This window comes from Triticum urartu, chromosome 2 (genome assembly GCF_003073215.2).
Source record: "Triticum urartu cultivar G1812 chromosome 2, Tu2.1, whole genome shotgun sequence".
Taxonomy (NCBI): domain Eukaryota; kingdom Viridiplantae; phylum Streptophyta; class Magnoliopsida; order Poales; family Poaceae; genus Triticum; species Triticum urartu.
In genome coordinates, this window is record NC_053023.1 from 251,052,952 (window position 1) to 251,125,040 (window position 72,089).

General features: G+C 45.6%; 1 protein-coding gene across 1 annotated transcript; it reads left to right on the forward strand.

Moving 5' to 3' along the window:
• Positions 1-22,891: 22,891 nt before the first annotated feature.
• Positions 22,892-38,395, forward strand: LOC125536956 (calmodulin-binding transcription activator CBT). Its single transcript, XM_048700250.1, has 13 exons — positions 22,892-23,099; positions 23,738-23,863; positions 25,422-25,537; positions 25,643-25,731; positions 31,737-31,782; positions 32,975-33,152; positions 33,352-33,426; positions 33,504-33,580; positions 34,435-34,722; positions 35,208-35,899; positions 36,303-36,858; positions 37,313-37,624; positions 38,065-38,395. The coding sequence occupies exons 1-13, from the start codon at positions 23,027-23,029 to the stop codon at positions 38,110-38,112; spliced, it is 2,676 nt and encodes an 891-aa protein (XP_048556207.1). The 5' UTR covers positions 22,892-23,026; the 3' UTR covers positions 38,113-38,395.
• Positions 38,396-72,089: the final 33,694 nt, after the last annotated feature.

Genomic DNA, 72,089 nt, shown 5'->3' on the forward strand with positions numbered 1-72,089 from the left:
TCATAATGCAAGCTGGATAGCAGGTTGCATCCATAACAGAGCAAGTTTAATGTAACACCCCGGATGTAACTTTCCCTATTTGTACTCCAACTCTTGTCGTTTCCGGCGTTAAGTTATATTTAGTTCCTCGGGTTCGGGTTTTGTCTCCGTGTGTTGTTGTCGTTGTCATGCATCTCATATCATGTCATCATGTGCATTGCATTTGCATACGTGTTCATCTCATGCATTCGAGCATTTTCCCCGTTGTCCGTTTTGCATTCCGGCGCTTCGTTCTCCTCCGGTGGTCATTTCTAGCTTTCTTTCGTGTGTGGGGATTAAACATTTCTGGATTGGACTGAGACTTGCTAAGCGGCCTTGGTTTGCTACCGGTAGACCGCCTGTCAAGTTTCGTATCATTTGGACTTCGTTTGATACTCCAACGGTTAACCGAGGGACCGAAAAGGCCTCGTGTGTGTTGCAGCCCAACACCCCCCCAATTTGGCCCAAAACCCACCAAACTCTGCTCCATCATCTAGAGCGTTCGATCACGATCGCGTGGCTGAAAACCGCACCTCATTTGGACTCTCCTAGCTCCCTCTATGCCTATTTAAACACCCCCCGATTTTCGGATCTCCTCCTACCTCCAAAACCCTAAAAATCATCTCCGCGCGCCGGACACCACCGCTGCCCTCTCCCGCGCTGCCACGTGGCCTCCCCGTGCCGCCTCCTCCGCCAGCCTCCCGCGGCCCATCGTGGGCCCTCCCCGCCGCCACTCGGGCCCGTGCCGCGCTGCCGCCGCCGCGCCGACGCCTCGCCGCCCGGCCGGCCTTGCTCGCCGCGCCGCCTCACCGGCCGCTGCCCGTGCCCGGCGCCGCCTCCTCCCTCCTCCGCCGGATCCGGCCCCGGCCCGGCCTCTCCTCTCCACTCCGGCGACGTCCGCGACGAACTCCGGCGAGCTCCGAGCCGGCGAGCACTGTTCCGGCGAGATCCGGCCGCGCCTCAGTTTCCGTGCAAACCCTAGATCTGTCCCGGAGAGGTTGATTTTTTTCCACTAAGTCCCAGAAATTTCAGTCCATGTGCACATGTTCGCGGCTCCGTAACTTTGCATCCGTAGCTCCGATTCATGCATATAGCATATCAAAATGTTCGTCTCAGAGAGTACATCATTTATTCCATTGCATCATTTTCATTTGAGCTCATCTTGATGCCCGAAATGCTGTTAGAAGAGGGCTACTTGAGTTAATTGTCAGATCTGCTACTCCGTTTAGCACTTTTGTCATTTTTGCCATGATTAATGTGTGCATGATATGCCCTGATGCTCTACATATGTTTTGTTAAGGGTTTTGTCATCTTTCCAGAGGTGCAACCCATGTATTTTTGTGATGAGTGTGGCGACTAGTGCAAGCTTGCAAAGTGGTGCACTTGTAAATTTTGTTTTCAGAGACTTAGTAATTCCACTAAGTCCTTGATCTGTTTATCTCATGATGCCATATGTTTATGTTGTTTCCTAGTGATCCGTGCCTCTTTTGAGGATGATCAGTAAGGGAGTTTTGTTACTATTATAGTGCTCTATCCATCCATGTCTTTGTTTGAAATTATGGATCACCCTAGCTTGAGTCAATCGAGCTCTACTTTTGCTACTTTGTGAATCTGGGCAGATTGTCAACTTGTTTGCAATTTTGCCGGTGATGTTGTAGTTGATCCGTGCATGCTATGCTATTGTTCTTGCCATGTCTAGATTGCTTGTTGTGCCTTCTTAATGGGTGCATGATTGTCTTGCCATGACTTGCACCGTAGTGAGTGCATCGAGCTCGTAAACATGCCTACTTGAGTTATATTTCAGCATGTGCCAGTTTTCACTAAGTCTGAAAACTGATTATGTTTTTGCTATGTTCACATGCTTGCAATTGTATTTTCTGATCCCTTGTGGCTCAAGGTCACTAAGGGACTTTTGTTAAGCTCCGTGAGTAGCTCCATGCCATGCTTTACTTTGCCATGTTCAGATCCTGTAGCATGTAGTTTTGTTGCTCCGAAGAGGGCTACCCGATCTGAAATTCCAGACAAGTGTTGATTTCACTAAGTCTGAGATCTGTTTGCCATATGCATTTTTGCCATGCTTGTTTGAACCTGTTAATGGATGAATTGGCCGTAGCTCAGTGCTAGACTTTTGTTAAGAATCTTGTGTGCATCCCTGCCATGTATTTTGTTGTCATGTTTGGTTGTTGTAGCATGCTCATCTCATTGCATTTAGATGCCTACTTGCTGTAAATCGCGGACCGGTGTCATTTTTGGATCGCTTGCCATTTCCAAACCGTAACTCCGATTCCGGCGTTCTTTATATTGTTTTCAAGCGATTTCATCTCATCTTTCCAGTGGCACACTTGTATTTCCAAGTTGAGGCCAGGTTCATGCATTTCCGGTCATATCTTGCATTTTGCAACCCGCATCGCATCCCGCATAGCATATCATCATTGCATCTTATTGTTTGATCCTTGCACGTGGTTGATTGTATCCTTGTTTGCTTGTTTGTCTTGTTTGGGTAGAGCCGGGGGACGATTTCGCTAACGAGGAGCCCGTTGAGTTTGCTTTCGAGGATCCAGTCAACTCTGACAACTGTGCAGGCAAGATGATCATACCCTCGAAATCACTACTATCTTTGCTATGCTAGTTTGCTCGCTCTTTTGCTATGCCAATGCTACGATGCCTACCACTTGCTTGCAAGTCTCCCAAATTGCCATGTCAAACCTCTAACCCACCTTGTCCTAGCAAACCGTTGATTGGCTATGTTACCGCTTTGCTCAGCCCCTCTTATAGCGTTGTTAGTTGCAGGTGAAGATTGAAGGCCGTTCCTTGTTGGAACATTCTTTTATTTACTTGTTGGGATATCATTATATTATCTTGTTATCTTAATGCATCTATATACTTGGTAAAGGATGGAAGGCTCGGCCTCTCGCCTAGTGTTTTGTTCCACTCTTGCCGTCCTAGTTTCCGTCATATTGGTGTTATGTTCCCGGATTTTGCGTTCCTTACGCGATTGGGTTATAATGGGAACCCCTTGATAGTTCGCCTTGATTAAAGCTTTTCCAGCAATGCCCAACCTTGGTTTTACCATTCGCCACCTAGCCTCTTTTTCCCTTGGGTTACCGGAGCCCAAGGGTCATCTTATTTTACCCCCCCCCCCCCGGGCCAGTGCTCCCTCTGAGTGTTGGTCCGAACCGGGCAGCCTACGGGGCCACCTCGGGGAAACTCGAGGGTTGGTTTTTTTCGTAGCTTGACCTATCTGAGTGTGCCCTGAGAACGAGATATGTGCAGCTCCTATCGGGATTTGTCGGCACATTCGGGCGGTGTTGCTGGTCTTGTTTTAACCTGTCGAAGTGTCTTGAGTAACCGAGATACCGAGTCTGATCGGAACGTCTTGGGAGGAGGTCTATTCCTTCGTTGACCATGAGAGCTTGTCATGAGCTAAGTTGGGACTCCCCTGGAGGGATTGAACTTTCGAAAGCCGTGCCCGCGGTTATGGGCAGATGGGAATTTGTTAATGTCCGGTTGTAGATAACTTGAACCTTAACTTAATTAAAATGAATCAACTGAGTGTGTTACCGTGATGGCCTCTTCTCGGCGGACTCCGGGAAGTGGACACGGTGTTGGAGTAATGTTTGCGCAGGTTGCTCTCTAGTTTCTCGCTCGCGCTTTGCCTCCTCTTCTCGCTCTCTTTTGCGAATAAGTTAGCCACCATACTTGCTAGTCGCTTCCTGCAGCTCCACCTTATATTTACCTTGCCTTACCTATAAGCTTAAATAGTCTTGATCGCGAGGGTGCGAGATTGCTGAGTCCCTGTGGCCCACAGATTACTATTACACCAGATGCAGGGCCTGATGATTCCGCTCCAGGAGACGCACTTGAGCTCAAGTGGGAGTTCGACGAAGACTCTCAACGTTACTATGTTTCCTTTCCCGATGATCAGTAGTGGTGCCCAGTTGGGGGTGATTGGGACCGTGTCGCATGTTGGGTTCTCTTTTATTTTGGCGCCGTAGTCGGGCCATGAGTGTTTGGATGATGTAATGTTATTTATGTGCTTGATTGACGTGGCGAGTGTAAGCCAACTATGTTATCTCCCCTTTATTATTATTTATATTACATGGGATGTTGTGAAGATTGCCTAACTTGCGACATATGCCTTCAATGCGATTATGCCTCTAAGTCGTGCCTCGACACGTGGGAGCTATAGTCGCATCGAGGGTGTTACATTTAATGAAAGAAAGGTAAGGGTGTTGTTGATGGTAACACAAATCATCGAGGGGACAAGGATGGTATTTCTCACCGGGAACTTGATTGATATATAGAAAGGAGTCAAGATGTTGATGATCACGACAAATTTTGTTGAGAGGCTCCACGGTGATGTAATAGATCGGCGATGACATCAAGTCAAAGGAATGATGAAGCGAAAGGTTAATGGAACCAAGGGTACGACACAAACTCCAAAGTAAGCTTGCTGTCCAAAGCTAAATGATATGATGAGGAAAGATCGACGTAAGCTTAGCTCATCGTCAAAAATTGTGCTCTGGGAAGAAGGACTAGGTAGCATAGTTAAAATTTAGCACGATAATGATATAACCGATCAGGCTTGGGATGACTTGAAGGATTATTAAACTCGTAAGCAACAAAAATTACTTAAGAGTTATTGAATCAGAGTGCGGACTCGATTCACTATTTGGTGTCCCCGGTTGACGACAACCCAAAACCCAGGAAAATTGGAAGCGGTGAGAAATAACACTTGATGACGAACCCATAAGAAGTTATGCAGTTCCATGATATTCTCAAGATACCAGAGTGTAATACTTGATGGTAGATTAAAGTCAAGGTTGGACTGGGGTATTGATCCGCGGAAGACAAATGCTTAAACTTTCCCGAGAAATGGGATCAAAGGAGAACAATATGGTCGGAACCATACCTGCAAGGGATCCAATTTAATGACACCGAAAGAATTACCCAAATGATTAAATATTTTGCAAGAAGCTTCCATGATAAGTTCCACATCGGGTCCATGGGCATGAACACTAAGTTCAAGGTCAACTCCCACTTCTTCAATGCATAACCTTCCATTCACTTCTCGTGTTTCAAAAATGACATTAGTTGTTGAAAGTTTTAACTAGTGCAATACCAGATAAGTATGATCCATGAAATCTTTCGGGTTCACACAGATTAGGGAAGGCGTTGGTTCAACCCATCGGGGTATCTTAGAAACATATACCACAAGCTTCAAGAGTAAATATCGCCAGCTCGAAAGCAGAGCATGGATGGCCAAATCAGAGAATAGAATTTACCGATGGAATTATGTATCAGGGAAGGACTCACAAGGTGGTTGAATATGAGGGCACTGTCGGATAATAATCCAACCAAGGATCTGGTGGTCCACAAGGGATCTGATGTGAGCATCAGTACTCAACCAGACAAAGAAAGAATGCAAGGAGATCAGATTATAGAAACAACTGACTAACTCAAAGCTCAATTGCAAAGGAATATGAATTCCAAGACAAGGGATCACAAGCAATGCTCTGATTAGGGATGGATAGGTAGAATAGCCTTAGGGGTACAATCGATGGCGATTTGATTGGTCGAGATCCATCACATGTTAAAATGACGTCTGAGCCGGAAGGATGAATTCTAGGATCTGAATGAGGATTGCGAGCATTCACAACATATTGTATCAACAGACTCAAAATGATAATGACAAAGGATGACAATAAGATTACTATACTTATGGTATTAACCATAATGCAAGCAAGCAAGAAATTCAAGAACAATAGGTTGTTCAGGATTTTCAGAAGAATGAATGGTATTATGAAGACTTTAGTGAAGTACATGAATCAAGTTAGGATGAGAGGATACTCGATAGGTGCACAAAATTATCCGTAGGGGTATTCAAGTGACAAGGAACTGCAAGGCAGTAAGCTCAAAGGAATCTCAGAACAACGCAAAGCAGTTCGGGGCATCTTGTAATAACAAGATCAATGGGATTGAATGTAAGAATGACAGGTGTATGCAGTTATCAATAAGGATATAATAGTGGTAGGGAAATTGGAAAGGCAGTGGGCACAAGTGTCTCAGGAGATCGTAGAGTAACCTCGGAATCTTCTAGTGCAACAGACGATCATCGGTAATAAGGTGATCTCCGGGTGAAAGTGATCACGAGATCCTAATGTTAGATTTAGCAAAATTCATTTAACCCGGTGTTGGGGAACGTAGCAGAAATTCAAAATTTTCTACGCATCACCAAGATCAATCTATGGAGAAGTCTAGCAACGAGGGAAGGAGAGTGCATCTACATACCCTTGTAGATCGCTAAGCGGAAGCGTTCAAGTGAACGGGGTTGATGGAGTCGTACTCGTCGTGATTCAAATCACTGATGATCCTAGTGCCGAACGGACGGCACCTCCGTGTTCAACACACGTACAGCCCGGTGACGTCTCCTACGCCTTGATCCAGCAAGGGGAGAAGGAGAGGTTGGGGAAGACTCCATCCAGCAGCAGCACGACGGCGTGGTGGTGGTGGAAGAGCGCGGGACTCTAGCAAGGCTTCGCCAAGCACTACGAGAGACGAGGAGGGAGAGGGGTAGGGCTGCGCCAACAGGGAGATTGAATCGTGTCTTGGGCTGCCCCTTTGCTCAAGTATATATAGGGGAAGGGGAGGGGCTGCGCCCCCACCTAGGGTTCCCTCCCTAGGGGTGGCGGCCAGCCCTAGATCCCATCTAGGGGGCGGCCAAGGGGGAAGAGAGGGGGGCGCACCACTAGGTGGGCCTTAGGCCCATCTGAGCCTAGGGTTTCCCCTTTTTTCCTTCTCTCTTTGCCTTGGGCCCTGGTGGGGGGCGCACCAGCCCACCTGGGGCTGGTCCCCTCTCACACTTGGCCCACGCAGCCCTCTGGGGCAGGTAGCCCCACCTGGTGGACCCCCGGGACCCTCCCGGTGGTCCCGATACGTTACCGATAGCACCCGAAACTTTTCCGGTGACCAAAACAGGACTTCCCATATATAAATCTTTACCTTCGGACCATTCCGGAACTCCTCGTGATGTCCGGGATCTCATCCGGGACTCCGAACAACATTCGGTAACCGCGTACATACTTTCCCTATAACCCTAGCGTCATTGAACCTTAAGTGTGTAGACCCTACGAGTTCGGGAGTCATGCAGACATGGCCGAGACAACTCTCCGGTCAATAACCAATAGCGGGATCTGGATACCCATGTTGGCTCCCACATGCTCCACGATGATCTCATCGGATGAACCACGATGTCAAGGATTCAATCAATCCCGTATACAATTCCCTTTGTCCATCGGTACGATACTTGCCCGAGATTCGATCGTCGGTATCCCGATACCTTGTTCAATCTCGTTACCGGCAAGTCTATTTACTCGTTCCGTAACACATCATCCCGTGATCAACTCCTTGATCACATTGTGCACATTATGATGATGTCCTACCGAGTGGGCCCAGAGATACCTCTCCATTTACACGGAGTGACAAATCCCAGTATTGATTCGTGCCAACCCAACAGACACTTTCGGAGATACCTGTAGTGTACCTTTATAGCCACCCAGTTATGTTGTGACGTTTGGCACACCCAAAGCACTCCTACGGTATCCGGGAGTTGCACAATCTCATGGTCTAAGGAAATGGCACTTGACATTTAGAAAAGCTTTAGCATACGAACTACACGATCTTGTGCTAGGCTTAGGATTGGGTCTTGTCCATCACATCATTCTCCTAATGACGTGATCCCATTATCAATGACATGCAATGTCCATGGTCAGGAAACCGTAACCATCTATTGATCAACGAGCTAGTCAACTAGAGGCTTACTAGGGACATGGTGTTGTCTATGTATCCACACATGTATCTGAGTTTCCTATCAATACAATTCTAGCATGGATAATAAACTATTATCATGAACAATGAAATATATAATAATAACTAATTTATTATTGCCTCTAGGGCATATTTCCAACAGTCTCCCACTTGCACTAGAGTCAATAATCTAGTTCACATCGCCATGTGATTAACACTCACAGGTCACATCGCCATGTGACCAACATCCAAGAGTCTACTAGACTCAATGATCTAGTTCACATCACTATGTGATAAACACTCAAAGAGTTTTGGGTTTGATCATGTTATGCTTGTGAGAGAGGTTGTAGTCAACGGGTCTTGCCATATTCAGATCCCTATGTATTTCGCAAAACTTTATATCATAGATGCTGCTACCACGTTCCACTTGGAGCTATTCCAAATTGTTGCTCCATTATACGTATCCGGTATCTCTTCTCAGAGCTATCCGGATAGGTGTTAAGCTTGCATCGACGTAACTCTTTTACGTCGAACTCTTTATCACCTCCATAACCGAGAAACATTTCCTTATTCCTCTAAGGATAATTTTGACCGCTATCTGGTGATCTACTCCTAGATCACCTTTGTACCCTCTTGCCAGACATGTGGCAAGGCACACATCAGGTGTGGTACTTCAGCATGGCATACCGTATAGAGCCTATGACAAAAGCATAGGGGACGACCTTCGTCCTTTCTCTTTCTTCTGCCGTGGTCAAGCTTTGAGTCTTACTCAACTTCACACCTTACAACTCAGGTAAGAACCCCTTCTTTGACTGATCTATTTTGAACTCCTTCAAAAACATGTCAAGGTGTGCGTTCTTTGAAAGTATCACCAGGCGTTTTGATCTATCTCTATAGATCTTGATGCCCAATATGTAAGCAGCTTTATCCAGGTCTTCCTTTGAAAAACATTCTTCAAACAACCGTTTATGCTTTCTAGAAATTCTACATTATTTTGAATCAACAATATGTCATCCACATATACTTATCAGAAATGTTGTAGTGCTCCCACTCACTTTCTTGTAAATACAAATTTCTAACAAACATTGTATAAACCTAAAAGCTTTGATCACTCCATCAAAACATATATTCCGATTCCGAGATGCTTGCTCTAGTCCATAGAAGGATCGCTGGAGCCAGCATACCTTTTAGCATCCTTAGGATCGTCAAAACCTTTTATTGTATCACATACAACTTTTCTTACGAAAACTGGTAAGAAAACTTGTTTTGACATTCATTTGTAAGATTTCATAATCGAAAAATACAGCTAATGCTAACATGATTCCGACGGACTTAAGCATCGCTACGGGTGAGAAATTCTCATCGTAGTCAACTCCTTGAACTTGTGAAAAGACTCTTTCCCACAAGTCGAGCTTCATAGACGGTAACATTACCGCCCACGTCCGTCTTCTTCTTAAAGACCCATTTATCTCAATGGCTTGCCGATCATCGGGCAAGTCCACCAAAGTCCATACTTTGTTCTGATATATGGATCCTATCTCGGATTTCATGGCTTCTAACCATTTGTCGGAATACGGGCCCACCATCGCTTCTCCATAGCTCGTAGGTTCATTGTTGTCTAACAACATGATATCTAAGACAGGATTACCGTACCACTTAGGAGTAGTACATATCCTTGTCGACCTACGAGGTTCGATAGCAACTTGATCCAAAGCTTTATGATCACTATCATTAACTTCCTATTCAACAGACGTAGGCGCCACAGAAAACATCTTTCTGTGTTGCATCACTCTCTGGTTGAAGTAAAGGTTCGACAACCTCATCAAGTTCTATCTTCCTCCCACTCAATTCTTTCGAGAGAAACTCCTTCTCGAGAAAGGACCCGTTCTTAGCGACAAACAATTTGCCCTCGGATCTGAGATAGAAGGTATACCCAACTCTCACCCTTGGGTATCCTATGAAGATGTTTTTTTTTCTGCTTTGGGTTCGAACTTCTCCGGCTGAAGCCTTAAGCATCGCAGCCCCAAACATTAAGAAACGACAACTTTGGTTTCTTGCCAAACCAATGTTCATACGACATCGTCTCAAAGGACTTAGATGGTGTCCTATCTAAAGTGAATGCAGTTGTCTCTAACGCATAACCTCAAAATGAAAACGGTAGATTGGTAAGAGACATCATAGATCGCACCATATCTCATAGGGTTCGATTACGACGTCCGGACACACCATTACCTTGTGGTGTTCCAGGTGGCTTCAACTGTGAAACAATTCCACAATGTCTTAAGTGTTTGCCAAACTCATAACTCAGATATTCTCATTGATCAGATCGTAGGAATTTGATCTTCTTGTTATGATGATTCTTAACTTCACTCTGAAATCGCTTGAACTTTTCAAACGTTTCAGACTTGTGCTTCATTAAGTAGATATACCTATATCTACCCAAATCATCAGTGAAGATGAGAAAACAGCGATATCCACCGCACGCTTCAATTCTCATCGGATCACATGTATCAGCATGTATGATTTCCAACAAGTCACTTGCCCGTTTCATTGTACCTGAAAACGGGGTCTTAGTCATCCTGCCCATGAGGCATGGCTCGCATGTGTCAAGCGATTCAAAATCAAGTGACTCCAAACATCCATCGATATGGAGTTTCTTCATGCATCTTACGCCAATATGACCTAAGCGGCAGTGCCACAAGAAAGTGGTACTATCATTATTAACTCTACATCCTTTGGCGTGAACATGTGTATTACCACGACCGAGATTTAATGAACCAATCACATAGGGTGCATGACCATGAAAGGTATTATTCATGTAAACAGAATAACCCTTATTCTCTAATTTAAATGAATAACCGTATTGCAATGAACATGATCTAATCATATTCATGCTCAACGTAGACACCTGATAACATTTATCTAGGTTCAATACTAATCCCAAAGGCAGATGGAGCGTGCGATGGTGATCTCATCAACTTTGGAAACACTTCCAACACACATCGTCACCTCGCCCTCAGCCAGTCTCCATTTAGTCCGTAGCTTTTGCTTTAGGTCACCAATAATAGCAACTGAACCGGTATCCAATAACCCGATGCTATCAGGAGTACTAGTGAGGTACACATTAATAACACATATATACTTTGTTGAAGTTTCCAGCCTTCTTATCTACCATGCATTTGGGGTAATTCCGCTACCAGTGACCGTTCCCCTTACAATAGAAGCATTTAGTCTCAGGTTTGGGTTCATCCTTGGGTTCCTTTACCGGAGCGGCAACTGGTTTGCCATCCATGAAGTTTCCCTTCTAGCCCTTGCCCTTCTTGAAACCAGTGGTCTTGTTAAACCATCAACACTTGATGCTCCTTCTTGATTTCTACCTTTTGCGGTCTTAAGCACCGCGAACAGCTCCGGGATCAACTCCATCCCTTGCATGTCATAGTTCATCATGAAGATCTAGTAGCTTAGTGATAGTGGCTAGAGAACTCTATCAATCACTATCTTATCTGGAAGTTTAACTCCCACTTGATTTAAGTGATTGTAGCACCCAGAAATTCTGAGCACATGCTCACTAGCTGAGCTATTCTCCTCCATCTTGTTGGCAAAAGAACTTGTCAGAGGTCTCATACCTCTCAACACGGGCATGAGCCTGAAATCCCAATTTCAGCTCTTGGAACATCTCATATGTTCTATGGCATTCAAAACGTCATTGGAATCCCGATTTTAAGCCGTAAAGTATGGTGCACTAAACTATCAAGTAGTCATCAGGATGTGTCTGTCAGGTGTTCACAACATCCACAGACGACGTTGTAGGGGTTTGCACATCGAGCGGTGCATCAAAGACGTAAGCCTTCTGTGTAGCAGTGAGGACACTCCTCAGACTACGGACCTAGTCCGCATCATTGCTTACAATATCTTTCAACTTAATCTTTCTCTAGGAACGTATTGAAACAGGGAGCTACAACGTGAGCTATTTATCTACAACATATTTGCGAAGACAATTCAGACTATGTTCATGATAATTGAGTTCATCTAATGAATTCCCACTCAGATAGACATCCCTCTAGTCATCTAAGTGAAACATGATCCGAGTTAACTAGGCCATGTCCGATCATCACATGAGACGGACTAGTCAACATCGGTGAACATCTTCATGTTGATCGTATCTTCTAGACGACTCATGCTCGACCTTTCGATCTTCCATGTTCCGAGGCCATGTCTGTACATGCTAGGCTCGTCAAGTCAACCTAAGTGTTTTTGCTGTGTAAATCTGGCTTACACCCGTTGTATTCGAACGTTAGAATCTATCACACCCGATCATCACGTGGTGCTTCGAAACAACGAACCTTCACAACGGTGCACAGTTAGGGGGAACACTTTCTTGAAATTATTGCGAGGGATCATCTTATTTAAGCTACCGTCGTTCTAAGCAAATAAGATGTAAAACATGATAAACATCACATGCAATCAAATAGTGACATGATATGGCCAATATCATTTTGCTCCTTTTGATCTCCATCTTCGGGGCTCCATGATCATTGTTGTCACCGGCATGACACCATGATCTCCATCATCATGATCTCCATCATCGTGTCTTCTTGAAGTTGTCTCGTCATCTATTACTTCTACTACTACAGCTAACGGTTAGCAATAAAGTAAAGTAATTACATGACGTTTATGTTGACACGCAGGTCATAAATAAATTAAGACAACTCCTATGGCTCCTGCCGGTTGTCATACTCATCGACATGCAAGTCGTGATTCCTATTACAAGAACATGATCAATCTCATACATCACATATATCATTCATCACATCCTTTTGGCCATATCACATCACAAGGCACATGCTGCAAAAACAAGTTAGACGTCCTCTAATTGTTGTTGCAAGTTTTTACGTGGCTGCTATAGGTTTCTAGCAAGAACGTTTCTTACCTACGCCAAACCACAACGTGATATGCCAATTTCTATTTACCCTTCATAAGGACCAGTTTCATCAAATCCGATCCGACTAAAGTGGGAGAGACAGACACCCGCTAGCCACCTTATGCAACTAGTGCATGTCAGTCAGTGGAACCAGTCTCACGTAAGAGTACGTGTAAGGTCGGTCCGGGCCGCTTCATCCCACGATGCCGCCGAATCAAGATAGGACTAGTAACGGCAAGTAAATTGACAATATCGACGTCCACAACTGCTTTGTGTTCTACTCGTGCATAGAAACTATGCATAGACCTAGCTCATGATGCCATTGTTGGGGAACGTAGCAGAAATTCAAAATTTTCTACGCATCACCAAGATCAATCTATGGAGAAGTCTAGCAACGAGGGAAGGAGAGTGCATCTACATACCCTTGTAGATCGCTAAGCGGAAGCGTTCAAGTGAACGGAGTTGATGGAGTCGTACTCGTCGTGATTCAAATCACCGATGATCCTAGTGCCGAACGGACGGCACCTCCGTGTTCAACACACGTACAGCCCGGTGACGTCTCCTACGCCTTGATCCAGCAAGGGGAGAAGGAGACGTTGGGGAAGACTCCATCCAGCAGCAGCACGGCGGCGTGGTGGTGGTGGAAGAGCGCGGGACTCCAGCAGGGCTTCGCCAAGCACTACGAGAGACGAGGAGGGAGAGGGGTAGGGCTGCGCCAACAGGGAGATTGAATCGTGTCTTGGGCTGCCCCTTTGCTCAAGTATATATAGGGGAAGGGGAGGGGCTGCGCCCCCACCTAGGGTTCCCTTCCTAGGGGTGGCGGCCAGCCCTAGATCCCATCTAGGGGGCGGCCAAGGGGGGAGAGAGGGGGGCGCACCACTAGGTGGGCCTTAGGCCCATGTGAGCCTAGGGTTTCCCCTTTTTTCCTTCTCTCTTTGCCTTGGGCCCTGGTGGGGGGCGCACCAGCCCACCTGGGGCTGGTCCCCTCTCACACTTGGCCCACGCAGCCCTCTGGGGCAGGTAGCCCCACCTGGTGGACCCCCGGGACCCTCCCGGTGGTCCCGGTACGTTACCGATAGCACCCGAAACTTTTCCGGTGACCAAAACAGGACTTCCCATATATAAATCTTTACCTCCGGACCATTTCGGAACTCCTCGTGATGTCCGGGATCTCATCGGGACTCCGAACAACATTCGGTAACGCGTACATACTTTCCTTATAACCCTAGCGTCATGAACCTTAAGTGTGTAGACCCTACGGGTTCGGGAGTCATGCAGACATGGCCGAGACAACTCTCCGGTCAATAACCAACAGCGGGATCTGGATACCCATGTTGGCTCCCACATGCTCCACGATGATCTCATCGGATGAACCACGATGTCAAGGATTCAATCAATCCCGTATACAATTTCCCTTTGTCCATCGGTACGATACTTGCCCGAGATTCGATCGTCGGTATCCCGATACCTTGTTCAATCTCGTTACCGGCAAGTCTCTTTACTCGTTCCGTAACACATCATCCCGTGATCAACTCCTTGATCACATTGTGCACATTATGATGATGTCCTACCGAGTGGGCCCAGAGATACCTCTCAATTTACACGGAGTGACAAATCCCAGTATCGATTCGTGCCAACCCAACAGACACTTCCGGAGATACCTGTAGTGTACCTTTATAGCCACCCAGTTACGTTGTGACGTTTGGCACACCCAAAGCACTCCTACGGTATCCGGGAGTTGCACAATCTCATGGTCTAAGGAAATGACACTTGACATTTAGAAAAGCTTTAGCATACGAACTACACGATCTTGTGTTAGGCTTAGGATTGGGTCTTGTCCATCACATCATTCTCCTAATGACGTGATCCCGTTATCAACGACATGCAATGTCCATGGTCAGGAAACCGTAACCATCTATTGATCAACGAGCTAGTCAACTAGAGGCTTACTAGGGACATGGTGTTGTTTATGTATCCACACATGTGTCTGAGTTTCCTATCAATACAATTCTAGCATGGATAATAAACTATTATCATGAACAATGAAATATATAATAATAACTAATTTATTATTGCCTCTAGGGCATATTTCCAACACCCGGATAGAAGAGAGATCACAGTCCCAGAGTATAGACGAGGAATAAAAGATCCTAATACCACCCAATGGCGACGTGGGCCCATGGGCCGCACAACCAAGTTAGTAAAACAATTTTCATCGACTAGACTCAACTGTTGGCAAGGAGTGTGGAAGGGGGATTCCTACAGGCAGTCGGCTCTGATACCAACTTGTGACTCCCCCGATTTGACCGTACACTAATCATGCACGCAAATGTGTACGATCAAGATCAAGGACTCACGGGAAGATATCACAACACAACTCTTAGACACAAATTAAAATAATACAAGCTTTATATTACAAGACAGGGGCCTCGAGGGCTCGAATACATAAGCTCAAATACACAAGAGTTAGCGGAAGCAATAATATCTGAGTACAGACATAAGTTAAACAAGTTTTCCTTAAGAAGACTAGCACAAAAGTAGCAATGATCGAAAAGGCAAGGCCTCCTGCCTGGGACCTCCTAACTACTCCTCGAAGCCGAACTCCACGTAGAAACATCCTCGGGGTCCTCTAGCTCCTGGACTCCATCATCTGGTTGCGACATCCAAGAAAAAAGGAAAAGAGGGAGCAAAGCAACCGTGAGTACTTATCCAAAGTACTCGCAAGCGAGGATCTACACTACATATGCATTGGTATCAATGAAATGGGTAGTATTTGTGGACTGAACTGCAGAATGCCAGAATAAGAGGGGGATAGCTAGTCCTATCAAAGACTATGCTTCTGGCATCCTCCATCTTGAAGCAGTAGAAGAGAGTAGATGGTCAGTTAACCAAGTATCATCGCGTAGCATAATCCTACTCGGCTATCCTCTCCTCGTCGCCCTGTGAGAGAGCGATCACCGAATTGTATCTGGCACTTGGAAGGGTGTGTTTTATTAAGTATCCGGTTCTAGTTGTCATAAGGTCAAGGTACAACTCCAGGTCGTCCTTTTACCGAGAGACACGGCTATTCGAATAGATAAACTTCCCTGCAGGGGTGCACCACATTTCCCAGCACGCTCGATCCCCTTTGGCCGGACACACTTTCCTAGGTCATGCCCGGCCTCGGAAGATCAACACGTCACAGCCCCACCTAGGCTCAACAAAGAGATCAGCACGCCGGTCTAAATCCTATGGCGCAGGGGTCTGGGCCCATCGCCCATTGCACACCTGCACGTTGCGTGGGCGGCCGGAAGCAGACCTAGCCTCCCTAATACAAGAGCAGGCGTTCCAGTCCAATCCGGCACGCGCCGCTCAGTCACTGACGTCACGAAGGCTTCGGCTGATACCACGACATCAAGTGCCCATAACTGTTCCCGCGTAGTTGGTTAGTGTGTATAGGCCAGTGGCAAGACTCATATCAAATACCAAGATCTCGTTTAGCATGTTAATTGAATTAACCACGGACGCCGACCAGGGCCAGGCCCACCTCTCTCTTAGGTGGTCTCAACCTGCCATGTCGCTCCGCCACAAAGGTCCACTCAGAGGGCCGTCAGGACAAACGCCCTTTTGGTCCCAATCCGTGAATCACTCGCGGATACTCTACGAGCCGACCCGACTTTAGTCACCACATATATCATGTATTATGTATATAAGTATATACCCGTGATCACCTCCTGAGTGATCACGACCCGATAGTATAGCATGGTCGACGGACAAGAATGTAGGGCCACTGATGGAATACTAGCATCCTATACTAAGCATTTAGGATTGCAGGTAAAGGTAACAATAGTAGTAGCAGAGACAGGCTATGCATCAGAATAGGATTAACGGAAAGCAGTAACATGCTACACTACTCTAATGCAAGCAGTAGAGAGAAGAATAGGCGATATCTGGTGATCAAGGGGGGGGGCTTGCCTGGAAGCTATGTTGCACAGGAAGAAGGGTCGTTGGTGATGTAGTCGATCATGGGGGTATCAGCGGCGGTCTCGAGGTCTACCGAAAAGAAGTAACAGAAGGGGGACACAAATAAATAATAGAGCAATCAAAGCAACACAAAGCATAACATGGCAATACGCGGTGCTAGGGGTGACCTAACGTAGTAGTAGGCGATACCGGTGAAGAGGGGACATCCGGAAAAGTATTCTCGGTGTTTGACGTTTTCGGACAGATGAAACGGAGGTGGATTGTTGCATGCTCGCTATGCTAGGGACGTGTGGCAGACGAACGGACTACGTATTCGGATTCGTCTCGTCGTTCTGAGCAACTTTCATGTACAAATTATCTTCATCCGAATTACGGATTATTTTATATGAATTTCCAAAGTTTTAATGTTTTCTAAAATTATATTAATTCAAAATAAAAGCAGTATATACTTTTGTCACCTAATGCCACTCTAGCCCGTGCGTATGACAGTGGGGCCAGTAGGGTTAGGTTGACCCATTCAAAGTTTGACTGGTCAACAAATGAATAGTGTAAGTGGGTCCCATGCGTCATTGTCTTTACTTCAATTAGATGGTTTTTACTTGTTTTATTTAGGTAGCGGGGCCCAGCGTCAGTGACTATTATTAGTAAGATAACACTAATAGTAATTAACATTTAATCTAATTAGGCCCAGCCCCATATGGAAATGGCACTAGCCAGCCATTGTGTGGCTGTACGTTGAGCTCATGCACAAGCACGCACATCCGACGCTCGTGGCCATGGCCAAGCAGCAACTACAACAACTAGCGGTAGCATTTGAGCAGCAACGGTAGTGCAACGGCAGCAGTAGTAGTGTGCAGTAGAGCAGCTAGTACAACAGTGCAATAGCAGGCACGCCGAGCAGCGGCTAGCGGCAGCAGCAAGGCAAGAGCAGCAGCAGTAGGCAACGGCAACTGCGGCAGCCGGCAGCACGGGCGCTAGGCAGGGGTTCGCTGGCGCGATGGGGCAGCAGCGGCGGGAGGCAAGCGAGGCACGTCGGCGGCGGGGCTACGTGTAGAAGGGCGCATCCAGAGGGCGCATGCGAGCGCGTGCAGGGCGACGTCCGGCCATGGCGACCACGACGAGCTACGGGAGTCGGGAAACAGCGACCGAAACAAAGGGTAACTAGGCAGGAGGAAGCGAGGCTCACCACGGGGCTCGGTGACGCGCTCGGGGAGGCCGGGGACGGCTCGACGGCGACACAATCGGCAGCGAGGGGCCGCGGCCGTGCACGGAGAAGATGACTCGATGGCGGCGATGCAGCGCTCCCCCGCTTGAGTTTCTTCTTGGGATCGACGAAGATGAGGCGGGCGGAGCTCCTGGTCGTCTTCACGTGGCTCGAGGAGGTCCCGGAGCACCGCTACAAGGCGGCAGCGATGGAGCTACGGACGACGGGCAAAACAGGGAGGGAGAGGGGCGAGCGAGGGGGAAGGGGCGCTAGGGTTAGTAGGGGGCCGGGATGCGCCCTTATCCACGAGGGGGCCGGGGGGATGGCCGCACGTGGCTGGGGGCGACCATGGCCGTGGAATGGCCGCCACGCCCTCCCCCCGTCTCCTGTAGCGTGAGGTGGGAGATGAGAGGAGGTGGGCTGGGCCTCCCAGCCCCACGTGGGCCTCCCCTCTTCTTCCTGACTCTTTCTTTCTCTCTTTTCTTTATATTGTTTTAGTTACTGATTTCCATTTTCTTTTTATTTGTTTCTGTTTTACTTAATTCTTAGTAGCAATTGTGCTTTATTAAATAAAGGACTTAGCCCATAATTCATAAAGCAATTCTAGGCACTGCCTCGAAAAGTTTGAGAGTTAAATAAATTAGTTTGGTTTTTTCACAAATTATAAAAGTATTTTAATTGTTGTTTCAGCACTGTTCTGATTGTTTTAGTGCACTTAAATGTTTTATAAAATGTTGGTTTTGTTTTTATAATTGCTTTCAAATTATTTGCGATAACATGAACTATTTTGTTCAATTAATTGAAGAAGTGGTTATTTCAAATTTATTTTAAAATTTGAAAAATGGCTTTGATTTTTATCAGGTGGCAATTTGGCTTAGTTAAACCTGACGACATGGCAGCATTAGTGTGAGGTCACTGTAGCACTACAACGGGGATGTTACAGCGTCCCACAAGATGTTTTAGGTCTCCAGCATAAGCGTTAGAAGCTTTTGATTTCCGGCTGAAGACCATTTCCTGCAAAAGAGAGTTAATTCTTCTTAACCACCCACATCTTCAGAGAGTGGCTTAGAAGCAATGAGTCTAAGTGCAGCATATGAGAACTTTGGCTTTGGAGCCATAGCAAATAGCCTGCAGGAGGTGAATAATACTCATAAGTAAGCAGAAAAGTTCTTGGTCTTATGAACATAGTGGTTTGATGAAACACGCTCATATTCATAAGTCTAAGTATGGTTTCCCTGCGAAACATTGGCGTTATGGTGGGCCTGGTGGGTCCTCTATCTGTATGAAGCCTTTGGACCATATGAAGCCTTTGGTCTGGGGTTTATCTTCTTCCCAGGTGGTGTCATGATGACATTTACAGGAAGCTTCTCAAGACAACTTTTAGGCACCCAGATCTCTTCAAAGATGGTCCATTCCTACAGTTAGTACCAATATACCTGGCAAACACTTCATCATTCTGATTCTTAAACAGTTTGTAGTTTGCATCAAAGAATTCATCAATGATGATAGGGTTAGCACAAGTGAAGCCAGATAAGGTAGATGGATCCATTGAAGGTCCCTTTGCAGCAACCCATGTGGTTTTGGGGTACTGCTCAGGCTTCTAGTATGAACCATCAACATTCATTTTCCTCTCGAACCCAACACCCTCTTTCCTAGGATTTCGGTTCGAGATCTGTTTCTTGAGGACATCACATAGTGTCTGATGCCCTTTGAGGCTTTTGTACATCCCTATTTCAAGCAATGTCTTCAACCTGGCATTCTCATCAGCAATAGTAGTGGTATCCTCAGAAAATGTGTTAGTTACCACATCAGCAGTTGAAGATATTGCAACAGTAGCAACGATAGAACATTTAGCAACAGAGACAACATTATCACGCTCAAGACATTTTAGACATGGTGGCTCAAAATCTTCCTGAGCGGAACTGATCTATTGAGCGCGAAGTGAATTGTTCTCCTTTAAAGATCTTCATGAGACGCGCTCAGATTCTCAGGTTCTTGCTTCTTTTAAAGACAATCATAGAAAAGCTTCTCATGAGTAGCTGAGAGAGTTTCATGACGACTTTCAAGTTCCTCATACTTAACATGAAGATTTTTAATGTCTTCAATTAAGGATTGAGTTCGATTCATTTCCGCGTCCAACAGGTCATCGCTTTTGTGTAGCAATTTTTGAATATGTTCCATAACAGTTTGTTGTTCAGTTGCAATTTTAGCAAGTGTTTTGTAGCTAGGTTTGGATTCACATTCAGAGTCATCTTCACTGGATATTTGGAAGTAAGCATCGCGTGAGTTTACCTTGGCACCACGTGCCATGAAGCAGTAGGTTGGAGCAGAGTCATCCTCATCATCGGCTTCATCATCAGCGACGTGGCCATTGTCTTCGGTGTTGAAGATGGACTTGGCGACGTAAGCCGAAGCTACAGCTAGGCTTGCCACGCCAGAATCGGACTCCTCCTCAAACTCTACCTCCGCCTCCTCGGAAGCAGACTCCTCCTCTGAATCCATCTCCTTGCCAACAAACGCACGGGCCTTGCTGGACGAGCTCTTCTTATGAGATGAAGACTTTGAAGAAGACTTTGAGGATTTCTTCTTGTTGTTGTTGTCAGAATCATATTCCTTCTTCTTCTTCTTCTTCTTCTTCTTAGATTCCTTGTCCCATTGCGGACAATCAGAGATGTAGTGACCAGGCTTCTTGCATTTGTGGCATGTTCTCTTCTTGTAGTCACGAGTGGAAGCTTCATCATTTCTTGAGCTGGATCTTGAAGACTTTCTGATGCGATTCTTCTTGTAGAACTTTTGGAACTTCTTCACGAGGATAGCTAGATCCTTTCTAATGTCTTCAGGATCCCTAGAACTGCAGTCAGATTCTTTTTCAGACGAGGAAACAACCTTTGCCTTCAAAGCACGGGTTTGGCCATAGTTGGGGCCATAGATGTCTCTCTTCTTAGATAACTGGAACTCATGTGTGTTGAGCCTCTCAAGTATGTCAGACGGATTGAGATCTTTGAAGTCAGGACGTTCTTGTATCATCAGGGCCAGGGTGTCGAATGAGATGTCAAGTGATCTTAGGAGCTTCTTGAAAATTTCGTGCTTGGTGATCTCAGTGGCGCCAAGTGCGCGAAGCTCATTTATGATATTAGTGAGGCGATCAAATATGAGCTAGACATTCTCATTGTTGTTTCTCTTGAAGCGGTTGAAGAGGTTGCGAAGAACATCAATCCTTGAATCTCTCTGAGTTGAGACGCCTTCGTTGACCTTGAAGAGCCAGTCCCAGACCAGCTTCGCAGTCTCCAGTGTACTCACACAGCCGTACTATCCTTTAGTCAGATGACCACAGATGATGTTCTTGGCAGTCGAATCTAGTTGAATAAACCTCTTAACATCAACAACGGTAACACCTTCACCGCCCTTGGGAACGCCATTCTTGACGACATACCAGATGTCGACATCAATGGCTTCGAGATGCATGTGCCTATAATTACAATATAAGTTTGATGGGTCAAGTTCTTATAATTCCAACATATCATCTTGCCTAGGCGAAAAGGTGATCTGCTAGTTGTTTATAGGCCTCGAGGCAAATTGATGGAATATCAAAATTTTCGCTCATTGTCCATCAACATTCAAGGCAGTAGCACCTCTTCCTTTTTGCATTACGTTTGTTCTTTCGTCTGTCATCTCCTTCCCCACAGGGCCTCTTACGTTTTTCAATTTTGCCAAATTTTCCGACTGATTTTCCTTACAATCCGAGTCAATTGCCCCATGCATTATTGTCTTACCGTATAAAATCATGTTTTCTTTGTTAACCAATAAACACTAATTTAATTAGCAACCGAAGTCCATTTTGCTACATGATCGGATTAACAAATAAAATGGCCAGTAAATGATGGTGATTGTGTACACGATACTTATGCGCACAGATAATTGCACAATATTGTAGTATACATTGATAAAAAAAATAAGACAATTTAGGTCGTGTTCGGATCTCCTCCCGCTTCTCAGAACTCCACAACTTCAGCTTCTCATCGTAGTTTCTAACTCCAGGCAGCGATTGAAATTTTGTTCGGCTCCGTTTGCATCTCCCAGCGCTGCAGCCCAGCTGGGAGGGCTATGGCCTGATCGGGGTGGTTGGGCTGGCTGGAGGCAGCCCAAATCGGGCCAGCATTAGCAAAGACCACCACGAGCAGTAGTGAGGTGAGCATCGACGTCACTGGCGTCGGGGCTGGAGCTTGTTCTGCGGGTGCAGAAGGTGCGTCCATCCTTGTCTTGAGGGCGGCGTCCTTCAGGAGTTCAGACTGCGACGCCGGGATTCGCCGGGGATGGGCTTGAAGAGGTTCGATCTGCCATGGCGAGGGACTGGCGGCGTGTGTGGTAGTGGTGGTACGCGGCTATGGCGGCTAGGGTTAGCGCAAGGAAAGAACAGAGAGAGAGAGAGCTTGTACCTGTTCGAGAGAAGAGGAGGGGTTCGAGGCAGTTTTCTTTCTTTTTTCCTAAGGGAAAGGAAGGGGGCGCGTTGAACCGGTACATTTGGCGATGGTAGCCGGCCGTAAGTCAAGTGAACTGGTTCCAGTCGACCGTAAATCGGGCGAACTTCAGATTTTCGTTTTCGTGGAGCTGGACCGAGCTCGCTTCTCATTTTCGCACTACGCACATGCTTAGCTTCTAGATTTTAGCTTCTCAGAGCCCAAGCATTCGTGACAATTTCACTTATGGAGTTGATGAAGTTAGAAGCTGGAGGAGATGCCCTTATTTAGCATTCATATCACTGAACCCGAGTCTCACCTTTGCTGTCCGGTGTGAGAGGCTCACAAGTGGATCAAGTTGTGTGCACGGGAAATTCAGGATCCATCTTTCCAACCGCCCACCAACCCACTATTCCTTTCCCGACAGGTGGGCCCGGATGCTTTAGATGCGGGTCCTCATCATCTGATTTTTCTCCGAGAAATGAGCGATTTATGTATTTACCTGCACTTAATTGATATATATTCTCACCATTTTCCTTTTTCTAAGGTCTTCTCCTGCTCGTCGTCGTCGTCGTCTTCTCCTCTCGCCTGCCTGCGCGGCCCGACCAATAGACCGACCGGGAGAGTGGAAGCAGCAGCCGGCGCGGCTAACGGGCTATGGCGGGAGCGGCCGGGAGGGAGAGGGACCCGCTCCTCCGCTCCGAGATCCACGGCTTCATCACCTACGCAGGTCCGACCTCTCCAGTCCGACCGCCGCCGCTCCTCCTCCTTTTTTATTCCCCTACCTCTCTTTTTGCTTTTGTTTGGTGCGGCAGATTCTGTAGCTTCCGTGGGCTCGCGTGGTTCGTGTTCGCTTGTTCGAGCCGTGATTCGTTTGGGTTTTGGAGTTGCTGTCACCTGATGCCTCGCTCTCGGGCTTTGATTCTCACTGCTCATGCATTTTGCCAGTCTCGGGTTGCAACACACTTGTTCTTTTCCGGAACCAATTCGCCTGTTGGTGGTCTGACTGTTCGATTGGAATGTTTTTCCCCCAACTACTGATGTTTTTTTTATTCGCAAAAGAAAAAAAACTACTGGTGTTTTTGTTCTTGGGATTTGGTCGAATGCTCTGTTTGTGTGGTGACTTGTGAGTGAGGTCTCATTTGATTCTTTCTCTCTCTCTTTTTTAAACTTAATTTTGCATCGTTTAAGTTTTGGGGCTTTGAGGTTAGCTTAGATTTTGGTGTCTCATGTTGTTCCGATGCTCTAGAATTGTGGAATTTACGTTTAGTTCATTTCTATCTTTTGTTGTTGAAAGGAAAAAAGCATGTTGTTGTATCTTGGGCTGATTTCTCGACCGTGTTTCTTCTTCTGATGGTTGGTGGATAGACTTGAATTTCGAGAAGCTGAAAGCAGAGGCCGCGTCGCGCTGGTTCCGGCCGAATGAGATCTACGCGGTCCTGGCCAACCACGAGAGGTTCAAGGTCCATGCACAGCCCATCGACAAGCCCGTGAGTATGTGTTTCGCATCAACCCTAAACCCTCATCTTGGCATCCATTTCCATTCCATACCACTGTGCTTGCTTAGCTTCCGTGATTGACTGCACAACTTGGTGTGAACAAAAGGGAACATTAACAGATATGCGTGTTGACGTATGACGACTGGGTTATGCGTGAAAAATAACAATAGTTCAAGCCCTGTTGGTTCATTGTTTGGGGACATAATGTGTCGGCTGGAACGTTGGGGGTGTTGAATCTCCCATCCTTGGTCTTCTATTCTTCTCTCTCTAGGGAACACAAAAAGTTTACGTCTTGATGCATTGATTGAAAATGAAAGTTACCATAAGATTTGGCTTTGTACATGCCCAATGAAGAGTAAACAGACACTACTACATCAATATAACAACATTCAAAGCCTGGAAGCGCCCTCCATGGCCGAGGAAGTCGAAGTACAGAAGTAGCCCACCAGTCCATAAAGTTGTTGCCGGGGTTGGGAGGAGGTGCTGTAGATCGAATCCAAGACAGGACTGTGTGCCAGGTTTGATAGCAAAATCCGCAGTCCATGAGGAGGTGCTGCATACGCTCCACGTCTTAACAGAATGCTTTTGTGAACTGGAGTATAAGTATACTTAGCATGATTGCTATAAAGCACTCTTCTCAGTGTTTTTTCTGAAATGTTTGTGCACAGGAGCCTTGTTATTGTTCTCAACTTCTCATTAGGATACTTTCTCTAGGTCATAAGAGAATATTCAATTGTGAACGAAATAAACATGATCTACCACCCAAATCTCCCATGTACACAAGAGTCAGATTATAAAGTAATATAACATCTTGGGCGACTATGCTACCATAAGTAAAACCAATATGTTTTCATGTTCTCATTGCAAATTTGCACTTAACTTTTGCTTGTTGTGATTGCAGTTTTTGTGTGTGCTTTTCCCATTTCTAGCAGATGCACCTCTTGGGAATTGAATTTGCTCACCTGTCTTCATCCTGGTTTATTGGTCCCCATTATATTTTGTGCCAAATTTTGACCATAGATTTAAGTAACAAAATTCATGCATGTCATCAAAAATTATATCATTGAGAACTATGTTCAAATACAGATCCAATGATATAATTTTTGTTGACATGCGTTGACATTTTGTTAGTTAAATCTTTGGTCAAAATTTGATACAAATTACAAAGGGGACCAATAAACCAGGACGAAGGTATTAAGTGCCTACATGTCACTATGTACATTTTGTCCACTAAGATATTACTATTACATGATACTCCCTCCGCCCGGAAATACTTGTCAGAGAAATGGATGTATCTAGACGGAGGGAGTACTTTATAAGAGTATTAGTTATACAAGGGGTATATTTACGTTTTACCACATTTAACTTTTTGGTTGTTAACTTCTTGCATTTATCTACTATTGTTCTGATGCGCACATTGCAAGGATGCCTACATCTTGAGATTCTATTGAAAATGTTGATTCGTTTCATAGCTTTATTATAATCACCATCATGTTGGCACTAGAAAATGGCTTCTGGATTTCAACCATCAGTTTAACTTTCTTTTAAACCAGGTGGTACTATTGTTCTATATGATCGCAAAGTTGTCCGGAACTTCCGGAAGGATGGCCATAATTGGAAGAAAAAGAAGGATGGCAAAACTGTCCAAGAAGCCCATGAAAAATTAAAGGTGAGACTATCCACCACCAGCACAATGACAAAAAACTCAAATTTTATTGCTGTTGTTACATTCAAGCATCCCCACCTTTATTGTTGATTTCTGTCATTTTCATAGATTGGTAATGAAGAGAGGGTTCATGTCTATTATGCTCGAGGTGAGGATAATCCAAATTTCTTTAGAAGGTGCTACTGGCTGCTTGACAAGTAAGAATTCCTTTTCTTTTAGAAAAATGGAAGCTTCACTACACCATTTTTTTCTCTATGCAATATTTATTTACATTGTTTTCTCGCACGATTCATTTTTTCTATCGTGTGATGCTGTGTGCACATAGACAATGCACTTTTACCGGACTATCGAACCGTTTGCTTTTCTAAGGCTAATAGTGTTAGACCTTTGAACCTGAGCATTGATAGTTGTGGATGACACTAGGAGAGTTGCGACAATTTTCGTTGGTTTATTTTTCACACAATGCCATACCAACCTGAGGGGTTGGGGATACATACTTATAGGCTGCTAGCCAGCCAAGCATATGCTGAGATGCTGCTAAGATGCCAGTCTAAGATGCTAGTCTAAGATGCCAGTCCTTGATGGTCAGGAACTCTATCCTAACTGCCACAAGGACCATGTGCTGCAGCCCCACAACGACCCTAGTACATAGACTTATCCATCATTCTCCCCCTAAGTCTTGTACGTCGTCTTGTGGGAAAGTTGAATCATCCCAATCCCGGAGCAAAGTTCGAGGAACTTGACCCTCCCAAGAGGCTTGGTGAGCAGGTCTGCGAGCTGGTCCGTGGTGTTGACGTAGCTCGCCTCGATGCTCCCTTCTTCCACACAGCTGCGGATGAAGTGATACCTCAGTCGAATGTGCTTGCTCCGTTCGTGGAACACGGGGTTCTTTGCCAGGGCCAGGGCAGACTTGCTGTCCACCAGGAGCTGCACCATTCTGGTGTCTTGAACGAGAAGATCACCAAGCAGTCGAGCGAGCCAGAGCGCCTGAGTGCAGGCGGTGGAGGCTGCTATGTACTCAGCCTCACAGCTGGACAGGGCCACCATCCGCTGCTTGACTGATTGCTAGCTCACGAGACACTTGCCGAGGAAGAAGAGGATCCCGCTCGTGCTCTTGCTGGTGTCGATGTCGCCGGCGTGGTCGCTGTCGCTGTACCCGACGAAGTGTGCCGCCCCCGGACACCTAGGGTAGTGGAGGCCGTGGTCGAGGGTCCCTGCTACGTAGCGGATGATCCTCTTCACTGCCTGCTGGTGTTCCGACGTCGGTCGCTCCATGAACCGACTGACATAGCCGACGGAGAATGCCAAGTCCGGTCGTGTGTGGGTGAGGTAGCGAAAGCTCCCCACAAGACGTCGGTACTGCGTAGCATCCACTTCCTCCGTCGTGCTGTCGCGGCTCAGTTTCAGCCTCTCCTCCATCGGAGTGAGAGCTAGGTGGCAGTCGGTTAGCCCAGCTAGCTCAACGATGCGCTTGGCGTAGGTGGACTGTCGAAGCGCGATCCCGGAGTGGTCCTGGTGCACCTCAATCCCTAGATAGAAGGAGAGGAGCCCCAGATCACTCATCTGGAAGGTGGCCTTCATGTCTTCCTTGAATGCCGCCACCTCTGCATATTTGGTGCCGGTGATCACCAAGTCGTCAACGTAGACGCCCACCAGCAGGGCATTTCCTCCACTGCCCCGTCGGTCGACGGGAGCCTCATGCGGGCTTTGCTCGAAGCCCATCTTCTTTAGCGTGGAGTCCAGCTTGGCGTTCCACGCCCTAGGTGCTTGCCGTAGGCCATAGGCCATAGAGAGCCTTGCGCAGGCGGAGTACCTTGCCCTCCTGGCCGGGAATCGCAAATCCCGGTGGCTGATGCACGTAGACTTCCTCCTTCAAGTCGCCGTTGAGGAACGCCGACTTGACATCCATGTGATGGACACGCCAGCCCTCCTGGGCAGCCAGCGCAAGGAGAAGTCGCACGGACTCCATCCGTGCCACGGGAGCGAAGGCGTCGTCGAAGTCGACTCCTTCCTGCTGCAAGAAGCCTCGGGCCACCAGGCGAGCCTTGTGCTTGATGATGGCGCCAGCTCCATCCTCTTCAGCTTGAACACCCACTTAAGGGTGATTGCGTGGTGACCACGAGGGAGGTCAGCGAGCTCCTAGGTGCGGTTTTGCTCGACCGCATCCATCTCCAACTGCATCGCGGCGCGCCATGCCGCATCTCTCTCGGCCTCTGCAAAGGACCGTGGTTCGCCGTCCTCACACGCGAGTTGTAGCTGCGCCTCCAGGTCACGTGGCATCAGTCCCGGCACCGGCTGGTCGCCGAGTAGATCATCCATCGTGCGATACCGCAGCTGTTCGCCTCCATACCACACGTCGACACGCTCCTCGTCGTGAGTGAGCGGGGAAGCGAACTTCATCGGGTTGTGCTCCGCGTGAGCTTGTGCTGATGAAGACGAACCCGGAGTGGTGACTGCCGGGGCTGGATTATGCGGCGTCGCCAGTTGTGGTGCCGTCGGCGTAGCAGGCACCGGAGTCGATGCAGTTTTGGGGGTCGGGGTAGACGTGCCCGGCGAAGAGGAGCTGCTTGCTCCCCCGGCTTCCTTGAAGTGGGCGTACTCGACAATGAAGTCGTTATACGTCAGCGTCGAGCCGTCGTCCACCGCCTTGTCCCATTGCCACCCTTGCCCTTCGTTGAACACGACGTCTCGTGCCGTGCGCACACGCTGTGTCTTTGGGTCGAGGATGCGGTAGGCCTTTGAGCCCTCCGCGTAGCCGATGAAGACTCCCGGAGTGCTCCTGTCGTCGAGCTTGCCGATGTGGCCGAGCTCCTTAGCGAACGTAAGACAACCAAAGACCCGCAAATGGGAGACCGCCGGCTTCCGCCCATGCCAGGCCTCGTATGGTGTCGTGCCATCGAGTGCCTTAGTAGGCGAGCGGTTGAGGATGTAGACGGCCGTCAGCACCGCCTCTCCCCAGAAAACAGCCGGCATCCCTCTCTGCTTGAGGAGAGCCCGAGCCATCCCCACAACCGTCTGGTTGCGCCGCTCGACGACTCCGTTTTGCTGCGGGCTGTACGACGTGGAGTAGTGGCGCTGGATGCCCTCATCGGTGCAGTACGACGCGAATTCAGCCGCCGTGAATTCGCTGCTGTTGTCAGTGCGCAACACGCGCAATTTGCGGCCGCTCTCCGCCTCCACACCAACCTGCGCACGCCTGATGGCGTCCGCCGCTTCTCCCTTGCTGCCGAGAATCAACGCCCACATGTAGCGAGAGAGATCGTCGATGAGCAGCAGGAAGTAGCGTCGACCTCCTGGTGTGGCTGGCGTCACCGGGCCGCACAAGTCTCCGTGCACGAGCTCCAGCTTCTCCTTGGCCCAAAAACTCGCCTGTTTGGGAAAGGGGAGTCGTCTCTGCTTCGTCAGTACGCAGATGTCGCAGAACTGCTCCACATGGTCGAGGCATGGCAGGCCTCGTACCATCTCCTTGGCACTTATACGCTTCAGGGCCTCAAAATGAAGGTGCCCAAAGCGCTCATGCCATTGCCACGCCTCATCGTCCCGACGGACAGCGAGACAGACCGGTTGTGCCACCTGCACATCAAGGACGTAAAGTCGATTTTCACCCCACCTTGGCGAGAAGGCGACCCTGGCGATCCCAGATGCGTAGGACCCCATGCTCAATCAGCACGCGTGAGCCGTTCTCATCCAGCTGTCCCAAGCTGATGATGGAGTTCCTTAGCGCGGGGATGTAGTAGACACCGGTGAGCAGCCGGTGCTCTCCCGTCTTGGTGGTGAAGATGACGGAGCCGACGCCCTTAATTTCCACAGCGGAGGCATCCCCAAACTTGACGGAGCCTCGCGCATCGGAGTCGAGCTCGGCGAAGAATTCCCCTCGACCGGTCATGTGGTGGGTGGCACCGGTGTCGAGGCACCACCCCGTAGTCTTGTCCTTCTCGGAGCCATCGCCGAGAAGAGCGTGTGCTTTTGGCTCGTCGAGGTGGATGAGAGCTTTTGCGACTGGTGTCGCTGAAGATAGCTCAATGCTTGCATGCGCCATGAACAGAGCCGTCTCCTCCTCCTTTGCCTGTGCGACATGAGCCTGGCCTTGTCGTGGTTGCCGACACTCATTGACCCAATGGTCAAACCGGCCACAGTTGTGAGAACTGTTGTCTTGTGCCGGCTTGGGCTTGCCAGCGGCGCCGTCGTTGGCGCCTCCGCGGGCGTCACCTTCGGCACGTCCTTGTGCCCTGCCCGGGGGGCCTCTTCGCGTCTTACGCTGCTTGCCACGCTTGCGGCCGCCCGTCGTGGAAGAAGGCTCCCCCTTCTTCCTGTCACCAAGGCTGGCTTCCCACGGCTCCCGAGTTAGGAGCAGCTTCCCGCCGGTGGTGATGGGCCTCGAGGAAGGCTGTGGCTCGTCGGTGTCGACGACCTTGAGGCGACCTATCGCCTCCTCGATTGTCATCGTGGAGAGGTCCAGCAAAGACTCGATTGGCCGAGCCATCTGCTTGTACTTCTCGGGGATGCACCGGAAAAGCTTCTCGACAGCTCTCTCCTCGGTGTAGGTGGCATCACCAAACTTCACCAACTTCTGCAGCAGAGTGTTGAGACGGAGAGCGAAGTCATCAACGTCCTCACCTGGCTTGAAACCCAGGCTCTCCCACCCCTTACGAAGTGCCTGCAGAGTGGACTTGCGAGCTTGGTCGCTACCGATGCGTGCCGCGGCGATGGCGTCCCAAGCTTCCTTGGCAGTCCGCTTGCTGGAAAGCGAGAACTGCATCTCGGGCGGGACTGCGGCGATGAGGGCGTCCAGCGCCCGTCGGTCCTCTTGGTGGTCGACGTTGCTGTCCGGGACTGCCTCCCACATGCGCCGCACCTGGAGCCTGATCTTCATGATCCCGGTCCACTCGACGTAGTTGGTTTTCGTGAGGGTAGGCCACCCAGCACTGGGACCAACATCCCTGACCACAGTCCGGACCTTGTAGAGGCCGCGGTCCTGGTCGTTGCAGCCGCCGTCGCGGTGCGCACCTCCACCTGGAGCGCGGGCGTGCTTGGCTGCCCACTGCGCCGTCCGCTCTTGCGCCACTTTGGCGCGGTCTGCGTCAGCGCCGTCGTCCGCAGGTGCGGAGCTGTTGGAGCTGCCGGAGCCGCCGCGGAGTACCTTGGCATCCGTCGTAGCCTCACGTGCTGCGTCTGCTGCTGCTGCTTCTACCTCTGCCCTGGCTGCTTCTACCTCCGCCCTGGCTGCTGCCAGCTCCGCTGCAGCCAGCCTCGACACCCTTGCTGCCGCAGCAGCTGTTGCTACAGCTGCTCGCTCACACTCCTCTGCCACGGCGCGCTCGGCCTCCTGCCGGCGCCGTATGCTCGAGGTAGCTGTGTGCTGAGAGCGACCTGCAGACATGGCTCGCTGCAGGGGGGCTGTTGCGTGAGGAGGAGGCTGTTGAAGACGAACTGCTGCTCGACAGTCTGGAGGGAGGAAGGTAACCAGAGGCAGACGGAGCAGCTGCTGCTACCGACTTAGGCTGCTCACAGGAAATGCTCAGGGTACAGGATAACGAGGCTCTGATACCACTTGTTAGACCTTTGAACCTGAGCATTGATAGTTGTGGATGACACTAGGAGAGTTGGGACAATTTTCGTTGGTTTATTTCTCACACAATGCCATACCAACCTGAGGGGTTGGGGATACATACATATAGGCCGCTAGCCAGCCAAGCATATGCTGAGATGCTGCTAAGATGCCAGTCTAAGATGCTAGTCTAAGATGCCAGTCCTTGATGGTCAGGAACTCTATCCTAACTGCCACAAGGACCATGTGCTGCAGCCCCACAACGACCCTAGTACACAGACTTATCCATCAAATAGAAGCTCTAAGACATTTGCCATCAATGTTGTCAATTTCCTGCAGCTAAAATTAAGAAAGTAATTACTTTTTAGGTTAAAAAATAACGTACTCAGATCATGTTGCACGCTAAACCTATTATGTTATTTGCTGTCTATGATCTGTCTGGAATTCTGTTCAATGTTAATATCCTCTAATCTGAGAAACAGCTTTGTCATTACCACATTAACTAGGGCGTGCTCTCTAACAATGAAAGTTCTGTTATTGCCTACTGCATGAATTGTCGCATACAATTTACAATTTCTACTACATGTATCAGATGCAAACTCGGATATAATTACTTTTCTTTGTTGACATAGTTTTTGGTTATTTCTTATTCAGAGAGGCTGAACGGATTGTTCTTGTGCATTATCGTCAAACATCTGAGGTTATTCCCCCCCACACCTGTTTTCTGTTCTTAAATCTTAAGTATAATTTGAAGGCGTGCATGCGGTTCATCATGTTTGTTCTTCTGTTCATACTATTGTAGAGTGGCCTTTTGCCAGTCTGCCTCTTTGTTGGACATTCTGTCCAATTAATTCTGAGATCGGCACACCTTATCTTGCCAAGAGGTCATGATATATCTAGCAAATTTTAAATACCCCCTCAAATTTGTTGATCATTGACCAGGGCCACATTTTATATTCACAATGCTAGAGTTAATTTTTATGTGCAAGGAGAAAAATCGATCTAAAACTGAACCAGGCTTGATACCTTGTTAGGAGGGAGCAACTTGTAGGCCAATATATGTACGTAACAGCTGTCGTATTCCTAATACAATACAGAAATACCGAACAACTCTAATACAAACTTGACGTGGCCCAGTGGATTTCTTGATTCTCTGTTGCTTTAATGTATAGAGCTGATAGCTCTATTGCCGAACGAAGTGTAAGCTGTAAACGCAGCTTGCCTAAACTTATATGTTTTTTTAAGTTGTCATGGGAGTCAAATGTATATAAAAACTAGAGGATACCCCGTGTGTTGCTGCGGGAATCGATTTTAATGTATTTCGAGTGATTTGATTGTATGGAACATGAATAGTTGAATTAATAATATATGAACTAAAACTAAAAATAGTTATTATATATTGTATTTGATTATTGTGTATTTGAAAATATTTATTGAATATAAGTGACATAATATAATGGAAAACTTTTCCCATGCATGTTGAGTGGACCTTTGATTAGGTGGCATGTGTGGTGAGATGAATGTGTGCATGAGATCAATTAATAATGGAAAACCTTTTCTCATGCATATTGTGGTGGGCCTATGATGAGATGGCATGTGTGCATGTTAGATAATAGAGGTAGTGGGGATCAACTACTTAGGTATATAGGATTCTAACTATTTAGTTCTGACGTCTGTTCAGAATTATGAGAAAATGACTCCAAGTGCCATACAGGAACCCAGAGCATAGCTGAAAATGCATACCAGGGATCTTGTAAAATTAAAAACATCTTCCTAAATTAAAAGCATCTTCCTTTCACAAAGTATTAACATGTCCGTAGAGCAAGCAGAGTAGACAAAGTTACTATGTGGTCGGTTCCACTTAATCTCCTAATTTGCTTCGTCTTGATCAGGAAAATGCCATAGCACATCCGAGCACAGAAGCCGAAGCCGAAGCGCCTACAATGAATGTGATTCAATATTATACTTCTCCGATTTCAGCAAATTCAGCCTCAGTTCATACCGAGATATCGTTCTCCCCTCCGGCACCAGAGGAAATTAACTCACATGGTGGCAGTGCAATTTCTAGTGGTGAGCCATACTTCAGTCGTAATGATTTGTTGAATGCATATGCACAAACTGTGAGCTTCTCTTAGAATATGCTATACGAGCTAAATATGTAGGTTTATGCCCTGTCGATTGGACTCTCCGACAGCATGATATCATAATCTTTGCAGACTTTACTGATGTACTTCTTTTACTACTGTATATTGGATCGGTCATTGTGCAGATACTGGTGGCTCTAGTCTGGAAGAGTTCTGGGTTCATCTATTGGAGTCATCTATGACAAAGGATACTGCTTGTGGTGGGACTTCTGGACAGAGCTACAATATTTCATTGTACTTCTACTGAAAGTGTAAATTTTCTCATTATATATTACAGGCGCATCCGTGGCATTTAGTCAGCAGATTAAATGCGGAACAAAGGATTCTGGAAATGACACGGACTCTACAAATAATGTAAGCGAGTTGCTATGACCTATATAAGTTATTAAATTGCAATACTAGTATACAGCATGACGAAAATTGGTGCGGTAATACTACATTGCTAAATGAAATGTCGTTTTGGTCCTTAGTTGATTGGTATTTAGTTTCATCTTCCATGTCAAAGACCCAAAGTAGTCGGACCCCGCGCAAGCGGGAGCTACGTGCACCGGTCTGCCCTTCTTTCCATGTAAAATTTAGAATACCATACCTGGTAATGCTTAGTCTGGAAGTTAAAAAGTGCACTAATTTCTCTCAACCTCCTTTGTAATACTGATGGTATTCTATATATATGTTAATTTTTTGTGAATCTGTAAGGTTTAACTCCTGTGGACCAATAGGTCTTCTGTCCCGCCACAGTATATTTTTTTGTTTGTATTTACCTCTAAATTGTCCACTATCTTATTTGGGGCTTCAGAAATTTTTTGTAAGATAATTTTTGGGGAACGACAACATTGCAACTGTGCTAGGCTGGAGCCCGCGTAGTGGCTTCCAATTCTGAGTGATATCACTCTGCACACCATCACCGGGTGGCTGCATGGCGATCATGCGGTGCGGATCTGGTCGTGCCGTCTGCCCTGTTACAATTTAGGATTTTGTCATTGCAGGATCCCTGGTATTTTCTGAAGTAAGATATTTTTTGTTATTTTTGTAACCTTTGGCTTCTATGGAGATCGTGCTATGTGAGTGAATATTATTCATTAATTCCATACCCATTCACGGCATGGAAAGTCAGCTACTTCATCATAATAAGGCAGTCTGTTAGTTTCACCACTTAATTTGATACCCGAAGCTTATCTAATTATCCTACTAATTATGCCCTCAATCAGGTACATGCGAACCACGCTGGAGCTCTGGAACATCAAGTAGACCAATCTCAATACCCTTTAACATCAGATCTCGATTCTCAGTCACATCAATTTGCAACTTCTTTGCGGAAAACTCCAGTGGATGGTGACATTCCTAATGATGTGCCTGCTAGAGAGAACAGTCTTGGACTGTGGAAGTACTTGGATGATGACAGTCCTTGTCTAGGGGATAATATAGTGAGCAATGGAAAAATCTTCAACATCACTGATTTCTCCCCAGAATGGGCTTGTTCCACAGAGCATACCAAGGTTTATCCCTTTCATGTTCTACTGAACTATTATTCTTTCTTGTTTTACTGTATTTGTGCATGCTCATTCCATTTCCAACTGTTCAGTTTGATGGAAATGTTCCACCATATCTTCACTGATACCAGTTACGAAAAATAATTTCTCTCGGGAGGTATAGGGGTAAGGTGTGAGTGCGTTCATATGGGTGCGTGTATGTGAGCATCTGGATTTGTACTGTGTTTCTCCAAAAATAAATAAATCTATCAGGTACTTCTGGTAGGACAGTCAATTCCGTAAAATGCAATGTAGTGAATGGACGCACATTGGCACATATGTAATGTACTGTATAGAACAGTTTGCTTGCTGAATTGTAATATACATGTTTGTAAATTGTAATATTCTATCAAATTGCAAAATTATTGGCAGCTGCTGAATTGTAATATACATGTTTGTAAATTGTAATATTCTATCAAATTGCAAAATTATTGACAGCTGCTGAATTGTAGATCTTGGTGATCGGGGATTACTATGAGCAATACAAGCATCTGGCTGGTTCCAATATTTACGGTATCTTTGGTGATAACTGTGTTGCCGCAAACATGGTCCAAACTGGTGTTTACCGTTTCATGGTTGGACCACATACAGCTGGACGAGTGGATTTTTATTTGACTTTGGATGGGAAAACACCAATCTCTGAGGTTTTGAATTTTGAGTATCGTAGTGTGCCTGGAAGTTCATTGCATAGTGAGTTAAAGCCGCTGGAAGATGAGTACACAAAGTCAAAGCTTCAAATGCAGATGAGACTAGCTCGTTTGCTGTTTGTGACAAACAAGAAAAAGATAGCACCAAAGCTTCTTGTGGAAGGCAGCAAAGTTTCTAATCTCATATTGGCATCACCAGAGAAGGAATGGATGGATCTATGGAAAATTGCTGGCGATTCTGAAGGCACATCTGTTCATGCTACTGAAGACTTGCTTGAATTAGTTTTACGGAATAGATTGCAAGAATGGCTTCTCGAAAGAGTAATTGGAGGCCATAAATCAACCGGCCGTGATGATCTAGGACAAGGACCTATCCATCTGTGTTCTTTCCTAGGCTATACTTGGGCTATCCGCTTGTTTTCTGTGTCCGGATTCTCCTTGGATTTCCGTGATTCTTCTGGTTGGACTGCTTTACACTGGGCTGCATACCACGGAAGGTATCTTCCATTTTCTGTTATATATATCCTTCCTTTCGCTGATCACGGAATTTGGAAAAATGAGAGCAAGTCATTTTCAATGTGAGTAGTGGGCCTGGCAACTGTGACGTGTTTGTGTAATTTGCAAGTCAAACTTCATTGGACCTAACTGACAAAAAACTAATATTGACTGTCAGAAATGAGCCGTATATTGTTTTCAACAACCTTCTAGATTTGGAAAACTCTGAAAATAATCTCATCAACAGTCTTAGATGGTGATCTTAGACAACACCAGATTTGTTTTACTTTAGGTGACTAGTAATTTCTGATCTCGGAAAACATTATCTGTTGGAATATATTGCTTCATATATGTTCATGAATTATGACGATCTTGTTACTCATTTTTTTGCTAAACTTTTGCCAGGGAAAAAATGGTTGCTGCTCTGTTATCTGCTGGAGCAAATCCAAGCTTGGTTACGGATCCTACTGCAGTGTCCCCTGGTGGATGCACTCCTGCTGATCTGGCAGCAAGACAAGGTTATGTGGGCTTAGCTGCATATCTTGCTGAGAAAGGATTGACTGCACATTTTGAATCAATGTCACTGTCCAAGGGTACTAAGCAATCACCATCAAGGACGAAACTAACAAAAGTACACAGCGAGAAGTTTGAGAACCTTACTGAACAAGAACTTTGCTTAAAAGAATCTTTAGCGGCCTATCGAAATGCTGCTGACGCTGCCAGTAATATCCAAGCTGCACTTCGCGATAGAACTCTTAAACTCCAAACAAAAGCAATTCTTTTGGCCAATCCTGAGATGCAAGCAACTGCGATAGTTGCTGCTTTGAGGATTCAGCATGCATTCCGGAACTACAACAGAAAAAAAGAGATGAGAGCTGCTGCACGAATACAAAATCATTTCCGCACGTGGAAGGTCAGAAGGAACTTTAAGAACATGCGAAGACAAGCTATCAGAATACAAGTAAGTTGCAGGTTTCTGTTGCTTGTTTCCATTTGTTGCCTTCTCTGGGGGATTTATTGCATAAATATAGGCCATAACGATGAAAGCACCTTTTTCTTATATATATTTATTGTGCTGGAAGAACAGGGTGATGGGCTGGTGGCACTTGACAGTCATTATTAGAAAGCAAATTGGAAGTTTTTTTCTATGTTGTTATGTGCAAAGTACTACCTCCGTCTCGGTGAATAAGTCATTCGCGTAGTTCTAGGTCGACGATTTAACTATCTAAATATGTATTATATGTGACAAAAAATATATATTTAGAAACTACATCCGTGTAGAAATCCAGTGATATACTTTTCATGACATATAACACATATTTAATTCCTCAAATCGATGACCTAGAACTACGCGAATGACTTATTCACCTAGACGGAGGTAGTAGATATTTTAATGATTATAACATATCCCTCAGGCTGCATACCGAGGCCATCAAGTGAGACGTCAGTACCGCAAGGTAATATGGTCTGTTGGAGTCGTGGAGAAAGCTATTTTGCGATGGAGAAAGAAGAGAAAAGGCTTGCGCGGCATTGCAAATGGAATGCCAGTAGAAATGACAGTGGATGTAGAAGCTGCAAGCACTGCAGAAGAAGGTTTCTTCCAGGCCAGCCGGCAACAAGCGGAGGACAGGTTTAATAGATCAGTGGTACGTGTTCAGGCTCTGTTTCGTTGTCATCGGGCACAGCATGAGTACCGGAGGATGAGGATTGCTCATGAGGAGGCCAAGGTATGTATTTTACTCTCCAATACTGGTCTACGTGTATCATTGGGTAGATGACATGACAGAGCTTGTGAGATGGTTGGTGTGATATCTAAATCGTAAATGAAGCAAGTTTAAACTCCCTCCGATCCGAATTAATTGACGCAGACATTGTATAGAGGCTGCGTCAATTAATTCGGATCGGAAGGAGTAGGAAGTTGTGTCTCAGATTGTTGCCGTGATTGCTGCTTTTACATGGCATCATGCTTATTTTAGAATGTTTCTGAGTGGAGTCACCAGTCGCCTGTTTGCAGAATATAATTAGATTAGCATTTTTTTTCAAATATATTAGCAAACTTGTAAGTTACATCACATGTTTATCAGAAACATATAGCCTCTGTTACCCCTGATGCTTGGTTATGAACGCCATGAGATTTTTCTGATCTGTATACTGTATGTTGGCGCAGCTGGAGTTCAGTAAAGGGCAGCAGCAGGCGCCGGCATGCAGGAGGTGAAGTGGCTTCTAGGGGCCATGTAATTCTTGTATTATACATTAAGAAAAATCATAACTTGCTAATGCTGCCCTACATTTTAGGACCATCTTATTGATCCTTTTGGCCGAATCTGGTGTATGTATTTGCTGCTAGCATGTTACTGTGGTTTGCAATTTGCCTGGTTTTAGCTATATGGCATTGTGCTTGTAGGTGCATGTAGATGCTGGTACGGATCATGTTGTAAAGGCTAACAATAAGTGCTACCTGGGCCAAAGACCAAATAGGAATTTTACCTTACGTTTCATGGATTCTTTCATGTTTATGGTTAATTTGGTGGTCCACAGGAACAAATTCCATCTAATTTACCGATAAACAAGAAATGAATCAAACTCGATGTAAGATGAATTCAGTGCCCAGCACAAGATTATCAAGTTGAAATCGTGCTTTCTCAAAACAAAAAAAAAAGTTGAAATCTTGCAGGAAGAATTATAAGCTACTCCCTCCGACCTATCCATCGTAAGTGTTGTGGTTTTAGTTCAAAATTTTTATGGATCGGAGGATAGTTCAAATTTTTATGGATCGGAGGGGGTACTATTGTACTGAAAGCTGAAACACTAGATTCACAACAACGGTTCAATATCCAATATTAGTTTTACAAAAAAGATACCACAAAAAACATTTCTAGCACTTCCGCTAAAACCCTGAACTCGCCAAAAACTAAATATTGGGAGTTCTAACCAATCCCTAAAGTGCTCTCTTTTTTTTTAATAAAGGGTGGATCTTATTGGCTTAAAATTCAAATGGAGGATCAAGATGATATAAACACACTGATCACAAATCTGGCTCTGCATAGTTAGGATGCATATAATCAACACTAATGCACGTGTCCAAAAACAAATAGTAAAATCATACAAGACGAAGAGGAAAAAAACAAGGCATGATCAGATCTACGACCAGCAAACTATAATTATGACCATATTCACACCAATCATCTCATGTCAGCACACATATGAGGAGGCTCTTCAAGAACAACGCCTTCAGAAAGGGAGCGGCGCTCAAACGCTGCCATCATCGGATCCAACCACCCAAGGTCAGAATCTAGGTTTGCACCCTAAAGAACCAGTCTGAGCATATTCGAGCAACACCTTCAACAAGGTAACGATGTAAACATATTGCCATTGTCAGGTATAATCAACTCAGGTCAGACCTAGTCTTTCACCTGAGATCGGGTGCTCGAGTAGCACCACCATCGACATCCCTCATGTTTTGTCACCACTACTCTTTCGCAATCCCATCAGCTACATGTCATGTGCGACAGCCGTTGCTGCACAACCATCCCTCTAAATCAAGCCATCGTCCATAGTTTGCATCTCACAACCAAAGCCAACCACCGGGTCTGGAGGGAGGAACCCTCAGGAAGACCTTTCGGTGTCCATTGCAATTCACAGCGAGGCCGGCGTCGTGTGGCACAAACCTAGCAGAACCGTCGCCTCCTTATGATGTGCAACGATGGCGGTCGTCTTCGAGATTAGAAGAATCCAATGCGTTGCCCTGCCGCCACCCACCACAAGGTCTTTGCACAATGACACCCAGACAACGACGAGGGGAGCATGCATGGAGGAGAGGGCAGTAGTGATGTGGACCTGGAGGAGCGATCTGGGAGCCGACCAATTTTTTTGGGTGTCAGGTTCACAGACCCGCGCCGCCGTGAGGAACCACTGCCACCCATGCCCGTTGTGCCGCGCCCAAGCGCCAATGCCACGCACATGACGAAGCAGCCAACCGGACCCGTCAATCTTGGATCCAAACCCAACACGTCCCAGCTGTCGCCTCTATCCATGAGAAGCTCGCCGCCGTGTCGGAGAGCATCCGCACTACGAGCAAGGTACCTGCTACTGTTGTCAGCCATAACTTCGCCTACAACGTCCTCCGACAGCCGCAAAGAGGAGGAAGGGGAGATTTGTGGTGGCGGCGGCTAGGGTTTGGGCTGTCTTCTGAGTCGTCCACACGGGAGCAACTCGGGTATTCAAGAAGGGGGGGGGGTTGAACCAACCCATCCGGATAATCTTAACTCCCAATATTTCCTACACGCAATGACAAGTAGGCCCCCTCAAATCTACCACACGTTTCCTCACCGCAAAATGTCTCTTTCTCTGGTTGTGTCCCTCTTTGATCCTCTCTTCTCATATTTTGGTTGTGGTACGTCAACCTTCACGCCGCTTACAACAAACTCGACTTCACCTCAACCTTCTCTGTTCAACCCCAGCCGTCGCCTCACCGATGGACCTCTAATCATGACCCCTGTACATTGCTACCATGAAACCTTCTCTCATGACTCCCTAAGGTCGTCGCTTGCATAGGACCCCATCCACTTCCCTGAGAGCACGCACGAGAGGTCCACTGATGTAGGTCAAGCCTCTAGGGTGGCCCAATCTTCACAAACTGGAAGTGGATTTGAGGAAGAACACGAGGGAAATCACGAGGGGAAACACACAAATCAACACACATAGCAAATAAGGATATACACATAGATAGATCCATTGTACAAAGCATCCAAAGAGTGAGATGTAACAAGATAGTTCTTCCCCAAGTGGCAGGACAAGGAGGGCTTGATGCTTCTACGAAGCCTTTCTCTTGACAAAGGAGCTCTTGACATGGTGATGTCCGTAGGATGCTCCGCATCATCCCCTCTCCCTTGGGAACATCCGACCTCGAATCGAGATCCTCATCACCATGGGAAAGTGTAGGATCAAAAGTATGTCTAGAGGGGGGGGGGGTTATTAGACTACTTGACCAAATAAAAACTTATCATTTTCCCAATTTTAGTTGTAGGCAAGTTTTAGCAATTCTATGAAGTCAAGCAACACCCTACGCATTCAAGTCTAAGAGTTGAGTAGCAGAAAGTAAAGACTTTGCATATGAACGTAAAGGAGGGATCAGAGAAATCGAACGCAATGAAGATACAATGATTTTTGGCATGGTTCCGATAGGTGGTGCTATCGCACGTTCACGTTGATGGAGACTTCAACCCACGAAGGGTAACGGTTGCGCGAGTCCATAGAGGGCTCCACCCATGAAGGGTCCACGAAGAAGCAACCTTGTCTATTCCACCATGGCTTACGTCCATGAAGGATTAGCCTCACTCGAGGTAGATCTTCATGAAGTAGGCGATCTCCTTGCCCTTACAAACCCCTTGGTTCAAATCCACAAGATCTTGGATGCTCCCAAGTGACACCTAACCAATCTAGGAGACACCAGTCCCCAAAAGGTAATAGCTGGTGTTGTTGATGATAAACTCCTTGCTCTTGTGCTTCAAAAGATAGTCTCCTCAACACTCAATCACTCTCTCATAGATTTGGCTTTGATAGGAGAAGGATTGGAGTGGAAAGCAACTCGGGGAGGCTAGAAATCAAGGTTCAAATGGTTGGATTGGAATGGCTTGATCTCAACACATGACTAGGTGGTTCTCTCTCAGAAAATGAATGGTGGAAGTGTAGTTTCGTTCCGATGGCTCTCTCTAAGAGAAGGTGAGGTGGAGGGGTATTTATAGCCTTCACGCATAATCCAACTGTTACAGTCTTTTGACTCAACTCGGTGACACCGAACCAAAAACTCGGTGAGACCGACCTGTGTAAAAGATATGAACGTTGTGCTTTTCGGTGAAACTGAACTAGAAATCTCGGACGGACCGAAATGCAATGACCTAGGCAAGACTTCGTTTCGATAATTCCAATCGGTTCAACTCGATGATACCAAAATGAACAAACTGGCTTACACTTGGTCACTTCAACTCGGTGAAACCAATCGTCATCTCGTTGAGATCAAAATTCTAGGGTTTGGCTCTGGCAATGTATAGGATCAACTCAGTGAGTCCGGAATGGATGTTTTCAATGAGACCGAGTTGGATATTTAGGGTTTGGACATATATGATTTGGTAGTGGTTGAGGGTTTTTGGAGCAACATCTTCAAGCACTTGAGCAATTGAGTCATGACCAAAACCTCATCCCCTTTTAATAGTATTGGATTTCATATGGACTCAATGTGATCTTGGATCACTTAACAAAAAATGTAGAGTCTTGAAGCTTGGACAATCCATGTCCTTAGCATTTTGAGGGGTCCAAAATCTTATGTCCTTGCCATGCCAATCATTGAACTTCTCTGAAATCTATTTTCAATAAGCATTAGTTCAATGATATATATGTTGTTAAGAATTACCAAAATCACCTGGGGATTAGTTGCACTTCTAATCACCCTTTTTGGTAATTGATGACAACATATAGATCAAAGTTTCGACAAATGATATAATCAATGAAATACATCATCACTTTGAGAGGTATGTGATAAAAGTGCTCCCCCTAAATTTGTGCATTATTAAAAATTTACATTTGAATGCAATTGCACAATCGATTAGGATCATGGGTCACTCTTCCATGTCACATACATCTTGATGGGGCGCTCAAAATGATATGAATGAAATGTGACAAGCACTCATCACCAAGCACATAAGTGAATGATCATACAAAGATCATATGGATAGATATTTAAGTATGCATAGCATCAAATTACAGTATGATCAAGCACAAAGTAACATAGTCTCATACAAGCATCAGCCAAAAGTAGCACGAAACTCAAAGAAAACCAAGCGTGAAAAGCAAAGCACTCTCTCAAAGCTCTAATGATCTATACTAGTTCTCCCCTTTGGTAACAAGTACCAAAAAGTTCGAAAGAGGAAAGAGCTAAACATCGCTAGGAGCTTGCTCTCCAGTATCTCCTAGTGGTGAAGTCCTCTGACTTGCAACTCAGGTGTGCGTAGACATGGTTGGAGTAGAGATGAGTGTGTGTGCTATGCAAAGATATCGGATGATGTTTGCTGGACTAGGGGTGTAGATACAGCTGGAGGAACTGACAGAGCAACTGATGGTGCAGCGATGACCCACAAGTATAAGGGATCAATCGTAGTCCATTCGACAAGTAAGAGTGTCGAACCCAACGAGGAGCAGAAGGAAATGACAAGCGGTTTTCAGCAAGGTATTTTCTGCAAGCACTAAAATTATCGGTAATGAGTAGTTTGATAGCAAGATAACTTGTAACGGGCAATAAGTAGTAACGGTAACAAAGGTGCAACAAGATATCCCAATCCTTTTGTAGCAAGGGATAGGCCAGAATGGTCTCTTATAACAAGCAAAGCGTTCTTGAGGACACACGAGAATTTCATCTAGTCACTTTCATCATGTTTGTTTGATTCGTGTTCGCTACTTTGGTAATTTGATATGTGGGTGGACCGGTGCTTGGGTGTTGTTCTTACTTGAACAAGCCTCCCACTTATGATTAACCCCTCTTGCAAGCATCCGCAACTACGAAAGAAGAATTAAGATAAATCTAACCATAGCATGAAACATGTAGATCCAAATCAGCCCCTTACGGAATAGTGCATAAACTAGGTTTTAAGCTTCTGTCACTCTAGCAACCCATCATCTAATTACTACTCCAAAATGTCTCCCTTTAGGCCCAAAGATGGTGAAGTGTCATGTAGTCGATGTTCACGTGACACCTCTAAAGGAAGCAACAACATACATATCATCAAAAATATTGAACAGATACCAAATTCACATGATTACTTATGACAAGACTTCTCCCATGCCCTCAAGAACAAACGTAACTACTCACAAATCATATTCATATTCAAGGTGAGAGGGGTATGCAATAGCATCAAGGATTTGAACATTTAATCTTCCACCAAATAAACCAACTAGCATCAACTACAAGATGTAATTAACACTACTAGTAACCCACAGGTACCAACTGAGGTTTTGGCACAAAGATTGAATACAAGAGATGATCTACGATTTGAGATGAGATGGTGCTGGTGAAGATGTTGATGAAAGATTGGTCCTCCCACGATGAGAGGGTTGTTAGTGATGACGATGGCTTCGATTTCCCCCTCCCGGAGGGAAGTATCCCAGTCGGAATCGCTTCGTCGAAGAGCAAAAGTGCTCCTGCCCAAGTTCCGCCTCGATATGGCAGCGCTTGTAACATCCCAAAATTCTAAATTTTGGAATGTTATATTAAATAACTAGATTTGTATGATTGTTGTGTGGTTGCTTGTGTGAAATTGAGTGAAATTCGAAACTTTTTGAAAGTTAAATGAGAGGGAATAAAATGACTTTCCCAAAACTTTCACCTTGCTTTTTGATCACCAAGAATTCAAATTTATTTCATCACAAAACCCTAGAGAGAAGATTACATGACTTCTTCCATTTAAATAAATGAAAAGGGTTGTTGAAAAGATTTGAATTTCATTTGGAAATATTTCAAATTTAGAAACTTTAAGCAACTCAATGATTTTCATGAGAGAAGATAAAATGACTTCTTCAAAACATATGAAATATGAGTTGGATGTTTACAATAATCAAATTTAAAGTCCCTTTGAAATTATTTTCAATTTGGAGTTATTTGGGTTTATTCAAATTATTTTTCTCCAAAAATAAAATAAATGGAAAATAGGGTAAAATGATTCCCTACATCAGAAAATTGGAGAGAAATAATTTTGAAATCATTTTGGTATTTCTAAAATGATTTTTATTGAGTTTTATTGTAGAAGTGGCACTGTTTGAATTATATGAATTTTTGTGGATTTTATTTGACACTAGGAAAATGTTCAAGTTATAGAAAATCTTTTTCTGAAAATTCCGATATATAATACGCCTATATATAATTTTACTTTTGTAACACCCCGGATGTAACTTTCCCTATTTGTACTCCAACTCTTGCCATTTCCGGCGTTAAGTTATATTTATTTCTCGGGTTCGGGTCTTTGTCTCCGTGTGTTGTTTTCGTTTTCATGCATCTCATATCATGTCATCATGTGCATTGCATTTGCATACATGTTCATCTCATGCATTCGAGCATTTTCCCCGTTGTCCGTTTTGCATTCCGGCGCTTCGTTCTCCTCCGGTGGTCATTTCTAGCTTTCTTTCGTGTGTGGGGATTAAACATTTCCGGATTGGACCGAGACTTGCCAAGCGGCCTTGGTTTACTACCGGTAGACCGCCTGTCAAGTTTCATATCATTTGGACTTCGTTTGATACTCCAACGGTTAACCGAGGGACCGAAAAGGCCTCGTGTGTGTTGCAGCCCAACACCCCTCCAATTTGGCCCAAAACCCACCAAACTCTGCTCCATGTACTAGAGCATTCGATCACGATCGCGTGGCCGAAAACCGCACCTCATTTGGACTCTCCTAGCTCCACTTATGCCTATAAATAGCCCCCCCATTTTTCGGATCTCTCTCCCTCTCTGAAACCCTAGTTTAAAAAAAAAAGATCTCCGCGCCGCGCCGGACACGTCCGTGCCGGCCGGACAAACTGCCGCCGCCGCCCGCGACGAACCAGGGCGCGCCACATGGCACCCGGCCGCCTCCACCGACCGCGGCCCGCCAGGCCCATCTCTGGCCCCCGCCTCCACCTCGCCCGGGCCGCCGCCTGCCTCAAGCCGCGCCGCCTCGCGCCCCCTCTTCCCCGACTTCGGCAGCCGGCGCCGCCGCCCGCCTCTTGCCGGCGAGCTCCGCGGCGACCCGCTGCCCGCCTCCACGCCACCGCCCGCGCCTCCACGCCGCCGCCCGCGCCTCCACGCCGCCGCTCCGGCCTCCTCCTCGCCGCCCCTCCCCCGGATCCGGCCACCGACGACAATCTCCGGCGAGCTACAGTAAACCCGGCCATCATCGGTTCCCGTGCCCGATCTGGATCTAGATCTGGGAATTTGACGGATGACTTTTTCCCTCCGAGCCCTAATTTTTATGCATACTTTGACCGGCCGTATCTCCGCATCCGTAGCTTCGTTTTGGACATATAGTATATCGAAATGTTCGTCTCGACGAGTACATCATTTCATTCCATTGCATCATTTTCATTTGAGTGCATCTTGATGCCCGAAATGCTGTTAGAAGGAGGCTTCGTGAGTTAATTGTCAGATCTGCTAGTTCATCTTAGACTTTTGTCATTTCTGCCATGATTATTGTGTGCATGATATGCCTGTGAGTCCTTCATATGTTTTTTTAAGGATTTTGTCTTCTTTCCAGAGGTGCAACCCATGCATTTTTGTGATGTGTGTGGTGACTTGTGCAAGCTTGCAAAGTGAGGCACCCGGTAACTCTGTTTTCAGGGACTTAGTAGTTTTCATTAAGTTTGGGATTATTTAGTTCATGATGCCATATGTTCAGCTTGTTTCCTAGTGATCCATGCCTCTTTTGAGGATGATCAGTAAAGGAGTTTTGTTAATCTTGTTATGATCTATCCATCCATGTCTTTACTTGCAATTATGGAGCACCCGAGCTTGAGTCAATCGAGCTCTACTTTTGCTTCATGGTGAATCTGGGCAGATCGTCAACTCGTTTGCGATTTTGTCGATGCTATTGTAGTTGATCCGTGCATGCTATGCCATTGTTCTTGCCATGTCTAGCTAGCATTTTTTGCCTTCTTAATGGTTGCCATGACTTGCACCGTTGTGAGTGCATCGAGCTCGTTTACATGCCTTCGTGAGTTATATTTCAGCATGTCTCAGTTTTCACTAAGTCTGAAAACTGATTGTGTTTTAGCTATATTCGTGTGCCCGTTAGTATATTTTGTGAACCCTTTTGGCCCCAGGTCACTTTGGGTCTTTTGTTAATCTTGTTGAGTAGCTCCTTTCCATGTTCTTACTTGTCTTAATCAGGTCATGTATCATGTTGTTTTGTTGCTCCGAAGAGGGCTTCATGGTCTGAAATTTCAGACAAGTGTTAATTTCACCAAGTCTGAAATCTGTTTTGCATTTGCGTTTTTGACATGCTTGTTTGAACCTCTTAATGGATGAATTTGCCGTGGCTCAGTGCTAGTCTTTTGTTAAGAATCTTGTGTTCATCCCTGCCATGTATTTTGTTGTCATGTTTGGTGGCTGTAGCATATTCATTTCATTGCATTTAGATGCCTACTTGCTGTAAATCACAGACCGGTGTCGTTTTTGAAACGCTTGCCATTTCCAAACCGTAACTCCGATTCCGATAATATTTATATCGTTTTCAAGTGATTTCATCTCATCTTTCCAGTGGCACCCTTGGAATTCCAAGTTGAGGCCAGGTTCATGCATTTCCTGTCATATCTTGCATTTTGCATCCCGCATCGCATCCCGCATAGCATATCATCATTTCATCATATTGCTTGTTCTTGCACGTGGTTGATTGTATCCTTATTACTTGTTTGTCTTGTTTGGGTAGAGCCAGGAGATGAGTTCGCTAACGAGGAGCCCGTTGAGTTTACTTGTGAGGATCCAGTCAACTCTGACAACTGTGCAGGCAAGATGATCATACCCTCGAAATCACTACTATCTTTGCTATGCTAGTTTGCTCGCTCTTTTGCTATGCCAATGCTACGATGCCTACCTTTTGCTTGCCAGACTCCCAAATTGCCATGTCAAACCTCTAACCCACCATTGTCCTAGCAAACCGTTGATTGGCTATGTTACCGCTTCGCTCAGCCCCTCTTATAGCGTTGCTAGTTGCAGGCGAAGATTGGAGGCCGTTCCTTGTTGGAACATCTTTTATTTACTTGTTGGGATATCATTATATTGCCATGTTATCTTAATGCATCTATATACTTGGTGAAGGGTGGAAGGCTCGGCCTCTCGCCTAGTGTTTTGTTCCACTCTTGCCGCCCTAGTTTCCGTCATATCGGTGTTATGTTCCTGGATTTTGCGTTTCTTACTTGGTTGGGTTATAATGGGAACCCCTTGATATTTCGCCTTGATTAAAGCTTTTCCAGCAATTCCCAACATTGGTTTTACCATTCGCCACCTAGCCCTTTTCTTTCCCTTGGGTTCTGCAGACTCAAGGGTCATCTTATTTTACCCCCCCGGGCCAGTGCTCCTCTGAGTGTTGGCCCACCTGTCAGCTACCGGTGGCCACAGGGGCAACTCTGGGCTGGCCTACCCGTACCTAGGACAATCTGAGTGTGCCCTGAGAAAGAGATATGTGCAGCTCCTATCGGGATTTGTCGGCACATTCGGGCGGTGTTGCTGGTCTTGTTTTAACCTGTCGAAGTGTCTTGAGTTACCGAGATACCGAGTCTGGTCGGAATGTCTTGGGAGGAGGTCTATTCCTTCGTTGACCGTGAGAGCTTGTCATGGGCTAAGTTGGGACTCCCCTGCAGGGATTGAACTTTCGAAAGCCGTGCCCGCGGTTATGGGCAGATGGGAATTTGTTAATGTCCGGTTGTAGATAACTTGAACCTTAATTAATTAAAATGATTCAACTGAGTGTGTTACCGTGATGGCTTCTTCTCGGAGGAGTCCGGGAAGTGGACACGGTATTGGGTAATGTTTGCGCAGGTTGCTCTCTATTTTCTCGCTCGTGCTTTGCCTCCTCTTCTCGCTCTCCTTTACGAATAAGATAGCCACCATATATGCTAGTCGCTTGCTGCAGCTCCACATATGTTTGCCTTACCCTTCCTATAAGCTTAAATAGTCTTGATCGCGAGGGTGCGAGATTGCTGAGTCCCTGTGGCTCACAGATACTATAACTCCAGATGCAGGTCCAGGTGATTCCGCTCCAGGTGACGAGTATGAGCTCAAGTGGGAGATCGACGAAGACTCTCAGCGTTACTACGTGTCTTTTCCTGATGATCAGTAGTGGTGCCTAGTTGGGGTTTGATTCGGGGCCTTGTCGCATGTTGGGTTCTTTTCTATTTTGGCGCCATAGTTGGGCCATGAGTGTTTGAATGATGGATGTTATTTATGTACTTTGATGTGACGTGGCGAGTGTAAGCCAACTATGTTATCTCTCCTTTATTATTCATATTACATGGGATGTTGTGAAGATTGCCTAACTTGCGACATATGCCTTCAATGCGATTATGTCTCTAAGTCGTGCCTCGACACGTGGGAGCTATAGTCGCATCGAGGGTGTTACAGCTTTTGTTTTCGTTATTCCTTTTTTTCATTTTCTATTTCTAAAAAAACTATGCATGTGCCTGGAACTAACTGTCGCCTACATGCGCAACATAGTAGCATCGGGTGCCCCATCATTTTATTTTTTCTCTTCTCTTCTACATGGGCCAGGCCCAGCTAGCCTTTTTTTATTTGACCGAATTTTGTTTAAAAAAAACTATAGCGCGCGGCCGGGCCTAACATTTAGCCCATGATTTTTTCAAATTTCATCTACGTACGTATATGTTTAGTCCCACATTGCCTAGACTTTGCCCCCTAAACCTCTTTTCCACCTATAAATATAGACCCATAAAGCCTCCAAAAATCATCCGATTCGGGCTAAATCAATATTTTGGTTTGACTAGATTCATTAAAGAAAAATATTTTTCTCCTTTTTGGCGGGACTTTTGGAAATTATCTCCTCTCTCCGAAGTCGTCTTTTCTCTGCCTTATAAAGGTATCTTTCTTTGTTTTTTTATTTTTTTATAATTCCGTAGTTTATTATTTCTAGACTAGTACGATAGAATAATTAGATTATCAATTAGTCTATGTATTTATACATTAGACCTAGATTTTTTTAGCCGTAGCTATTTTTCTTCCGTAAAACAACCTGACCCTGATTTTTCAAATAGCATAACTTTTTACTCGTTCATCTAAATTAGATGAAACCAGCGGCTATAATTTTGTCTTGTTTTCACCTATCCAGTAAACCTGTCACATCAACTTTTTGAAAATTTCAAATTTTGAAATTTCTTCAGATTCATATTCAAACTTCTTTTGATGATAACTTGAGTTTTATAACTCCAATTTAATTGATTCTTTTTGCAAATTGAAGCTCTTGACCTAAACTTTCTGATAAGGCCAAATTCACACAATTTTGGCACTGTTAGAGATTGTTTTATGTTGCAAGAGTTATTTGCTTGGTTTTGATGTTTTCCGAACTATCTTCTTTGTTCTTCCCGATCTTTTTGAGTGATTGCTTATGTGTGGTTACTATTTCCTGCTCACGATAGATTGAACGGAGTGTGACGAGTAGAACTATCAGGAGTTACGAGCGCGAATCATCTTCGTCAACTGTACAAGGCAAGTTCACACTTTGATCATACCTTTCATTACCCAGTTTTTATGCATTAGTTTCAACCCACAAATATTGCGTGAGTAGGATTTGATAACATGTGGGTATTGGAAAGTAGTTGATGAGGTAGAAACCTACTGTCCTGCATTCAAACCTTGGGAGTTACTTTTACGTTATGCTCATAATGCTATGCTATGCTCGTAGACGTGGATTGGTTTGAGAGAATTCATGAAAGATGTGAGAGATTATTGTTAACTAAGGTTTAACTTAAGGTGGCTACTTTAATACACATCTGGGTGGATTGGTTGGGGCACCCTGGGGATATACTAGTTGACTTGCCCAGACACCTGGGGATATACCAGTGTTGTCCTAGGAGATCCCGGGGTACCCGTGTGATCATCCTATGGTTTGCCACTCAGGCTCAAAGGGATCATAAGATTATTCATGCTAGAAACTTGCATGTGCAGCCACAAGCTATTATGGGCTCTAGCATAGTTGAGTAAGTTGCATGACCTCTTCCAGTGGTAGGCTAACAGATGTAGGGGATGTAGGTTGTTACGGTCTACCCGGGGTTAGAGTTAATGCTTCTGAAAGACTGTGTCTCGGTCATCCATTTCTCAAACACCATGTAGTGCGAGAAATCCAATGGAGGAGACCGAGTCTTGTGGGGAAAAGTGCGCAAACCACTACAGAGTGTACAAACTAATCATGATTAACCGTGTCCCCTGTTATGGACATATTGAGTATCTGGTTCTTGAATTATCATGTTGATCTCATCACTTTATTTAATTAACTGGTTGGGTTAATGATTATTCTAATTGGGATTGAGTTGGAGGAACCTTCTCAAAGTTTTCAACAAACTTTGTAGTTAAATAAAAATATTCCTTTGTTGTAGGAAAAAAATAGCTTTATGCAAAATTTAACTTAGAGCCTCCACCAGCCAAATATGCATGTAGTGATAGCCATTATTCATCATTGCTCTTTAGTGTGAATTTGCTAGTACATTCAATGTACTGACCCTTTGTGGCTGCAACGTCTCATGTTGCAGGATTCTTACGATGAGTAAGTGATACATTAGGGTTACGATTTCTACACTCAACTTTGTCGTTGGTGTTGATGGGAATCCACAACCTTTGTTACTTCCGTTATATGGATTGAGGTAATAGTATTTACGTTACTTTATACATGTGATTTACCTCTGTTATAAATCCTCGAGTATTGTGTTTGTCAGCATACCGATCCAGGGATGACACTTAAGCACAGAGACTTGACCGCCTGAGGTCGGGTCGCTACAAGATGGTATCAGAGCATATGTTGACTGTAGGACGTGACCCTAGAAACTGGCAAGCCCATAGGAAAGATTTTCTCTAAAACTTTATTTTCAAAAGGATCTTTTACCTCTCTTCTCTTCTGAGCTTTATCAAATTTCCCTTTTAGTTAGACTATACCCCTTTCCCCTTTTGACCACATGAAGATACGGTTGATGAGACCACTCCAAGAAGGACAAGATATCGGACAACCAAGACCACATCAGAAGGAAGAGGATTTTACCGTGCATCTAAATGATGGAAACTACAACGGTTGAAGACTTTGAAGACTAGTAGAATTGAAGGCTCGAAAGAATTTCCAGATTGGTATGACCTAGGAAGGCTACCCTTATGGAACTTGTTAGACTATGGAAGCTGTCAATACCCGAGATCAAGGTGTGTCAGAGAAATACCGAAACATGGAGCATTAAAACTTAAAGTTTTTGTCAAGAAAACCCTAAGGCGGGAGATATCATCTATGGAATGATAACTCATGGCAATGATATGGGAATAAACACGGCTATCCATGATGTTATCGCCCGCTTATGCTATTGTCACCGTGCTGAGTTAAGCACAAGTTTCTTCGGAAGGATTGGATGACAAAAGGGCTAATGGAGCACCTATCAACAAAGATGAAGTTTTAACCTTAGCTGGTGTATCACCAGGATCTGGAGTATTACATCAAGAATTTTAAGATGGACCTTCAGGAAGCTGTATTTGACAAGGAAGCATTTCGTGAAAAACTCAAGACCCAAAAGCTGAAAGTAGCCAAGCTGGTGGAGCAAAACCTTGAGACACTAGAGATTCGTCAGGAACTGAAGGACAGTAGGACCATGGTTCATGCCAAGGATGTTGAAACCTAGAAGTTCGAAACGCAACTCCAGGAATATTAAAGGACGTCATGAGAGACTTCGCGTCAACAGAGATGATGTAGCAAAAGAACTTGAGAAGGACAAGCATGATCGGAAGAAGCCATCGGAGACATGAACAAGACTTGAAGAGTTTGGTGACTTTGAAGATTTTTTGATCTTTAGAAGACCAAACCCCTGTTATACACTTACGTTAGATGCGACGATTGTGAGCTGTCATTTTGTTTGATGTTTTTTTCCGACAACCACAAAAATAAAATCAGTCTTTTCAAAACTTTTGTTTGTATTGTGTGTATCCCTCTCTATATCTCTTATCTCACCCCAAAACCCATGGACCCAATAGAGGATGAATGGAGATGAGCTTGTATTTTCTGGACCTATGACTCAATTGGAGACAGACCGATGGATTCAGAACATGGAGGATCACATGAAGAATAACCCTATAGTCGGAAAAGATATGGCCCAACATGCTCTTCAGTGCTTTGAAAGAGGTGCTGCTACTTGGTGGAGAATGTACCAAACCATCAATGGATGGAAAGGAGTAACCACTTGGAAAGAATTTAAGTTGACTCTGCAAAAGTCTCGGCTTGTGTCCCAGAAGTTGAAGCCTTATGGAAATGATATGAAGAAACCTTGTGCATGCAAGCTCTATGGAGAAATAGGACACAACCATAAAGAACACAAGGATGAGTGACCTAATTGTGAAGAAAGTCACCCAGCTGAAGAATGCCCAACTAGGCAGATCACTTGTTTCTTGTGTGAAGGGACTACCCACTACCCTGCTCAGTGTCACATTTACCCCATGGTTCAAAGAACCATCCAACAGAAGAAAGAAGCAATGAAAGAAGCCCTCATGGAAATTTTAGAAGAACCTATGGTGAAGGAAGAGGTGGAGGACACACTCGAAGAAGATCAAATTCAACCTTGCACCGAGTCATGCTATTCATGTGGAGAAGAAGGACACATCTCCCGGAATTGTATGAATGGGGATCTAGTAGAATTCCCGACAGAGGAAGTAGAGTATGACCCACAGGAAATAGAAGCCCTGATTGGAACGGAAAAGTCCAGGAAGAGAAGTAGATTGGATACCAGGAAGGACCTGAGTCATATCACCTGTTTCAGGTGCAAGGAGTCAGGGCACTACTTCAGCAGATGCCCAAAAAGGAAGACGAGGACCCAAGGAGGCTATGTAATCATGAGGAAACCTCGAGACTTGTCAGAATTAATATGTTTTCGTTGTAATGAAGCAGGACTCTTTGCCAGAGATTGTCCCAAGGAGAAGGAGACTTGTGATAATTAGTTGTGTTTGTGAGAATTATAGTAGTAGTAGTGAGAACATTTTTCCTTTATATTGAGGTGTTGAGTTGAGGCATGTAATGGAAGTGCAGGAGATTGTAATACTTTGAGAATCAATAAAGTTAGTATCGTGGGTACTATTTGGATTTTATGAGTTGTTACTCTATGAAGAAAGATTTTGACCATTGTCAAGGATATGAGAAATATGGTCTATGTATGAATTTGTGCATTTCAAGGGTGGTAGTACCCTGTGAGGACACTTGACCTTTGGAAAGGATAATGATATTCCACGGAGTGGACTACGGATAAAATAAGTATGAGTTTTATCTCGATATGTGGTATACCCCAAGAATATGGAGGGTTGAAGTACTATTGGATATAAAGAAGGTATAATGTTGGTAATATGAAGCAATTGTAACTCCATGATGAGTCTGAGTAATCACGTCTCAGTTTGGTACAAATAGAAGGAAGGGAGACAGTACAATTGGATGGATTTAAGAATGCTAGGAACTTGGATGTTGGAATAATGATCAGTTGCCCCGATGATGAGTTCAAGGTTTACAAGTGATGAGATGCGCCATAACCCACAGGCCCCAGGACCTGTCAAGAAGCAAGCACACTCTTGCTGAAGGAAAAACCCTGGAAGAAGTTACAATTTTATCAACAGACGATCTTATAGGAGTTTACGCAAAACCTGAGAGTCGTGAAGAAACGATATATGTTTGTTTGGCTTGCAGAATCAATGGATTTATCCGAACTTGGTTCATCGACAAGAGAAATTCTGTAATGCTTGTGAGGATGACCGAGTGTTAGAATGCGAGATTCGCTAAACCATATACACGGTAATGATTTGGGTGCGGGATGGATTGATCACCATACCGACTTACTCTTATTATTCTCCTTGCTATATGGGAATATGGGATGGTAAATCTGAGTGACTTACCCATAGTAGAGCGACGACGATTGAGGGAGTCCTGGATTAGGGGGTCTCCAGGCAGCCGGACTATCTCCATTGGCCGGACTGTTAGACTATGAAGATACAAGATTGAAGACTTCGTCTCGTGTCCGGATGGGACTCTACTTGGCGTGGAAGGCAAGCTAGGCAATACGTATATGGATATCTCCTCCTTTGTAACCGACCTTGTGTAACCCTAACCCTCTCCGGTGTCTATATAAACCGAAGGGTTTTAGTCCGTAGGACAACAATCACAACATACAATCATACCATAGGCTAGCTTCTAGGGTTTAACCTCTCTGATCTCGTGGTAGATCTACTCTTGTACTACCCATATCATCAATATTAATCAAGCAGGATGTAGGGTTTTACCTCCATCAAGAGGGCCCGAACCTGGGTAAAACTTCGTGTCCCTTGCCTCATGTTACCATCCGTCTTATACGCACAGTTCGGGACCCCCTACCCGAGATCCGCCGGTTTTGACACCGACATTGGTGCTTTCATTGAGAGTTCCTTTGTGTCGTCGCCGTTAGGCTTGATTGCTCCTATTATCATCGATAGCGATGCGGTCCAGGGCGAGACTTTTCTCCCCAAACAAATCTTCGTATTCGGTGACTTTGCACTACGGGCTAATTCGCTTGGCCATCTGGAGCAGATTGAAAGCTACGCCTCTGGCCATTAGGCCAGATTTGGAAGTTTGAACTACATGGCCGACATCCGCGGAGACTTGATCTTCGACGGATTCGAGCCACAGACGGGCGCGCCGCACTGTCGCGATGGGTATGACCTAGCTCTGCCGCCAAATAGTACCCCAGAGGCCGCGCCCGCACCAGCTCCGACCCTTAGCTCGGAGCCAGCTGTGCCAATCGAGGACTGGTGGTTAGACACCGCCTCAGGGGCTGCATTCTCAACGGCGATCGAGCCAAACACCAGCATAATCCTCTGCGCAGCCCGTGACTCTAAGGTGCCGGACTCTTTTTCTGACTCCGAACCGCCTGCGCCCCTGCCAATCGAATTTGATTGGGCGCCGATCATGGAATTCACCGCCGCAGATATCTTTCAGCACTCGCCCTTTGGCAACATTCTGAATTCACTAAGGTCTCTCTCTTTGTCAGGAGAGCCCTGGCCGGATTATGGCCAACATGATTGGGATGCGGACGACGAAGAAATTCGACGCCCACCCACCACCCACTTCGTAGCCACTGTCGATGATTTAACCGACATGCTCGACTTCGACTCCGAAGACATCGACGGTATGGACGACGATGTAGGAGACGAACATGAACCGGCACCTATAGGGCACTGGAAAGCCACCTTGTCATATGACATATACATGGTGGATACACCCAATGAAGGCAATGGCGACAAGATAGCGGAGGATGACCCCTCCAAGAAGCAACCCAAGCGCCGATGTCAGAGGCGCCGCTCTAAGTCCCGCCAAAGCAAAAGTGGTGATACCAGCACATGAGATAATAATACTCCGGACAGTGCCGAGGACAACAATAATCCCCTCCAGCAAGATTTAGAGCAGGAAGATGAAGGAGCCAGCTCTCCTGAGAGAGCGACAAATGGAGAGGAGGAGGATGACAATTACATCCCCCCCTCCGAAGACGAGGCAAGCCTCGGCGACGATGAATTCGCCGTCCCAGAGGATCCCATCGAACAAGAGCGCTTCAAGCGCCGGCTTATGGCCACGACAAATAGCCTGAAGAAAACACAGCAGCAGCTTCAAGCTGATCAAGATCTGCTAGCTGACAAATGGACTGAAGTCCTCGCGGCCGAGGAATATAAACTCGAGTGTCCCTCCAAGAGTTACCCAAGGTGCAGGTTACTACCCCGACTGGAGGAAGAAGCGTATGATTTCTACGGCTGATCGGCCACCTCGTGGCCGCGATAGAGAGGCATTCCAGCCAAAAGCTCAGCCTCCACCCCAACGCCATTCAAATAAAAAGGCATGGGGAGATACGCCAGACCTGCGAGACATATTGGAGGACAAGACAAAGCATTCAAGATCGATCTACGGATCACGAGGGCGCACCACTCTGCGAGACGATAAACGGCACGCCAGATACAGTAAAAGCAAATCCGGCCAGGCCGAACACAGCGGGCAAGACCCATTCGAGCTGCATCGTGATATAGCCCAATACAGAGGCGCCACACACCCCTTATGCTTCACAGATGAAGTAATGGGACATCAATTCCCAAAAGGTTTCAAACCTGTAAATATTGAATCATACGACGGCACAACAGATCCCGCGGTATGGATTGAGGACTTCCTCCTCCACATCCACATGGCCCGCGGCGATGACTTACACGCCATCAAATACCTCCCACTAAAGCTCAAAGGACCAGTGTGGCATTGGCTTAACAGCTTGCCAGCGGACTCCATTAGCTGTTGGGAAGATCTGGAAGCCGCATTCCTCGACAACTTTTAGGGCACTTATGTGCGACCACCAGACGCCGATGACTTGAGCCACATAATTCAGCAGCCAGAAGAATCGGCCAGGCAATTCTGGACTCGATTCCTTACAAAGAAAAATCAAATCGTCGACTGTCCGGATGCGGAGGCCTTAGCAGCTTTCAAGCACAACATCTGAGACGAGTGGATAGCCCGACACCTTGGTTAGGAAAAGCCGAAATCCATGGCAGCCCTCACGACGCTCATGACCCGCTTTTGTGCGGGAGAAGACAGCTGGCTGGCTCGCAGTAATAACATATCAAAGAACCATGGTACCTTAGATACCAAGGATGACAATAGCAGGTCACGTCGCAACAAGCATAAGAGCCGCATTAACAGCGAAAATACTGAGGATACGACAGTTAATGCCGGATTCAAAGGCTCTAAACCCGGTCAGCGGAAAAAGCCATTCAAACAAAGTACGCCGGGTCCGTCCAGCTTGGACCGTATACTCGATTGCTCGTGTCAAATACACGGCACCCCAGACAAGCCAGCCAATCACACCAACAGGGATTGTTGGGTGTTCAAGCAGGCCGGCAAGTTAATTGCCGAAAACAAGGACAAGGGGCCGCATAGCGATGACGAGGAGGAACCCCGGCAGCCGCACACTGGAGGACAGAAGAGGTTTCCCCCGCAAGTGCAGACGGTGAACATGATATACGCAACCCACATCCCCAAGAGGGAGCGGAAGCATGCGCTCAGGGACGTATATGCGTTGGAGCCAGTCGCCCCAAAGTTCAACCCTTGGTCCTCCTGTCCGATCACCTTCGATCGCAGGGACCACCCCACTAGTATCCGTCATGGCGGATTCGTCGCACTGGTCCTAGACCCAATCATCGACGGGTTTCACCTCACTCGAGTCCTTATGGACGGCGGCAACAGCCTGAACCTGCTTTATCAGGACACAGTGTGAAAAATGGGTATAGACCCCTCAATGATCAAACCCACAAAAACGACCTTTAAGGGCGTCATTCCAGGCGTAGAGGCCCATTGCATAGGCTCAATTACACTGGAAGTGGTCTTCGGATCCCTGGATAACTTCCGAAGCGAAGAGTTAATCTTCGATATAGTCCTGTTCCATAGTGGTTATCATGCGCTGCTCGGGCGAACCGCATTTGCTAGATTCAATGCGGTACCGCATTATGCATACCTCAAGCTCAAGATGCCAGGACCTCACGAAGTTATTACAGTCAATGGAAACACAGAGCGCTCTCTCCGAACAGAGGAGCACACCGCGGCCCTCGCAGCAGAAGCGCAAAGCCGCCTCTCAAGGCAATCTACCAGTTCGGCGTTTCAAAGCCCGGACACCTTCAAGCGCACTCGGGGCAATCGGCAAATAGACCGCCTGGCGCGGTCTGAGCTCGCGTAGCAATACGGCGGCCACCCCAATCCCAGCCCAACAGCGATATTCGTGCCACGCGTACATAATTACACATTAAAAATACCATGGGCACAGGTGGGCACAACTACGGCACGCCCCAAAACGCGGCCTAAACCACACTAGGGGCTTCCCGTTTGGTTATTTTTTTTCTTTTTTCAGGACCTTAATCTCTGGAAACACTGTCCGGCAGCACTATTGCCGAACACATGATGCAGCAACCAAGGAGGTAGACAGCTACGTTATACAATGGAATTCCCAGGTTGATTACAGATTTCATATCATTCCTCAGCTCGCCCTTGGAAGGGACATAGTCCTACTCTTTGCTTATCGCACTATCTGTATCACTCCGCTTCAACGCAATTTTTTAATAAACAATGCATGACATTACGACTATTATTGCATTCTTTTTATATATATATCTATGTGTTCATTAATGACGCCTTGCAACCGTACACTCTGGTACGACCAATACACCAGGGGCTTACGTACCCCACAATGCGGTGTGAAAAGTTTGAACACTTTCACAAGTGCGTCACCCCGAACTTATAGCATTATATGCATCAGCTCCAAATCATGTATTTGGTCAAATGTTGGGTTTGCCTGGCTCCTATGTTTTGGTACCTTACGTTCCGCTCTATCGGCTAAGGTAGCGCTAGGAGAACTACTGTGATTGTGCCCCGGTTCTGCCGGGCTGAGCACCTCAGTAGAGAAAGCTAAAACTGACTGTCATGATAAGGCGAGAGACTGGTCACTGTTCGGCGAGGTTTTTCGAGTCCCTAAAGACTTATGCCACTTAGGGCGAGGGTCCGGCTCTGTTCGGCTTACAGGCATGTATCGCGCCCCGAATTCGGCCTTCCGAATACCAGGGGCTTCGCCGAAATTTAAAATTATAGAATTCTATGGCTAAGTGAGAGTGATAAAGCATTATTAGTCCGGTTGCCTTGTTCGTTGTGCTGAGCACCTCCCTCGAAGGACCCAAACATGGGAACAAGAGTGCTCAGGTTTATCCCGAACACCCCAGCACTCGTGGCATGGGGGCAGAAGCCGAGGACTAGCCATCTCTCAGATTGGATAAACAGCCAAACAGAAGGTAATATTTTAAATTCTAACAAGCGTTGCATAGCGAGTATGAAACAAGTTTTCATACATACAGGACAAAACGAGCAAGTCTCATTCAAATATTACATCTTTTGAGCACTCATCCGCGATAAGACGGGCACCCGGCAGAACACCCTCATAGTACATCTCGGGGTGGCGGTGCTCCTTGCCCTCCGGCGGCCCCTCCTTGATCAGCTTCACGGCGTCTAGCTTGACCCACTGCATTTTCACACGGGCGAAAGCCCGACGTGCACCTTCAATGCAGACAGATCGCTTGACGACCTCCAGCCATGGGCAGGCATGCACAAGCCGCCTCACCAGGCCGAAGAAGTTGTTCGGAAGGGCGTCACCAGGCCACAGCCGGACTATAAAGCCCTTCATGGCTTGATCGGCCGCCTTATGTAGCTCGACCATCTACTTCAGCTGGTCGCTCATCGGCATCGGATGTTCGGCCTCAGCATACTGAGACCAGAACAACTTCTCAGTCGAGCTTCCGTCCTCGGCCTGGTAAAATCATGCGGCATCGGACACACTGCAGGGCAAATCTGTGAATGCTCCTGAGGAGCTCCGGATCCGGGTAAGTAATCGGTAATTTACTTTTACATGCTTGCTTTGCGTATAGAAAGCCTTACCCGCCACTATCTTCTTCATCGTGTCGATCTCCTGAAGGGCCTTCTGGGCCTCGGCCTTGGCACTCTTTGCGCTCTCACGGGCCGCGGCAAGCTCAGACTCTCGCTCTTCAAGTCAAGCTCCAACGCCTCGTGCTTCGTCACGAGAGCCTAGAGCTCTTGCTGCACCTCGCCCACCCGAGCCTCATGCCTCTCTCGCTCAGTGCGCTCCTTGGCCGCTGTATCTTCGGCCGTGGTCAGAGCTTGCTTCAGGGTCGCCACCTCAGTCGTGGCCCCTGGCAAAACATACAATGATCCTGTCATTTTGCAATCGCATCCTTTTTTATATATACATATCTATAGATGGGGTATTACTTACCCTCGTTCTCCTCGAGCTGCCTCTTGGCAAGGCCGAGCTCTTTCTTGGACCCATTGAGGTCCTGCTTCAGTACGGCGATCTCCGCAGTTAGTGCGGCGGACGCTAGCAGAGAAGCCTGCATATGCATATTGACATACTTATATTAGACTCCTGCGATATTATTTGATCCTCTGTTCGGCTTTTCTTAGTGAACACCGAACAAAGCATCAGGGGCTACTGTCTATGCGGTAATATTTCTACTACATTTTAAAACACTTACCTCGAAGCCTGTTAGAAGGCTGGCACAGGCTTCAGTCAATCCGCTCTTGGCGGACTGAACCTTCTAGATCACCGCACTCATGATGGTGCAGTGCTCCTCGTCGATGGAAGCGCTGCGAAGCGCTTCCAGCAGGTTGTCCGGCGCCTCTGGATGGACAAAGGTCATCGGCACAGGCGTTTTGCCCCTCTTAGAAGGAGGCCTCCTGCCCGAGCCCGGAACCGCTGGAGGGTCCGGCGTGGTGTTCGGCTGAGGGCCGAACTCGGAGCTCTCGGGGGCCCCGTCCCCTCGGCTCCCGGAGTCCGGAAGGTCGCCTTGAGGCGCCTCCGGGACTGTCTCCCCTCGATCCGGTGCCTCTTGAGACAACACCTCGGTGCCGTCGACAGGATGAGGGGAGGTGGCGGTCGGTACTAGATCGCTATCCATGTCCGACAAGCCCAGGGAGCCATCCGAGGATACCTCGATATTGGCTCGTGGCGGCCTGCGTAATTATGTTCAGCGATTAGGGAAAGCAGTGCGACAAAGGAGTCCTACGGGTTACTTTGGTATCTGAATTCTTATGATCTCCCCAGGGGCTTGGCCCTGGGCAACCACTCGTCTTCGCCTTCGTCGGCGGCGGTGGAGCTGTTCGGAAGGAGAGTCCTTCCCTTCCTGGACCCTTCGCCCCCCAGTTGGGGCGGCCTTCCTTTTTCTGTCTCCCCCAGTCGGTGGGGGAGCATCTTCTTCTTTTTCTTCCTCGTCTTTGGGGGAAGAGTGCGCCGTAGAGTCATCGGACGGTGAATCCGACGACGCCTGGCGTCGGGAACTCTTTCGAGCTCCCTTGGCCTTCTTGGTCTTCTCCGGCACCTTATAAGGGGTCGGAGTCAACATCTTCGCCAGAAGAGCGTCTGCGGGGCCTTCGGGCAAAGGAGCCGGACAGTCGATCTGTTCGGCCATCTTCTGCCAGTCCTATCAAAGGTACGGGAGTTTAGATCCCGCATGGAGTCAATCTATATAAAAGTGAATATCCTGTGAAAGGTTAAGCAGCTTACCACACTAGCTTGGCGCTTCACGCTGAATCCGCGATCCTCAGTAATAGGGGGAGGGACCTCGGCACTTTTGAATAGCACCCTCCAGGCGTCTTCATGAGTCGTGTCGAAGAGCCTGTTCAGAGTCCGGTGCTGCGCCGGATTGAACTCCCACAAGGTGAACTCCCGTTGTTGGCACGAGAGTATCCGGTGGATGAGCATAACCTGGACTATGTTGACAAGTTTGAGCTTCTTGTCCACCATGTTTTGAATACATGTTTGGAGTCCGGTCAGCTCTTCCGAACTACCCCAAGACAGGCCCTTCTATTTCCAGGAGGTGAGCCGCATGGGGAAGCCAGATCGGAACTCGGGAGCCGCTACCCATGCGGGATCGCGCGACTCGGTGATATAGAACCACCCCGATTGCCACCCCTTTATGGTTTCCACAAAGGAGCCCTCGAGCCATGTTATGTTGGGCATCTTGCCCACCATGGCACCTCCGCTCTCCGCCTGGCGGCCGCCCACCACCTTCGGCTTGACATTGAAGGTCTTCATCCATAAGCCGAAGTGGGGCTTGATGCGAAGGAAGGCCTCGCACACGACGATAAACGCCGAGATGTTGAGGATGAAGTTCGGGGCCAGATCATGGAAATCCAGGCCGTAATAAAACATGAGCCCCCAGACGAAAGGATGGAGAGGGAATCCAAGTCTGCGGAGGAAATGGCTGAGGAATACCACCCTCTCATGGGGCCTGGGGGTGGGGATGAGCTGCCCCTCATCTGGGAGCCGGTGCGCGATGTCGTCGGGCAGGTATCCGACTCTCCTCAGTTTCTTGATGTCTCCCTCCGTGACGGAGGAGACCATCCACTTGCCTCCCGCTCCGGACATGGTTGGAGAAGGTTGAGGTGGAAGCGAGGACTTGGGCGCTGGAGCTCGAGTGTGCGGAAACGGATGAGCAAAGGAGGAAGAAGGCGTGGATAGAAAGGTGAATCCTTATCCCTTTATATGGGCGGACGAAACTAAGCGTCCCCACTTGCCTGGTAAAACTCGCTTATCCCCCAAGCGCCGCAATTGATGGCGCGGTTGGGTTACCCACGCCCGTATTGATGAGAATCCTGTAATAAGGGGACACGATCTCTGCTTTGACAAGACGTGTCAAAAAACTGCCTCGCGTTATGTGCGGGGCTGGTTAAAAGAAACGGTTCGAATAATCACCGGGCCATGACGTAACGTCATGCTGCCAAAACAAGCCAGCAAATTAGACCTGCGAAAATTTTATTCTCTCTATGGTGGAATGTGGAACTTATTTTGCAGGGTCGGACACTATCCTCGTATTCAAATTCTTTTGTGATGTATTCGGAGAAGGAACCCGCCTTGCAATGCCGTAGACAATACTGCACGCCGGACTCATCGTCATTGAAGCCTGGTTCAGGGGCTACTGAGGGAGTCCTGGATTAGGGGGTCTCCGGACAGCCGGACTATCTCCATTGGCCGGACTGTTAGACTATGAAGATACAAGATTGAAGACTTCGTCTCGTGTCTGTATGGGACTCTACTTGGCGTGGAAGGCAAGCTAGGCAATACGTATATGGATATCTCCTCCTTTGTAACCGACCTTGTGTAACCCTAACCCTCTCCGGTGTCTATATAAACCGAAGGGTTTTAGTCCGTAGGACAACAATCACAACATACAATCATACCATAGGCTAGCTTCTAGGGTTTAGCCTCTCTGATCTCGTGGTAGATCTACTCTTGTACTACCCATATCATCAATATTAATCAAGCAGGACGTAGGGTTTTACCTCCATCAAGAGGGCCCGAACCTGGGTAAAACTTCGTGTCCCTTGCCTCCTGTTACCATCCGGCCTAGACGCACAGTTCGGGACCCCCTACCCGAGATCCGTCGGTTTTGACACCGACAACGATCAAAACCTTGTTTGAACCTTAGAATGGTATGACAATTTTTCCCCTTGTACAAGGCAGCTGTTGCCAACCGTAGGTCATACGGTGAGGTTCAAGCCCAGACCCGTTTTCTGCAGGGACCCAGTCAAATTGTTTGATGACCACCATGAGATATCGATAGTTGTTTAGTATTGGCGCCAAACCCATCAGCTAAGAAGACCCAGTCTCGAAAGAACCTTACCAAGATGAAAGGACACAAGAATTGAGGAAAGAGGTTAAGCCACTACCAGAAGAGCCCCGAGAAGGAATTATCCTAAAGATCTGAGAAGATCGACACTGCCAACAATGAGGACAGAGTATATGAGTTTTGATGGAACCGTAACAATGCTTCTAAGGGTGGTAGCACCCGAGACCCCGGAGACGATCGAGGGATTTTGAGAAGACCCCAAACCTAACCTATTTCTTGCTAGCCTCTCCGAAACTCGAGGACGAGATTCGTTTTAAGGGTGGTAGGTTTGTAACATCCCAAAATTCTAAATTTTGGAATGTTATATTAAATAAATAGATCTGTTTGATTGTGGTGTGGTTGCTTGTGTGAAATTCAAAACTTTTTGAAAGTTAAATGAGAGGGAATAAAATGACTTTCCCAAAACTTTCACCTTGCTTTCTGATCTCCAAGAATTCAAATTTATTTCATCACAAAACCCTAAAGAGAAGATGACATGACTTCTTCCATTTAAATAAATGAAAAGGGTTGTTGAAAAGATTTGAATTTCATTTGGAAATATTTCAAATTTAGAAACTTTAAGCAACTCAATGATTTTCATGAGAGAAGATAAAATGACTTCTTCAAAACATATGAAATATGAGTTGGATGTTTAAAATAATCAAATTTAAAGTCCCTTTGAAATTATTTTCAATTTGGAGTTATTTGGGTTTTATTCAAATTATTTTTCTCCAAAAATAAAATAAATGGAAAATAGGGTAAAATGATTCCCTACATCATAAAATTAGAGAGAAATAATTTTGAAATCATTTTGGTATTTCTAAAATGATTTTTATTGGGTTTTATTGTAGAAGTGGCACTGTTTGAATTATTTGAATTTTTGTGAATTTTATTTGACACTAGGAAAATGTTCTAGTTATAGAAAATATTTTTCTAAAAATTTCGATATATAGTATGCCTATATATAATTTTACTTTTGTTTTCGTTATTCCTTTTTTTTCCTTTTCTGTTTCTAAAAAAATGCACGTGCGCCTGGAACTAACTGTCGCCTACGTGCGCGGCATAGGGGCATCGGGCGCCCCATCATTTTATTTTTTCTCTTCTCTCCTACATGGGCCAGGCCCAGCCAACCTTTTTTTTATTTGACTGAATTTTGTTTTAAAAAAACTATAGCGCGGCTAGGCTTAACTTTTAGCCCATGATTTTTTAAAATTTCATCTATGTACGGATATGTTTAGTCCCACATTGCCTAGCCTTTGACCCCTAAACCTCTTTTTCACCTATAAATATAGACCCCATAAAGCCTCCAAAAATCATCCGATTCGGGTTAAATCAATATTTTGATTTGACTAGGTTCATTAAAGAAAAATATTTTTCTCCTCTTCGGTGGGACTTTTGGAAATTGTCTCCTCTCTCCGAAGTCGTCTTTTCTTTGCCTTATAATGGTATCTTCTTCGTTATTTTTTTATACTTCCGTAGTTTATTATTTCTAGACCAGTACGATAGAATAATTAGATTATTAATTAATCTATGTATTTATACATTAGACCTAGATTTTTTAGCCGCAGCTATTTTTCTTTCGTAAAACAACTTGACCCTGATTTTTCAAATAGTCATAACTTTTTACTCGTTCATCCAAATTAGATGAAACCAGCGGCTATAGTTTTGTCTTGTTTTCACCTATCCAGTAAACCTATGAAATCAACTTTTTGAAAATTTCAAATTTCAAAATTTGTTCATATTCATATTTAAACTTCTTTTGATTATAACTTGAGTTTTATAACTCCGATTTAATTGATTCCTTTTGCAAATGGAAGCTCTTGACCTAAACTTTCTGATAAGGCCAAATTCACATAATTTTGATAGTGTTAGAAATTGTTTTATGTTGCAAGAGTTATTTGCTTGGTTTTGATGTTTTCCGAACTGTCTTCTTCGTTCTTCCCGATCTTTTTGAGTGATTGCTTATGTGTGGTTACTATTGCTTGCTCACGATAGATTGAACGGAGTGTGACGAGTAGAACTATCAGGAGTTATGAGTGCGAATCATCTTCGTCAATTGTACAAGGCAAGTTCACACTTTGATCATTCCTTTTATTACCTAGTTTTTATGCATTAGTTTCAACCCACAAACATTGCATGAGTAGGATTTGATAACATGTGGGTATTGGGAAGTAGTTGATGAGGTAGGAACCTATTGTCCCGCATTCAAACCTTGGGAGTTACTTTTACGTTATGCTCATACTGCTATGCTATGCTCGTACACGTGGATTGGTTTGAGAGAATCCATGAAAGATGTGAGAGATTATTGTTAACTAAGGTTTAACTTAAGGTGGCTACTTTAATACACATCTGGGTGGATTGGTTGGGGCACCCTGGGGATGTACCAGTGGACTTTCCCGGACACCTGGGGATATACCAGTGTTGTCCTAGGAGATCACGGGGGTACCCATGTGATCATCCAATGGTTTGCCACCCAGGCTCAAAGAGATCATAAGATTATTCATGCTAGAAACTTCCGTGTGCAGCCACAAGCTATTATGGGCTCTAGCATAGTTGAGTAAGTTGCATGACCTCTTCTAGTGGTAGGCTAGCAGATGTAGGGGATATAGGTTGGTACGGTCTACCCGGGTTTAGAGTTAATGCTTCTGAAAGACTGTGTCTCGGTCATTCGTTTCTCAAACACCATGTAGTGCGAGAAATCCAACGGAGGAGATCGAGTCTTGTGGGGAAAAGTGCGCAAACCTCTGTAGAGTGTACAAACTAATCATGATTAGCCGTGTCCCCGGTTATGAACATCTTGAGTATCTGGTTCTTGAATTATCATGTTGATCTCATCACTTTATTTAATTAACTGGTTGGGTTAATGATTATTCTAATTGGGATTGAGTTGGAGGAACCTTCTCAATGTTTTCAACAAACTTTGTAGTTAAATAAAAAACTATTCCTTTGTTGTAGGGAAAAATTAGCTTTATGCAAAATTTAACTTAGAGCCTCCATCAGCCAAATATGCATGTAGTGATAGCCATTATTCATCATTGCTCTTTAGTGTGAATTTGCCAATACATTCAATGTACTGATCCTTTGTGGCTGCAACATCTCGTGTTGCAGGATTCTTACGATGAGTAAGTGATACGTTAGGGTTACGATTTCTACACTCAACTTTGCCGTTGGTGTTGATGGGAATCCACAACCTTTGTTACTTCCGCTATATGGATTGAGGTAATAGTATTTACGTTACTTTATACATGTGATTTACCTTTGTTATAAATCCTTGAGTACAGTGTGTGTCAGCATACCGATCCAGGGATGACACTTAGGCACAGAGACTTGATCGCCTGAGGTCGGGTCGCTACAGCGCTCCATTCCGAAAGTATTCTCCTTATTTATCTATGGAAAATGGGCTTATATACCAGAAGATGGGCACCAGAGGCTGGATAGGGGCCCCACAAGCCACAAGGGCGCTCCGGGGGGGGGGGGGCGCCCTGGTGCCTCACGGGCACCTAGGTAGCCCCTTTGGTATTTCTTGCTTAGTATTTTTTATTTATTTATTCCGTGAAATTTCAGCTCATTTGGAGATGTGCAAAATAGGTATATCTGACATAGCTTTTTCAGGTCTAGAATTCCAGCTGCCGGCAATCTCCTTCTTCATATAAATCTTGCAATTTAAGAGGGAAAATGCATTAGAATGGTACTACAAAGTATTATATTGGTCAAAAACATTATAAATAACAGGTGGAAAACATGATGCAAAATGGACGTATCAACTCCCCCAAGCTTAGACCTCGCTTATCCTCGTGCGAAAGCCAATATCGATAATCATGACCACATGTTTAGAGAGAGAGGTGTCGATAAAAATAAAATACGTACATAGCAGCATCATGATCATTATTATAGAAGCAATATACATTACCATAAAACTTCTCATGAGAAAGTAACAATTCATCAAAACAACGAAGATAAGGCATAAACTTTCTTGAAAACTAACAAACTATGTTCCGAGTCAACAAAGCAATTACAATTCATCATCTTTTCAGGAAGGGTCTCATGTAAGAGTTGTTGTTTAGCAAGTCGACATACTCAACTATCATTTAGTCTTGTATGATTGTTGACACTCATGACATATATATGGAGCAAAAGTTTCAGCCAGACACATAGAAAGATAGGGGCTTATAACTTCGCCTCCCAACTCTTTTACCTCGAGGGCAATGTCAACAATAATAACTCATGATCACTGATATCCAATTGGATATATATGCCTAGACCTTTCCCCACCACACGATGCTTGCAAAAGAGAAAAATAAAAAGGAATAAAGGAGGACACTATTGACTCTTGCATACAAAGTAAATACATAAAAAGGTAAAAGACAAGCCCTTCGTAGAGGTAAGCAGAGGTTGTCATGCGCTTTTTATTTTTGGATGTGCAAGCTCTTAATGCAAAGGAACGCCACTTAATACGGCCCCTTGTGATAGCAACCTTTATTATGCAGTCCATCGCTTTTATTTCATTTTTTGACATTTGAAACAATAGGAGAGGCTCCTACTGTGAATTAAATTAAAGTATCAAAAGAGGTCTTTGAAAGGATCGAGAAGAGGTGTCTAGAGGGGGATGATTAGACCCTCAACAAGTAAAAGTGGCATTTTTTGAATTCTTCATGTTAAGGTGGAGTTTTAGCACAAGTTTAAACATTCACAATACATTTCAAGCAAGCATGACAAGAGTATATGAGCAGCGGAAAGTAAGGTGTGCAAGTTGCAAGAAAGTAAAGGGATGGGATTAGAGTGTGCAAACGCAATTGGAGACACGGTGATTTTTGGCGTGGTTCCGATAGGTGGTGCTATCATACATCCACGTTGATGGAGACTTCAACCCACGAAGGGTAACAGTTGCGTGAGTTCACAGAGGGATCCACCCACAAAGGGTCCACGAAGAAACAACCTTGTCTATCACACCATGACCATCGCCAACGAAGGACTTGCCTCACTTGGGTAGATCTTCATGAAGTAGGCGATCTCCTTGCCCTTACAAACTCCTTGGTTCAAGTCCACAATCTTGACGGAGGCTCCCAAGTGAGAGCTAGCCAATCTAGGAGACACCACTCTCCAAAAGGTAATAGATGGTGTGTTGATGATGAACTCCTTGCTCTTGTGCTTCAAATGATAGTCTCCCCAACACTCAACTCTCTCTCACAAATTTGGCTATGGTGGAAAGATGATTTGAGTGGAAAGCAACTTGGGGAAGGCTAGAGATCAAGATTCTTGTGGTTGGATTGGAATGTCTTGGTCTCAACACATGAGTAGGTGGTTCACTCTCAGAAAATGAATGCTGGAAGTGTAGGCACATTCTGATGGCTCTCTCACAAATGAGAGGAGGGTGGAGGGGTATATATAGCCTCCACACAAAATCTAACCGTTACACACAAAAGAGCCAACTCGATCAGACCGAATGTATGAACTCGGTGAGACCGATTTAGTTCAAAATGTGAACGTTAGGATTTTCGGTGGGACCGATATGATCAACTCGGTGGGACCGATGAGCTAGGGTTAGGGTAAAACTTGATCTCAGTTTGACCAATTTCTTCAACTCGGTGAGACTGATTTTAGTAACGAGCAAACAGAGAGTTGGTCAGGCAAACTCGGTGGGACCGATCCTCCTCTTGGTGACATCGAAATGTTACGAAAGAGAAAGAGAGAGTTTGCCCCGTGAACTTGGTGGGACTGATCGCTCATTTCAGTGAGACCGAAACATTACAAAGGGAAACAGAGAGTTTGCAGTCCCATCTCGGTGAGACCGAGATCCCTATCGGTGAGACCGAACTGATTAGGTTTCTGGCTATGGCTATGTCAAGTGAACTCGGCGGCGCCGGATGAATCAAATCGGTGGGTCCGAGTTTGACTTTAGGTTTAGGACATATTTGGATTTGAGAAGATGGTTGAGGGCTTTGGAGCAGATCACTAAGCATTTTGAGCAAGTAGAGCATTAAGCAACATCTCATCCCCTTTTAATAGTATTGGCTTTCCAATGGACTCAATGTGATCTTGGATCACTAAAATAGAAATGAAGAGTCTTGAGCTTTTGCCAATATTTGTCCTTAGCATTTTGAAGGGGTTCCACATCCTCTTATCCATGCCACACCTTTGTTGAACTTTCTGAAATATACTTAGATGAAAATATTAGTCCAACAAGAGATATGTTGACATTAATTACCCAAATCACCCAGGGAGCACTTGTTCTTTCAATCTCCCCCTTTTTGGTAATTGATGAAAACATACACCAAAACCTTAGATAAAGATATGGAGAATAACAAGTAAAGCTTTGGAAAGACATGTAACATGCATAGGCTCCCCCTACATGTATGCAATCATGTAAATATAGAATATAAGAGCATGTGAATGCATAAGTATGTCAGAGCAAGCAATGAGTTACATGTATCTTGATTGTATGCATCAGATCAAATGATGTAAATACAGGAAGTGACCTTCATGTTCATGAGTCCTTCTTGCAAACAATATGTACATCAACAAGAGATCATCATGCACATGAGTGTGATGCATATACTTACCTTATGGTCTTGAGATGGCTTTGGAGGACGTGAACTTGATAAAACAGGGTTAGATAACACAAGAACTCCTACTAAACAAAGCAAGTTTAGATAACCACAAGAGTACGAAGATTGGGATGACATGTAGTGAGTGAGTACTTAGTACTCTATTTGGATATAGACATGTACCCAAAGAATAAAGATATGGAATGAATTCCAAAAAATTTCTTCCTTTAGATATGAACTCTTTCTCCCCCTGAATCTGATATTGCATAATGGGAGAAAATAAGGTAAAACAAAATCAGGACAAAGCAACATAACATTTACTTAACATGTATTTCCCCTCTTAAAGACATGTGACTTATCTCCTCTATGGTTGATAAGCTAAGCATCTGGAGAAGCTAAGATGTGCTTTCTCTCTTATGTGATAAGCTTTGATGTGCTCTCTCCCCCCTTTGACATCAATTTCCAAGAAGGGATCTTCTAGATCATGAGTCAAGTAGGTTTGACCCTTGAGTCACATTACAAAGTAGTATGCAATTTAAGATGCTAGTAGAGGACAAGAATCATCGAGTGGAGCTGGAAGGAAAATGATAATGACAATGGCGAAATGTTTTCTCAGTAGTGAAATCGGTAACACCGAATTATTTTAATCGGTGACACCAAGTTGGTAGTATCATAGATAATGCATATCGGCCAGACCGGGTTTGTCCTTGTCGGTTGGACTGATGAACAATCTACAATGCAGGATTGCAGTTCGGTCTAGCTAAGATGCAGAAATTGGCGAGACCGAATTCAATGCATAGGAAATATTTTCTCATCTCAGGTCACTAGGCAAAAAGGATCTCACAAAGATTTGTAGGGAATTTACTAAAAGATTTGCAATGAATTAGATGCAGGGAATGCAGAAAATAACATACAAAGAAAAGAAATCTAGATGATTTTTTTTGAAATGAAGGGGAATAAACAAGCAATAAACAAATGGAAGAACACAAAGAAACACTAGAGAACTTCATCTAGAAAGGGTCAGCGACAAATTCACCTATGTTAGAGTATGTTGACTGAGGAGTCAAGTGAGAACACTTGATCGTAGGTCATACTCATCGTTTAAGCTCAAAATGGGGTTACCATTTTTCGTTTAAGCATTTTGATGTATTTACATCTTGTTGAGCTGCTTTGACCCATGACTTGGGGTAAAGCTTCTCTAAGATGGAATGACATACCTTGGGTGGTGTTGTTGATCTTGATCATGCAGTTGAACTTGTGTAGGATGCTCAAGGTTTATGTAGATCATCAAGAGTTGGGAGCACCACTTGTAGTTTGAGTTCATCTACCTACATGGGTTAGATTTGCAAGGAAGAGCACTTGTGTATCCAAAATGACAATCATGAAATTTGATACCAAATGAAATATGATATATAGAAATTGTCAAATGATATATTGAAAGGATTCATGCTTCCTTGTCTTCAACCACCATATTTTAGAGACTTGGAGATGTTGAGATTTCTCATGATGTGAGTGAGTTGCAATCTCATAGATTTAGATCCATCCAAGTACCTACAAGGGTTAGATAACATGCAAGAGTACAATTATAGATCCAAGACATATGATGATTATCATAAGAGAAATATCAAGGATTAGTCAAAGGCTCATTGATACGTCTCCAACGTATCTATAATTTTTGATTGC

What these genes read in the sequence shown, in the direction of transcription:
- LOC125536956 (XM_048700250.1), top strand. Translation starts at nt 23,027, where the DNA reads ATGGCGGGAGCGGCCGGGAGGGAGAGGGACCCGCTCCTCCGCTCCGAG. An exon ending in GTTCCACAGAGCATACCAAG is followed by an intron (nt 34,723 to 35,207) that starts GTTTATCCCTTT and finishes GCTGAATTGTAG; the next exon opens with ATCTTGGTGATCGGGGATTA. An exon ending in GACAAGCTATCAGAATACAA is followed by an intron (nt 36,859 to 37,312) that starts GTAAGTTGCAGG and finishes CATATCCCTCAG; the next exon opens with GCTGCATACCGAGGCCATCA.